The sequence below is a fragment of the Procambarus clarkii genome, chromosome 6, assembly GCF_040958095.1.
Source record: "Procambarus clarkii isolate CNS0578487 chromosome 6, FALCON_Pclarkii_2.0, whole genome shotgun sequence".
NCBI classification, from domain to species: domain Eukaryota; kingdom Metazoa; phylum Arthropoda; class Malacostraca; order Decapoda; family Cambaridae; genus Procambarus; species Procambarus clarkii.
This window is the reverse complement of record NC_091155.1, coordinates 40,278,956-40,351,044: the sequence shown is the minus strand read 5'-3', so window position 1 is coordinate 40,351,044 and position 72,089 is coordinate 40,278,956. Positions and strand designations below refer to the sequence as shown.

Here is a 72,089-nt window from a genome sequence, read left to right as displayed (position 1 = left end):
GCATCGTGAGCACCGTGAATGTCTAGAGTCTTCAGAAGAAGACAACGTTGTGTATTATAGTGTCAACCCCCCCCCCCCCTGTGTAACCTTCTTTATATTATTTATGGTGATGGTGATAATTATATTATTAAGTTTTTGACTTTATTTCCCTTCCCCTTTTATTTTACTTGCATTACGGATCGCACCCCTTGAAAGCCACTACTGGCTTGTGGCCGGATACCCTTCCTCTAGCAACATCAGAGTAAGAACCCGGTTGCGACCCAAGAGGGCCGTAACAACCAGCTTTTGCAGGAACATGAAGATGTTCAACTGCTGGGCGAGCCCTCTCCTAATCATTTGAGGGGAGGGAGATTAGATTATGCTTGTTTAATAAATGCTGAGGGCATAGAGGGGAATTGTCTTACTGTGGATAAAATGCTAAGTGATCATTTTGCATTACAAATACAGCTTAAACTAGATAAAAAGCATGCCTGCCTTCAGAGGAAAAGGTTAAAGTTTAATGAGGGAGAATTAAGGGGTCTTGTTGGCCATATTAAGTCTTGGTATGATACTTATAAGCCAGTTTCGGCAGAAGCATTTTATGAAGATTTAATTAAGGAGGTAGATGTATATAATGCAACATTGAACTGGAAACCATCTAGTACAAAAAGGCATCCCCCCAGAAAAGAAAATTATACACATGACAATATGCTTAAGGGGTGGACATTAACAATGAGAAGAGCTCACAGGGATTGGAATAGGAATGGTAGGACTGAGGAAGGGAAGAATGCTTTACTGGCAGTTGCTAGGCTGTGTGGGGAGAAGAGAAAGGAAATTAGGAGCAAGTATTGGCAGGAATTTGCAGAGAAAGTTGGGAGTAACAGAAACTTGAAGGAAATCTGGCAAGACGTAAATAAAATAAGGGGTAAAAAGCATAATTTTGTTGCACATCCAGACCCGCAAGGAATTGCAAATGGGCTCGTAAATAAATGGGCGGAAGCTGCCAAACTTAGTTCATTACCCGCTGTAACGAGAGAGTCATTAGATTCTTGGAAAGATCTAAGAAGGATTTTATACTTATAGCAGGTAACAGTGGTGATGTCACTTGCACAGGTATTACCAGAGAAGAACTATTAACGGCGATTAAAGTTGGGACATCTACCGCACCTGGGGAGGATGGAGTAACTTATGAAATACTTAATGAACTTGCCATTATGACGAAAAGCTCACTTTTAGACCTCTTTAATATTAGTTATAAAGAGGGCAGTATTCTCAGTAAATGGAAAAAAGCTATGATCATCCCTATCCCTAAAGTCAATGGAGAGTATAGGCCTGTGTCTTTAACCTCGTGTTTTTGTAAAATGATGGAGAGGATCATTTTAAATAGACTTTTATATATAATAGGTGATCAGCTGTCTAGTAATTTGTTCGGGTTCCTCAAAGGAAAAAGTACCTCTGATTGTATTATTAAATGTCTAGCTAATGAAAATGATTATTATAGAATTTTCATTGATTTACAAGGAGCTTTTGATAAAGCCCCCCTCCCCGCTCAGCTCGTTGTCGCCGTGTGGGGGCTTAGTGGGCGGCTGCGGGAGTGTGATGCTCCTTGGGACAGTCCTCTGTCCTTTTCTAGCCTTGTGCTCCTGCTGCCGTCCTCTCCAATTCTGCTGGGCATCTTTTCCTTTTCCTTCTGTTTCGTTTTTCTCCCCCCTCTTCTCCTATCTGCTTGCCGTTTCCTGCCGACCTTTTGCTCGTTCTGGTTCTTCCCTTGGACTTCTTCTATTTTGACGCCCGGGTGCTTGAGGAGGCATACTCTTGCACCCGTAGAACTGTAGTACCCGACGTCGAGAGCGAGGGGAACCTTTTATTGTCAATCCCCCTTTCATCACTGAACCCGATCTCGACGGACTGTCGGTTTCTTAAGGTGGCGTTTGTGGGGCGTATACTCACGACGCACCCCTAGGAGGCCCCGGCAAGATCGGCGATAGCTTCTTGTTGGGTGTCCTGCCTCTAATTGTGGCTCCATGGTGGGTGTGGGGGCACATTCGTGAATGAATTCTTCTTTTCGTAATGATGATAACCCCTGTTTCGGCTGCTTCTGGTTTACCTTCTCAGGCTCGTGGGGTGGGCGACCAAGTCCCCGAGTCGGTCCGTATTGGAAGACCGGGCTCTGTAGCCTCCGCTGCATTGGGCCCCAACCTTGCTCCTCCTTTGGCCTCTCTGACTCCTTCCCCTGGCTCCCCTCCCTCCTCTGTGGTTGGGTCGAGCCCCAAGCCCCCAGTGGTGACTACCTCGTCCCCTGGCGCGGCTCCTTCTCTAGTTGTAACTACTGCGCCTTTTAACCCCTCTCTCTCTGGGGGTTCTCACCGCCGTCCTCGTCACGGCCGCCCTCGCTCGATTCCTTACAGTTCTGCTGCCTATCAAGCCTTGTTTGGTCCCGCTTCGTGGGCCAAATATTTTTATCTCCTCCCTCTTGATTCTGCGCCTCCTGACGATTTCTCCCTCCATCGACATCTCGTTGATTCCGTGGATGCCTCCATTACTTTCAACCCCACTCGTCTCGGTACACGTGTCGTTGCTGCTCCTTCTCAGGATGCTGCTTCCCGCTTGGCTGCCTTATCCTGCCTTGGCGAGACCCCCCGTTCGGGTCTCGAAGAACGCTCAGTTGAATGCCAGTGTTGGCACTATTTTACTCCCGCTCCATGTTGCGACCGGTGTTCGGGACCAGCGCGACTGCCACGACGATATTCGACATATCCTCGCTGCCCAGGGCCATTCTATTCTCCAGGTGGACACGTTTACTCGTCCCCCTCGTGGTAGTCGCCGTCAACCCCTCCGGGTTGTGAAGATTACCTTTGATGGTGGGACCCTTCCACCCTCTGTCATTCTTGCTGGTGCCAGGTGCTCTGTCCAGGAGTACATTCCTTTTCCTCGGCTCTGCAACAAGTGCTGGAGGTTTGGGCATGGTGCCCTCCGCTGCTCCGGGACTGTCTCTCTCTGTCCTTTGTGTGGTGGCGAAGGTCACTCTAAGTCGGAGTGCACTTCTCCCCAGGCTCGTTGCCTCAACTGCGGTGAGGCCCATCCTACCTTCTCCCGTGCGTGTGTCCATTACAAGCTTGAGGCAGCCGTCCTCAACTTGAAGCACCGGGAGCGTTTATCTTTTCCTGAGGCGAGACGCCAGGTTCGCCGGTTCCCGCCTTATGCTAATATCTCTTATGCTCGCGTGTTGCGCTCTTCCTCTCCTCGTCCTTCCCGCCTTCCTCAGACTCACAACCGTTTCCGGGCCTTGGACCCTGATGCGCCCACTGCCCCCTCCTCTGTTCCTTTAGGTTCTCTCCCGAAGGATCCTCCTCCTGGTCCTCTGTCTGGGGTTCCCCTTCCTTCTACCCGGTCTGTCGTGTCTTCTGTGTCTTCTTCCTCGTCCCCCTCCGATCCTCCTTCCCATCCTCTTCCTCCATCTATCGGCTCTCCCCACCGCCTGTCGGTGCGGGCGGATGTCCATCGCTCTCCTAACGGCCGTCGTGTGTGCTCTCGTTCGGCTTCTCCTGTTGAGACACTGGAATCCGTTGCCCGGTACGTAGTTGCTGGGACACCGGTCTCTTTAAGTCAGAAGCAAAAGCCTGGCTCCTCTCCTTCCTCTTCCCCGGCGGGTAAGAAGGCTTCGCTTTCTTCCTCAGCTCCTACTTCTGGCTCTGTTGCTCCTTCCCCTCCCGTTTCAGTGATTGCGCCCCCTGTTCCTGCTATGGAGGTTTCTTTGGCCCCTGCTTCCCTTTCGGTTGCTGCTCTTGCTGGGGTGCGCTCCCCTCTTTTTACTCCCCCTCTTCCTGCTGCTGTCCTTGACTGCTCCTCTCCGTTGTCTCCTCCTCTTCCTCCTCCTCCTCCTCCTCCGGACCCCGCCCGCCCACCTCTGATCTGTTCTCCCGTTTCCTTCCCTCCGTCTTTGCTCAGTTTACCCATGCCCCCTAACCCTGACTTTGCTGACCCTGATCCCGACCCTGATATTCTTTAACGTGCTCTGTTGCTCTTTCGCCTTTGTTTCTTCCTTGTTCTCTGTTTTTGTCCTTTCTCTTCTCGTCGTTGTCCATTCTTCAATGGAACGTTCGAGGTTATTACGCCAATTTCCTCGAACTCCAACTTCTGATTTCGCGGTTTTCGCCCCTTTGTGTCTGTCTCCAGGAGCCAATGCTTGGTGCTCGTCCTGGTCGTTTTCGTGGCTATTCCTTTCTCTCCCCCCCCCCCCCCAGCCATTGCTGGGGCTTCTAATTCTTCTGCTCTCTTGATTCGTGCTGATGTTCCCTTTGTTCCTTTACTTTTTCCTTCGCCTCTCCATTGTTCTGCTGCTCGTATCTTTGTGGGGAAATGGTACACAGTTTGTTCCATTTATCTTCCCCCGAGTGTCCCGCTCTCTCTTCCTGATTTGAAACACCTCCTAGACTCCTTGCCGGAGCCTGTGCTCCTGCTGGGTGACTTCAATTGTCGTCATTCTCTTTGGGGTGACGTTCTGACGAATACCCGGGGTCGCCTCCTTGAGCCGTTTCTCCTCTCTTCTTCCCTGTCTCTTCTGAATTCTGGTGAGCCCACTCATTTGGACTCTCGGACTCGCACCCTTTCTTGTCTTGATCTTTCTCTCTGCTCTTCTTCTCTTTACTTAGATTTCACATGGCAGGTTCTTGATGACCTCCATGGAAGTGATCATTTCCCCATCCTTGTTTCCTTTTTCTCTTTTCGCCCTTCCCTCTCTTTCCCTAGGTGGTAGTTTGCTAAGGCAGACTGGACCCTATTTACCCTCAGTGCTGCTCTCTCTGACCTCTCCCTTCTGCCTCTCTCTCGCGCTCTCCTCCTTTTTCATGACACTGTTTTCAACGCTGCCCTCCGCTCTATTCCTCGCTCTTCCTCTCGGGGTCCACGGAAGTGCGTTCCCTGGTAGAATGCGGACTGTGCTCGGGCTGTCCGCTGTAAGCGTTCAACTTGGAAGAGGCACCGCCGTAGGCAGACGACCGATTCTTTTCTTTTCTTTCGGAAAGCGAGTGCGGTGGCCCGTAGGGCCATCCGTACGGCTAAACGTGAATGTTGGGCATCTTATGTCTCAACAATTACGTCCGAAACCCCTCTGGCCCAGATCTGGAAGCGTATCCGCAAGATAGCGGGTAAGTTCGTTCCCGATGTTTCACCGGTCCTTCACCTCCATGATACTCTTGTGGCGGACCCGTTGCAGGTCGCTTCCGAACTGGGTTCCCACTTTTCTTCTGTTAGCTCTGGTCTTCATCTTCCCCAATCTTTTGTTCTTCGTAAACCTGTCCTTGAGTCTCGTCCTTTAGATTTCTGCACTCATCTTCAGCTTCCCTATAATGATCCCTTCTCTCTCTCTCTGAACTTCGTTCTGCCCTGGCCCTCTGCGGTTCTACGGCGGCGGGCTCCGATGGTATTCATTATGAGATGCTTCGCCATCTCCCTCCGAGCACGTCTCAGTATTTACTGAGTCTGTATAATCGGATCTGGGAGTCGTCGTCAGTCCCTGAGGACTGGCGCGATGCCGTTGTCCTCCCTGTTTGCAAACCGGGGTCTCTGGGTACTTCCCCTAAGGACTTTCGCCCTATTGCTCTCACAAGTTGTGTCTGCAAACTCTTTGAACGTATGGTTAACGTTCGTCTGATGTGGTTCCTGGAACACCATCACCTCCTCTCCCCTTCTCAATTTGGTTTCCGCAAGTGCCGCAGCACGACAGATGTCCTGGTGAACTTGGAGGTCTATATTCGTACTGCTTTTGCTGCGAAGACCTCCGTTGTTGCCGTCCTTTTTGACCTGGAAAAGGCTTACGACACCACTTGGCGTTATCATATCCTGTCTCAACTTCATTCTTTTGGCCTTCGTGGTCATCTCCCTCTCTTTCTCCGCAGCTTCCTCTCTCGTCGTTCCTTTCGGGTGCACCTTGGTACTGCTCTCTCTCCCTCTTTTCAGCAATACGAAGGTGTGCCCCAGGGTAGTGTTCTGAGCACTACTCTTTTTCTGGTTGCCCTCAATGGTCTTCTTTCCTCTCTTCCTTCTGGTGTCTTCTCTGCTCTCTATGTCGATGATCTTACCCTTTGTTGTCAGGGTGATAATTCGCCTCTCCTTCAACGCCGGCTTTAACTTGCAATTGATGCCGTGTCGTCTTGAGCCACAGATCATGGCTTCAAGTTCTCTACTTCTAAGACTTGTGCCATGACTTTTACGCGGAAACGGGTTGTTCTTCGTCCCTCTTTGTCACTTTATGGTCATCCCCTTGAATACAAACATTCCGCGAAGCTTTTGGGGTTATTCCTTGACACTCGTTTGTCTTGGTCTCCCCATATCTCCTACCTCCGTGTTGAGTGCTCTAAGGCCCTTACCCTCCTTCGGGTCTTGTCCCATACTTCTTGGGGGCAGATAGGCGCACTCTCCTTGCTTTACATTCCTCTCTCGTCCTGTCTAAGCTCGATTATGGTTGCCCTGCTTACTCTTCTGCTTCTCCTTCTACTCTTCGCCGTCTTGATGCTTTGCACCGTACTGGGTTGCGCCTCAGTTCTGGTGCCTTTCGTTCGACTCCCATCCTTAGTTTGTATGTTGACACTGGCTTCCTGTCTCTCCAGGACCGCCGTGATCGCTACTGTCTTCGCTATCTTGCGCTGTCCTTGCAACATCCTTCCTCTCGCCTCTGTCGTGCTTTAACTTTTACCCCTCCTGCGGTTCGTGTTCCTCTTCACCACCTCCCTCTTTCTGTCCGGTTATCTCGCCTACAGGATTCTCTTTCCGTTCGTATTTCTGATGTTTCTCCTCGTGTTGTTCCTTCTTTGCCCCCGTGGAGGGTCCCTCTTCCGCGGTTTTGTACATCCTTGACCCGTATCACTAAAGCTTTTACCCCTCCTACGGTTCTAAAACGCCTTTTCCTCGAGCACTTTTCTTCTCACTCCCGCTCCGTTTCTGTCTTCACCGATGTGTCTAAGTCAGCGGACGGTGTTGGCTACTCTGTTGTTTTTCCTGATCGCACTTATATGTGTCGCTTGCCTCCGGAGACTAGCATCTTTACGGCGGAACTTTATGCTATTCTCTATGCTCTTCGTCTCCTGCTTTCTCGTTGTCAGTCTTTCTTTGTAGTTGTTGTTGACTCTCGTAGTGCCCTCATGGCTCTCGGGTCCTTTAATCCGGTTCATCCAGTAGTTGTCGAGATCCAGCATTGGCTGTTTCTCGTTCACAGTAAATTTAAGTCGGTTGAGTTTTGTTGGGTTCCCAGCCATATTGGTGTGTCTTTAAATGAGCTCGCGGATGCTGCCGCCAAGGAAGCTGTCCGCTCTTGTCCCATCTCTCGTAAAGGCATTCCGTATTCCGACTTTTACCCGGTTATCCATTCCTCAGTCCTTACCCGTTGGCAGGCTTCTTGGTCGTCTGTTACTGGTAACAGGCTACGTACTCTTAAATGTTGTGTTTCCTCGTGGCCGTCCTCCTTCCACCGTAACCGGCGGTGGGAAACAGCTCAGGCGAGGTTGCGTATTGGCCATACTCGCTTAACCCATGGTCACTTGATGGAGCGCCGCCCTGCTCCTTATTGTCCTAGTTGCATTGTCCCTCTTACGGTCGTGCATGTCCTTCTTGAATGTCCTGACTTCCGGGACGAGCGTGTGTCTTGCTTTCCGACCGCCCCTCGCGGTCACCTGTCCCTCGATAGAATTCTTGGTGACTCGGATACTTTTGATATCGTTCGCCTGATGCGTTTTTGTTCTCGTATTGGCATCCTTGGTGATATTTAGCGCCCTCTGATTATTTTGCGTATTTGATGGTGCTACATAGCCTTCCCGGTTTGGTGCCTTCTTTTGATAATTACTTACTTACTTTTGATAAAGCCAACAAAGAGGTTATTTTATATGAATTAGCTAGTCTTGGTGTTAAAGGGAAATTATTGCGCTGGATAGGGGATTATCTTTACGAAAGGAAGGCTCAGGTGTGGTATCAAGGTTGTATGTCAGGTGTGAGGTCTTTTGAACTCGGCACACCTCAGGGAGGAGTGTTGAGTCCCACCCTGTTTAATGTACTAATGAATAAGATAGCATCTGAGAGATACTCAAATGGGGTAACTCCGATCATATATGCCGATGATATTTTGTTTCAGGGCAAAGATATTTCAAAGGTTCAAACAGTGTTGGACAATTTCGGAAACCTGTGTCATCATATGGGACTGGTGGTTAATGAAAACAAAACTATGTTTGAATGTAGAAGTCGGAGCCCCATTGTACTGAAAATAAACGGTAAAAATATAGAGAGTTAATATATATAAATATTTAGGCATATATGTTGGATATACCCATGAGAGTTTGGAAGCTGAGATGAACAGACTGTTGGGTCAATGTCGGAAGAGATTACAACCTCTGAAGGCCTTGGCATGCTGTGGAAAGGGAGTGGGAGTCTCTGTGCTACGAATGATATACTTGAGTACTGTAAGATCTCTTATTGATTATGCTGCACCTGTCTTTTCTTGTTTTGGTAAAGGTAGGATGGGCAAGTTGGAGAAGGTACAAAATGAAGCCATGAGAATTATCTTAGGATGCCCAAGAAATGCTATGATTGAGATAATGAGGATGGAGTTGAATCTGCAGAGTATTGGGGATAGAATTGAAGAGATAAATGTAGCCTCTGCCATTAGATTAATGAGAGGTGGGGGAGCTAATGAATTAATCCTCTCGGTTCAAAAGGTGGGAAGTAGTGAACAGTGTATGATGAAGAAGAGAGTATATATGAATAAATTATGTTATAATGTTATAAAGTATGATGTTAATACAGAGTGTATTGTTGTGCCCAAGAGAAAAGTTACACCGCCATGGGAGGATTGTAATGTAGATGTAGTAATTATACTCCCTTGCATAAGAAAGTATGAAATAGGAGAGCTGAGGGCAACATATGATTGTATAATTAGAAAACTGCCTACAGAAAACACTCTACATGTATATTGTGATGGGTCAGTAGCTAGGGATGGGAAAGCAGGATGTGGAGTCTTGATCAGGGAGTACACTGACATCGGCACTGTAGATACTGTTATTGGACGCCGCTTAACTGACAATGTCTCTTCAACGCAGGCTGAACTCCAAGGAGTATTAGCAGGATTACAGGAAGTAGTCAAATGTGGTAAAAATGCTTGCTTCTTTATTGACAGCAGAGGAGCGTTAGAGTCTTTAAATAGCAGACGGCCAATATATCAGAATATTGTGATAGAGTGCAGAGAGAATGTTAAGAAATTAGAAAAAACTGGGTATAAAGTAAGATTCATGTGGATCCCTTCACATGTGGGAATACTGTTGAATGAGGTAGTTGATGACATAGCGAAGAGAGCCACTGAAAAAACTCTTGTTGATGTTGTATGTCAGTTAACCTTGAAACAAATAAAAACAAGAATCAAGATGATTCAGGAGGGTGAAGAAATGATCAAGAGAATATTGAATATCAGAATGATATTCTGATATATTACAAAGATACCTTCATTTGCAATAGTGTCATTAGTGATAGAGACGACTATTGTGAATATACCTTTGCCAAGTTCTCCAGTAAATCCCTTAAATCCTCCCTGATAATCGGTGCCATCTATAGATTTCCTAATACCAACATAGCTTTATTCTCTGACAATGTAAGGAATCTTATCATAAATAACAATCTCAACAAAAATCACATCATTCTGGGAGGTGATTTCAATATTGACCTGGGTCTTCAAAACAACCCTCAAGTTGACTATTTCCGTAACAGCATGCACTCCTGTATGCTAATCCCCACAATCACCAAGCCCACCCGAGTCACTCAAGCATCTGCCACTACCCTGGATCACCTATGGACTAATATAACAGCTCCCCTTACATCTGGGGTAATTTATGACAGAACAACTGACCACTATCCTACTTTCCTCATAGCAAACATTGACACATCACCACCAGAAACCAAAAAACTTTCATTCATGCTACATAGTGAATCAGCTTTAGGCAATCTCACTAATGCACTCCACAATATTAACTGTGAATCTGAATTTAATAATTCACAGGATATAAACTCATCAACTAACCTCTTTCTCTCCAAAACTCTAAGCCTCTACAACACTCACTGTCCCCTCCTTACCAAACAAGTAACTGATAAAAGAAAAAATAACCCGTGGCTCACAAGTGGCATAATTAAATCGATCAACAAAAAACATGAATGCGAAAAAAAATTTAGGAGTGGCCTAGTTTCAATGGAAGTAGTTAAAAGGTACTCATCAGTGCTTACCAGTATCATAGGAAAAGCAAAACTTTCATATTATGAGACTAGATTCAAAGAAGCAAAAGGCAACATGAAAAGCACATGGAATACCATCTCTAACATCTTGGGAACTAAACAACACTCCCACAACCAGATAACACTCTCTAAGGATGGCCTTACACTGTCATCTGACTTAGAAATGGCGAATGAATTTAATAGCTTCTTTTCATCGATTGGTGCTAACCTTGCAAGTAAAATCCCACAGACTCAGACACATATCAACACATCTCTCTCAGGCAGCTATCCAAACTCTCTTCTCCTCTCACCAGTCAGCCCGTCAGATGTTGTGTCCATCATACACTCACTAAAAACCAAAGCTGGGAACATCAGTGAAATCCCATCCATTGTATACAAGAGCGCCTCCCATGCCCTTGCGCCACCTATAGCTCTGCTGTTCAACAAATCCCTTGAGTGTCATACCTTCCCTGATATCCTTAAAAAAGCAAGAGTAACGCCAGTTCATAAAGGAGGTAATCCGTCAGACATAAACAACTATAGACCAATATCGAACCTACCCATACTATCAAAAATATTTGAAAAAATTATCTACAAACAGCTCTACTCCTATCTCGTAAAATTCGACATTCTTAGCCCCTGTCAGTTTGGATTCCGCTCTCAAAAGAGTACCAACGATGCAATTATTAGTCTCCTTGATATAATTTACTCAGCCCTTGACAAAAATGAGTTTCCAATTGGACTCTTCATTGACCTGAGAAAGGCCTTTGATACTGTTAATCACGATTACCTCTTATGTAAACTCCATCATTATGGAATCCGAGGCCATGCACTGGACTATATCCAATCCTATCTTAGTGATAGACACCAATGTGTAGCCATCAATAATATAATCTCTCCCATTCTACCAATAACCGTTGGAGTGCCTCAGGGCAGCATCTTGGGACCCCTACTATTTCTTATATACATTAATGATCTGCCTAATGTCTCTAACATTCTTAGTTTTTTTTTAGTTTAGTTCATTTATTATGCACCCCATACCCATCTTGTGGGCGGTAGTGGAAAGGGTTACAGAGGCACATAATGGGCTCAGGGACTGAACCCCACAATTCATTTAGCTAAGCAAGTTACAATCTTGATGAGCTAGTTACAAAATTCAATATAAGTCATCACATCAACAATGGGTTCGAGATCGACCTCAAGTACAGGTTCTAAATTAAGCAACTGACATATGTGGAGAGCTAGTGTCAAAATTTATATGTTTGTCCTGCACACCGCCCCCCATCCAGTGGGCAGCGGTGGATAGGTTACAATCACTTAGTTACTACCTACAGTTAGCAAACTGGGGATATTTGGCTAAAATTTCTGGTAGCAGATCATTTTGAATGAAATATTGACACATCGCTGGAACATTGGTTATAGAATTGTCTCTAAATTCACGTATCTTTTCGCACTCCATCACATAGTGACGGAGGGTGTGCGAATAATTTTGTTGACACAGTTTACATTTGGTCAGGTCTACATCAGCAGATAATGAGAATTCCCAGAGATACTTGTAACCGAGTCTAAGCCGAGCAGTAGTAACATCTAGAAGTCTGCTGATTTTATTGGATGATCCATCTAACATTCTGAAACCTATTTTGTTTGCTGATGATACTACCCTCATTTACTCCAACCCCAACCCACATACACTAAATGATGTTGTTAATAATGAACTAAAAAAAGTCCACTTATGGATGTCAACCAACAAACTAACACTTAATATAGAAAAGACCTACTACATCCTATTTGGAAGCAAATCTACAAATGCAATTCAGCTTCAGATTGACAATGTAAACATTAGCAATTTATTTATTTATTTATTTATTTATTTATTTATACAATAAAAATGATGGAAAGTTTCTTGGCATATTCCTAGACAAGAGACTCAACTTCAGTACCCACATACAACACATAACTAAGAAAGTCTCTAAAACAGTTGGTATTGTGACGGAGTTCCCCCCCTTATAATTCTCCCACGCCTGCAGTAAGAGTCATGTCTACTTTTCCCAAGCGTTCTCTACGTTGCAGGCTACAATTTGATATATGGGAGAGAGTGAAGTGTTCTCGGAGAGCCGAGAAATTTGTGAAATAGTAATATTTTGGCCTGTGGTATAGGCCCTTTAGGGAGCCAAGATGGCGCTTACCTCTCTGATCTCCCGCCAAAACCGTGTGACGTCAGTGGCACCGGATTGGTCACCGACAGCAGTGTGGCACCGGGAGCCAATTAAAACCTCCCATAGTAAAAGTGACGTCACGAAGGAAGGGGGTCCGGCCAGCGCGCCGGGCTGGCGCCAGCAGTCAGACACGACACGTCATAGAGGTCGGACGTGCGACGAGTGGTCCTATCTGTCGGACAGCTGTTTCCCACTACCGTGGATTTACGCGTCACCTGAAGTCCGCCAGTACTCTGAGAAGTTCATGTGTTCCCTAGTTCATGTGTTGAACCAGAAGAGGGAATTGACGGTTATTTGAGCAACAAGTGCTCCAGTCAGGTACTGTGCCAGTAGCAGTGAAGCCGTGCAGTGACGTATGTTGACGTCTGTGGCAATTCACCAGTTCGTGACAGCGTAGTGGCTGACAGAGCCACTGGGTAGCTGAGGAAGAGAGGACTATTTGGGGAAACCGAACGACTGTAGCTGAGACGTAGGCGACAGCCGTTGCTGGGAGAAGACGACGGCCAGGAGACCGACTCCAACCTTCAAGAAGTCAAGGAGGAGGACGGACCTGCAGTGAGGAGGCACGGAGACGACGCGCTAAACGGTGGGACGACGAGAGGCTCTGGTAGGACACGACGACGTGTAGTGTGGGGGCGTTCCCGACACGAGGACCAGGAGCTACATCTCGACTCTCATCGGAGGATAGGGTGAAGTAGGTGGTTCTAGTTCCCTCCCCATTCCCCTTTAGTTAGCTATATTATTTGGCTATATTATCTAGCCTGAAGATTTTATATGTCGTGAGCAAGTCTCACCTATGTCACGGTGAAGCACCAGTGTGCTAGACAGTACTATCAAGAGTACTTGTAATATTCATGTTGATTATTGGTGTGTACAGGCACCAGGAACCAGTGATAAATTTAATGTGTTGTGTATATCTTTCTATAGATTTTTGATATGAACATATAGTGGTAAATTATATATAATATTATGCCAGTATTTGGAGGTTAGGCTATGTGCCCAGAAACTATTTATTTTCCATGTATTGATGATTGATTTATATACCATATATATGTCTATGTTCATTCAGTGAATAATCATTTGCGAGTACAGTGAATTATTGCGTTATCGCCCACGAGAGAAAGTACTGAAAACTCCAGTGTTAATAGTTTATAATATATTGTTGGATAAATAACAGTGTAAGACCATTACAGTGAATCATTGTAGAATTGATTGTAGAAAAGACTGTTTGAGCCTGAGTACAGTGTAACTAAGTAATTCGGTTTATTTGTGCCAGTATCGAGTGTGCGAGTTTCTAGTAATATTGGAGAATTTAAAGAAACCGAGCGCGTGAATCTAGCAAACAAGCAAATTTCGCGCGGAGAGTCCATTGCGATCAGCTGTTCTTGACACTTGATGAGGAGGGGAGAGTGTTGCCCTCTAGCGGTCGCATAATATCCGTGGGAATTACCGGCCGAGTCAGGATCAGTTGATTTATGATTATTGTGTGGCCTTGTGACATCTTTCATACATTTTAAGTAAAATACAAAACTCTCTTTGTGTTTTTATCATCCCCTCCATTGATCTTGTGGCTATACTATACCTGTAAGCATAGAGTGATAACAATAAGTACCTGCCTGATTCCTGATCTTTGAGTGTGACCTTGCCAAGGCTACCACTGAATACACCAGTCCACTGAGGGTGTTACTGGCCACCTTAAACACCAGTTGGCGATCTTGTGTTTAACCGTAGAGCCCTATTGTTGGGGAGGGCACACGACAGTCGAGGTGAACGAGTCGTGTTCTCACTCTTTCTTAATAAGAGGCCGTTAAGATTGACTGGGAGACTCTCCTGGCGTGCAGTGGCGCCGTGAGGATCGAGGGAAGACCCGCAGGGCTACGGTGAGTTACCTTGAGCATAACTATTGCTCACCCCAGACTAGAGAGTAAGGGTAAGAGAGGTGAAACCCCAACAGTATACTCTCCAAAATCAGATATTATGTTCCTAACTCTGCTCTCATCTCTCTATATTATGCACTAATCTATCCCTATCTCAACTATGGTATCTGTGCATGGGGTTCAACCACTGCAAACCACCTCAAGTCCATCATCACCCAGCAAAAATCTGCTATCAGAATAATATCAAATTCTGCTTTCAGACAACACACAGCCCCCTTGTTTAACTCCATAAACATGCTAAACATAATCTCACTCCACAAATTCTCTTGTGTCAACTACATTTACAAAACCCTATTCTTAAATGCAAATCCTTGTCTGAAACTCTTCCTGGACAGATGTAATAGGACCCATTATCACCACACCAGAAATAAATATCTCTTCGATATCCCCAGAGTTAAACTTAATCTGTGTAAACACTCTATGCAAATAAAGGGACCCAGTTTATGGAATTCACTCCCTACTGAATTGAAAAGCTGTCCAACTTTTACATCATTCAAAATCAGTACTAAAAAGTACCTAATTTCATCTTCATAGTTTTTCTCTTTTTGCCTTAAAATTGCACTGTATCATTTGCTACCCAATCTCCCAACCTTTATGTTCCCAATTTGAACATCTTTACCATTGAGATCATTGCTGTTTTCTTTTATTATATGTGCTGCCATTCTATTGTATGGTGTTTATAAATCTTGTTTATCTGTATCTTTTGCTACCCAGTCTCCCAATCTTTATGTACCCATTCTGAACATCTTTACCATTGTGATCATTGCTGTCTTATATGTGCTGTCAATCTGCTGTATGGTGTCTATTAATCTTGTTTAAATTACTAATCAAGCTGTCAATGTAATCAATCAGAGCTTTAATATAACAATGTGCTTTAATATACTTACTTATCTCTCTCATCTCATTTTTCTCTTGTAATGTATCTTTCATTTATCAATTCTGATTGAACTTACCTACTTAAAATTATCTGCTAGATTAAGGACCTGCCCGAAACGCTGCGCGTACTAGTGGCTTTACAAGAATGTAATTACTGTACTATCCAATGTATTCTCACAAACCCAATGTACCTTCTTGTATATATATAAATAAAATAAATAATAATAAATAAATAAAATAAGGTAAGCGACACATATAAATGCGATCAGGAAAAACAACAGAGTAGCCAACACCGTCCGCCGACTTAGACCCATCGGTGAAGACAGAAACGGAGCGGGAGTGAGAAGAAAAGTGCTCAAGGAAAAGGCGTTTTAGAACCGTAGGAGGGGTCAAAGCTTTAGTGATACGGGTCAAGGAAGTACAAAACCGCGGAAGAGGGACTCTCCACGGGGGCAAAGAAGGAACAACACGAGGAGAAACATTAGAAATACGAACGGAAAGAGAATCCTGGAGGCGAGATAACCGGACAGAAAGAGGGAGGTGGTGAAGAGGAACAGGAACCGCAGGAGGGGTAAAAGTTAAAGCACGACAGAGGCGAGAGGAAGGATGTTGTAAGGACCGCGCAAGATAGCGATCACGGCGGTCCTGGAGAGACAGGAAGCCAGTGTCAACATACAAGCTAAGGACCGGAGTCAAACGAAAGACACCAGAACTGAGGCGCAACCCAGTATGGTGCAAAGCATCAAGACGGCGAAGAGTAGAAGGAGAAGCAGACGAGTAAGCAGGGCAACCATAATCGAGCTTAGACAGGACAAGAGAGGAATGTAAAGCAAGGAGAGTGCGCCTATCTGCTCCCCAAGAAGTATGGGACAAGACCCGAAGGAGGGTAAGGGCCTTAGAGCACTCAACACGGAGGTAAGAGATATGGGGAGACCAAGACAAACGAGTGTCAAGGAATAACCCCAAAAGCTTTGCGGAATCTTTGTATTCAAGGGGATGACCATAAAGTGACAAAGAGGGACGAAGAACGACCCGTTTCCGCGTAAAAGTCATGGCACAAGTCTTAGAAGTAGAGAACTTGAAGCCATGATCGGTGGCCCAAGACGATACGGCATCAATTGCAAGTTGAAGCCGGCGCTGAAGGAGAGGCGAATCATCACCCTGACAACAAAGGGTAAGATCATCGACATAGAGAGCGGAGAAGACACCAGAAGGAAGAGAAGAAAGAAGACCATTGAGGGCAACCAGAAAAGGAGTAGTGCTCAGAACACTACCCTGGGGCACACCTTCGTATTGCTGAAAAGAGGCAGAGAGCGCGGTACCAAGGCGCACCCGAAAGGAACGACGGGAGAGGAAGCTGCGGAGAAAGAGAGGGAGATGACCACGAAGGCCAAAAGAATGAAGTTGAGATAGAATATGATATCTCCAAGTGGTGTCGTAAGCCTTTTCCAGGTCAAAAAGGACGGCAACAACGGAGGTCTTCGCAGCAAAAGCAGTACGAATATGGACCTCCAAGTTCACCAGGACATCTGTCGTGCTGCGGCACTTGCGGAAACCAAATTGAGAAGGGGAGAGGAGGTGATGGTGTTCCAGGAACCACATAAGACGAACGTTAACCATACGTTCAAAGAGTTTGCAGACACAACTTGTGAGGGCAAAAGTCCTTAGGGGAAGTACCCAGAGACCCTGGTTTGCGAACAGGGAGGACAACGGCATCGAGCCAGTCCTCAGGGACTGACGACGACTCTCAGATCCGATTATACAGACTCAGTAAATACTGAGACGTGCACGGAGGGAGATGGCGAAGCATCTCATAATGAATACCATCGGAGCCCGCCGCCGTAGAACCGCAGAGGGCCAGGGCAGAACGAAGTTCAGAGAGAGAGAAGGGATCATTATAGGGAAGTTGAAGACGAGTGCAGAAATCTAAAGGACGAGACTCAAGGACAGGTTTACGAAGAAGAAAAGATTGGGGAAGATGAAGACCAGAGCTAACAGAAGAAAAGTGGGAACCCAGTACGGAAGCGACCTGCAACGGGTCCGCCACAAGAGTATCATGGAGGTGAAGGACCGGTGAAACATCGGGAACGAATTTACCCGCTATCTTGCTGATACGCTTCCAGATCTGGGCCAGAGGAGTTTCGGACGTAATTGTTGAGACATAAGATGCCCAACATTCACGTTTAGCCGTACGGATGGCCCTACGGGCCACCGCACTCGCTTTCCGAAAGAAAAGAAAGGAATCGGTCGTCTGCCTACGGCGGTGCCTCTTCCAGGCTGCACGCTTACAGCGGACAGCCCGAGCACAGTCCGCATTCCACCAGGGAACGCACTTCCGTGGACCCCGAGAGGAAGAGCGAGGGATAGAGCGGAGGGCAGCGTTGAAGACAGTGTCATGAAAAAGGAGGAGAGCGCGAGAGAGAGGCAGAAGGGAGAGGTCAGAGAGAGTAGCACTGAGGGAAAATAGGGTCCAGTCCGCCTTAGCAAACTGCCACCTAGGGAAAGAGAGGGAAGGGCGAAAAGAGAAAAAGGAAACAAGGATGGGGAAATGATCACTTCTATGGAGGTCATCAAGAACCTGCCACTTGAAATCTAAGTAAAGAGAAGAAGAGCAGAGAGAAAGATCAAGACAAGAAAGGGTGCGAGTCCGAGAGTCCAAATGAGTGGGCTCACCAGAATTCAGAAGAGACAGGGAAGAAGAGAGGAGAAACGGCTCGAGAAGGCGACCCGGGTATTCGTCAGAACGTCACCCCAAAGAGAATGACGACAATTGAAGTCACTCAGCAGGAGCACAGGCTCCGGCAAGGAGTCTAGGAGGTGTTTCAAATCAGGAAGAGAAAGCGGGACACTCGGGGGGAGATAAATGGAACAAACAGTGTACCATTTCCCCACAAAGATACGGAGAGGCGAAGGAAAAAGTAAAGGAACAAAGGGAACATCAGCACGAATCAAAAGAGCAGAAGAATTAGAAGCCCCAGCAATGGCTGGGGGGGGAGAGAAAGGATTAGCCACGAAAACGACCAGGACGAGCACCAAGCATCGGCTCCTGGAGACAGACACAAAGGGGCGAAAACCGTGAAATCAGAAGTTGGAGTTCGAGGAAATTGGCGTAATAACCTCGAACGTTCCATTGAAGAACGGACAACGACGAGAAGAGAAAGGACAAAAACAGAGAACAAGGAAGAAACAAAGGCGAAAGAGCAACAGAGCACGTTAAAGAATATCAGGGTCGGGATCAGGGTCAGCAAAGTCAGGGTTAGGGGGCATGGGTAAACTGAGCAAAGACGGAGGGAAGGAAACGGGAGAACAGATCAGAGGAGGGCGGGCGGGGTCCAGAGGAGGATGTAGAGGAGACAACGGAGAGGAGCAGGCAAGGATAGCAGCAGGAAGAGGAGGGGTAGAAAGAGGGGAGCGCACCTCAGCAAGGGCAGCAACTGAGAGGGAAGCGGGGGCTAAAGAAACCTCCATAGCAGGAACAGGGGGCACAACCACCGAAATGGGAGGGGAAGGAGCGAGAGAGACAGAAGTAGGGGCCGAGGAAGAAAGCGAAACCTTCTTACCCGCCGGGGAAGAGGAAGGAGAGGAGCCAGGCTTACGCTTCTGACTTAAAGAGACAGGTGTCCCAGCAACCACGTACTGGGCAACGGATTCTAGCGTCTCAACAGGAGAAGCTGAACGTGAGCACACATGACGGTCGTTTGGAGAGCGATGGACATCAGCCCGCACCGACAGGCGGCGGGGAGAGTCAAGAGACGGAGGGGAAGGATGAGAAGGAGAAACGGAGGGAGACGAGGAAGAAGACACAGAAGACACGACAGACCGGGTAGAAGGAAGGGGAACCCCAGACAGAGGACCAGGAGGAGGATCCTTCGGGAGAGAACCCAAAGGAACAGAGGAGGGGGCAGTGGGCGCATCAGGGTCCAAGGCCCGGAAACGGTTGTGAGTCTGAGGAAGGCGGGAAGGACGAGGAGAGGAAGAGCGCAACACGCGAGCATAAGAGATATTAGCATAAGGCGGGAGCCGGCGAACCTGGCGTCTCGCCTCAGGAAAAGATAAACGCTCCCGGTGCTTCAAGTTGAGGACGGCTGCCTCAAGCTTGTAATGGACACACGCACGGGAGAAGGTAGGATGGGCCTCACCACAGTTGAGACAACGAGCCTGGGGAGAAGTGCACTCCGACTTAGAGTGACCTTCACCCCCACACAAAGGACAGAGAGAGACAGTCCCGGAGCAGCGGAGGGCACCATGCCCAAACCTCCAGCACTTGTTGCAGAGCCGAGGAGAAGGAATGTACTCCTGGACAGAGCACCTGGCACCAGCAAGAATGACAGAGGGTGGAAGGGTCCTACCATCAAAGGTAATCTTCACAACCCGGAGGGGTTGACGGCGACTACCACGAGGGGGACGAGTAAACGTGTCCACCTGGAGAATAGAATGGCCCTGGGCAGCGAGGATATGTCGAATATCGTCGTGGCAGTCGCGCAGGTCCCGAACACCGGTCGCAACATGGGGCGGGAGCAAAATAGTGCCAACACTGGCATTCAACTGAGCGTTCTTCGAGACCCGAACAGGGGTCTCGCCAAGGCAGGATAAGGCAGCCAAGCGGGAAGCAGCATCCTGAGAAGGAGCAGCAACGACACGTGTACCGAGACGAGTGGGGTTGAAAGTAATGGAGGCATCCACGGAATCAACGAGATGTCGATGGAGGGAGAAATCGTCAGGAGGCACAGAATCAAGAGGGAGGAGATCAAAATATTTGGCCCACGAAGCGGGACCAAACAAAGCTTGATAGGTAGCAGAACTGTAAGGAATCGAGCGAGGGCGGCCGTGACGAGGACGGCGGTGAAAACCCCCAGAGAGAGAGGGGTTAAAAGGCGCAGTAGTTACAACTAGAGAAGGAGCCGCGCCAGGGGACGAGGTAGTCACCACTGGGGGCTTGGGGCTCGACCCAACCACAGAGGAGGGAGGGGAGCCAGGGGAAGGAGTCAGAGAGGCCAAAGGAGGAGCAAGGTCGGGGCCCAATGCAGCGGAGGCTACAGAGCCCGGTCTTCCAACACGGACTGACTCGGGGGCTTGGTCGCCCACCCCACGAGCCTGAGAAGGTAAACCAGAAACAGCCGAAACAGGGGTCATCATCATTACGAAAAGAAGAATTCATTCACGAATGTGCCCCCACACCCACCATGGAGCCACAATTAGAGGCAGGACACCCAACAAGAAGCTATCGCCGATCTTGCCGGGGCCTCCTAGGGGTGCGTCGTGAGTATACGCCCCACAAACGCCACCTTAAGAAACCGACAGTCCGTCGAGATCGGGTTCAGTGACGAAAGGGGGATTGACAATAAAAGGTTCCCCTCGCTCTCGATGTCGGGTACTACAGTTCTACGGGTGCAAGAGTATGCCTCCTCAAGCACCCGGGCGTCAAAATAGAGAAGTCCAAGGGAAGAACCAGAACAAGCAAAAGGTCGGCAGGAAACGGCAAGCAGATAGGAGAAGAGGGGGGAGAAAAACGAAACAGAAGGAAAAGGAAAAGGTGCCCAGCAGAATTGGAAAGGACGGCAGCAGGAGCACAAGGCTAGAAAAGGACAGAGGACTGTCCCAAGGAGCATCACACTCCGGCAGCCGCCCACTAAGCCCCACACGGCGACAACGAGCTGAGCGGGGAGGGGGCCTGTCAGCTAGGAAGACGCCGTTACCTCGTACTTTTCCCAATAGGGAAAAGTAGAAGTTCGCCATGGGTCCGAACTCAAAAGAATATGGATCCATGATCCATCATGCTCCATCACAGAGGCGGAATCCAGGTCTCGCAGGAGGTAAGCCACGAGAGCCTCCTTAACATCCCTGGGGTGCCAAACCCTGGTTGATGGCAGACATGGAATGCTTCCAGAATACATGGGGGGTTTCAATAGGCCATTGCTCATCATACCTCTGTGAGGGGGGGCCAGGTTCTGGGTCGTGGTCTCTGGTAGGTAAGAACTTTAGGTCTCCATGGGGTAGTGTTAAGACACTCGCCTGGCATTCCGCGAACGCTTTGTCATGAGTTCGTATCCTGGCCGGGGAGGATTTACTGGGCGCAAATCCTTAACTGTAGCCTCTGTTTAACTCAGCAGTAAAATGAGTACTTTTATGGGTTGTAAAAACGATTCTTCGCGGCGGGGATCGTATTCCAGGGACCTGCCCGAAACGCTATGCATACTAGTGGCTGTACAAGAATGTAACAACTCTTGTATATATTACAAGAAAAAAAATCCAATTGGCTGATGCCACAGTCTCGGACTCTAATACATACACATCCCGGATAGCTCCGGGGAGCCATAGGGGCTGTGGTTGATACCTGGTTGATGGGGTTCTGGGAGTTCTTCTACTCCCCAAGAGTAGAACTCCCTGCTCCCCACAGAAAAGAATTGATATCTTAATTGTCTGCTGTAAGTGCATTTTGTATTTGCAATACAAGGGGAGAGGTTCACGTTTCATATGACTTTACTGTTAATTTTCTGCACTTTCTTTCTATAATGAAACCATTGCAGTAATTTAAAGAATTATTAGCATCTATGTCCTTCAGTTGTCTTTTAACTGCTCTGATTATTCTTACATTTTCTTGATTAAAATGAGGATACAATGTGTTAGCTAATATGCACTTTTTCTGTGCATCTCTCTAACATTTATTCCACGCAACCATTATACTGACTTTGTTCCTGGTTTTCCTATACTTCTGAAAATAGTGTGCATTGCCATACTAAGTTTTATTTCTAAAAGTGAAACATTTCATCAATGTCAACATTATTTACAGAAAATTTTGTTGTAAAGTATTTAATAATTTGTATTCTGATCTAAAAATACACCGTTTTTGGTGGACACAGCATGAGAGAGAGGGAGGTGTGTGCATGTGAAGTACACACAAAATGTTGTAAGGAACAAGTCTGTACTGTATATGACAATTCACAAGCATTGTACACCTGATGCAGTGGCCTGCTACTGTAGACGACTGCTTAAGTGTGATGCACATGTTTATCTGTAATATTATATTATGCAAATGATGTATGAATTATGTTCATTTAAAACCTTTCTCTGTATTAGTAATCTCTCTGCTCTGGCCTGATGCCTCTCCAACCACAGAAATTACAGTCCCAGTGGTGAAGTGGTAAGACACTCGCCTGGCATTTCGCGAGCACTTTGTCCTGGGTTCGTATCCTGGCCAGGGAGCATTTACTGGGCGTAAATCCTTAATTTTTACTGTCGAGTTAAACAGAGGCTCTGTTAACAGTAACAGAGCCTCGACAGTAACTCACTTGCAGAGTTAAACTCTGTTTAACTTTGTTGGGTACCTGGTTGTTGGGTACCTGGTTGTTGGGTACCTGGTTGTTGGGTACCTGGTTGTTGGGTACCTGGTTGTTGGATACCTGGTTGTTAAACGATTTTTCACAGGGCCGTATTCCAGGGAACATAGGATTAAGGTCTTGAACGAAACGCTACTTGTACTATTGGCTGTACAAGAATGTTAGAACTCTTGTATATATAAATAAAATAAATAAAATTGGAAAATGTGGTACAATAATAAGGAATGTTTGTTTCTTGGCTTGTTGGCTTGCATCCCAGGGGGTTGATACAAGGGAAGAGATTGCTGTTATGGTTAACCATTGCTGGGGACAGAAAGCCTGTTAGTCTTATCAAATTCCCTTTAGGTTATCTTGAGATGATTTCGGGGCTTTAGTGTCCCCGCGGCCCTGTCCTCGACCAGGCCTCCACCCCCAGGAAGCAGCCCGTGACAGCTGACTAACCCCCAGGTACCTATTTTACTGCTAGGTAACAGGGGGCATAGGGTAAAAGAAACTCTGCCCATTGTTTCTCGCCAGCGCCTGGGATCGAACCCAGGACCACAGGATCACAAGTCCAGCGTGCTGTCCGCTCGGTCGACCGGCTCCCTAAGCTAAGGACTCCCTAGGCTAAGGACAGACTTTCCCCAGGAGCCTATCCACAACAGTCGTCAAACTCCCAGGAAACTATTTACTGCTAGGTGAACAATGTCATCAGGTGTCAGGAAATGTGCCCAAATGTCTTGCACTAGTAAACACAAAGTCATTGTTGATGAATACACAAAGGGGCATTAATCAAAAGAGGGCTTTATGCATAAGTCTGTACTGCAACACTCAAAGTTAATTACTGTATGGTAATCAATTGATAATATCTCAACGCTTAATTGTGCTCATGAATTTCAGGCAAAAAATATTGCCATAATTTTGCAGATTACTTTCACTCATGCTCATTGATATAAATAACGCTCATTATAACTCATAAGATTTGGTAATGTAATAAGGAATGTAATAATACAATGGTACAAAAAAAATTATGTATATTTATGGAAAATGAATACAGCATTAAAAATATTAGAATAGGCCATCCTAAAGACATTAAACAAGCTTTGAAAAGAGATGACCGAATCCATGGAAGGAAAATAATTTAAGTAAATATGCTTGTAAAGGGCATGACCATAATTCACAATTTTGTCCAACTATTATTTGCCATTGTGAGAAAATGATTGTCCAAATAACAAGAGATGGTGACCAATATGATATTCTCATGATTAACTTTAAATGGAACAATGTTTGATCTCTTAACTAACTGGGTCATAAATCAGTGAATGAATAATACTTTACACACAGAAATCACAATAGCGTGATGCATCAAATGAACAAAGCCACAAGGGCCGTGATGAGCCGTGTTGTGGCACAGTCGGCTAAGGCGTGTCTGGGATTCTCTCGGACGTTGGTTCTAACCTTCATCACGGCTCCTTGTGGATTTGTTCAAATGAAGAATACTCTTTAAATAGAAATGCATTAAAAAAAGAAATGTTTTTAAGTGGCATATTAAAACAACTAAATTCTAGCAGTTCATTTTGTGACCATCCACATAAATTTTCCAGCTTATCAAACTAGTACATTGCCAAGTACATTCAAATACAACACAGGCAAAAATGCTGCTCTAACTTGTGAATTACTGTAATGAATTTCCACTGTATGACTGCCTACCTTCTCAATACTGTACATGATAAACTTTACATCACATACTCAACATTAGGTGAATATAGAAGAACACAAACTTTTCACAAATATGATATTAGATTTTATGGATAATATATTTTAAATTAGATACAGTTGCCACTTTATTGGCAATATATTAAAGAAATAATATGCACACTGATAATACAAAATATCATATCCTGTATTGTTCACAAACAAAATGTGTATACCACAACATTTAAGAAATCAAAATGAAATCATTCTAAAATGAATACAACTATTGGCAAAGAACATTAAAATATACTCATTCACTATCACTCCCATCTCCACCAACCTCAGATCCCGAGTGAGATTTAGCTGGGGATCGTGAGCCCGATCTGGATTGTGGCGATCCAGATCCAGATCGCGGCGAGACTGATCGATGAGATCCAGATCGAGGGGATCCCGAGTGAGATTGAGGCGAGCCCGAGCGTGATCTTGATCTCGCAGGAGATCCTGACCGAGAACGTGATTTTGATCTTGACCCTGACTTGGACCTTGATCTGGACCTTGATCTTGACCCTGACTTCGATCTTGATCTTGATTTGGATCTTGACCCTGACTTGGATCTTGATCTTGACTTGGATCTTGACCCTGACTTGGATCTTGACCTAGACTTAGATCTTGATCTAGACTTGGATCTTGACCCTGACTTGGATCTTGACCTAGACTTGGATCTTGACCCTGACTTGGATCTTGACCTAGACTTGGATCTTGACCTAGACTTGGATCTTGACCCTGACCTTGATCTAGACCGTGACCTGGCAGGTGAACGGCTAGCAGAGCGGGAGCCACTGCGTGACCTGGATCGGGATACTGAACGCCTCTTCTTAGAGCGACTGCGACTTCGAGACCTTGAACCTGAGCCAGAACGTGACCTTGAACCTGACCTAGAACGTGACCTTGAACCTGATGCGGAACGAGAACGTGATCTTGATTTTGACCGTGAACGATCAGAACCGGATTCAGACATGACTCGACGACGTTTACTTTTGCCTCTGTCACTATCAGATCCACTGGCAATTTTGAGCCGCTCATTATCAGAGTCATCTGATGAATCCGAAATAGTTGCTTTGGAAACAATACGGCCTTTTTGCTTTGCCGAGAGACCATCAGAGGAATCCTTTTTGAGTCTCTGTCTGCCTCCTTTGCCGCGTTTACGGCCACGAGGTTGATCATCATCCTCGTCGTCGCTGCCTTTTCCCTTCCTGCCTCTCTTCTTTCTGAAAATTAAAATATAAATATAAAAACGAGAACCAATAATTTTCTTCTATTTTATATCAATAAAATGTTGATTAAGGATTGATTAAGCAGCATACTTAATACTGATACAGCATACTGATACTGCAGCATTTATTTGGGATACACCTTCCATGTCCAGCTTTTATAAGAAAATTCTAAGAATAACTTGAATTCTAAAATTAAAGAGAATGGCAGCAAGGTTGGGGAAAAATAATCACCAAATTCTAGATGCTATAGTTTGGTCATGATATTGCCATGAAATATGGATTTCCCTTCAAAGTTCCCAAACAAAAAATGTAAAAACCAACATTGAATGTAATGAAACGCCACTTTCTGGAGGCTCCCCAGAGCTATAAAGGCTGATATGGATATACAGTGACACCTCGACTTACGATTGCCGCGACGTATGATTTTTTCGAGTTACGATGTAAATTTGGTCAGAAAATGCGACTAGACTTACGATCTTGTTGTCGACTAACAATATTCGTTGATACGCGTTCGGGTCGACCGAGCGCAAGGTTCCTAAGTGGCACGGACCGACCTGCCTCAGTTTACCAGAGCCGCCCGCTTAGTGACGATCACACTTGTAAGAAATTCCATTATTTTGGTGATTTTTTGTTTTTTGAACATAAAAGTAATTATTATATTTCACGCCATGGGTCCCAAGAAAGTCAGTGGTAAAGTTCAGCATATGAAACACACGTGAGGATAATCATAGAAGAAAAACAAGAGATCATTCGTAAACATGAAGATGGTGTGCGGGTTATTGAATATGGGCGCCGGTTAGCAGTACCCTGCCTGGGTTTACCTGAGCGCGAGTCCTCTTATAATAAATGCTCAGGACCCTGGGAAACCCTTAGGGGAAGCGTGGGCCCGATGGATATGGCCCCAGAGTCCCCCCCCCCCCCTCGCTTTGTGCGAGTTTGAGGGTTGCTCTGTCCCCTTGTCTTAGGGTGACACTCACTGTTTTGCCTCCGTCAGCTGCCTGTGGGGTCGGTGAGACTTTCGGCCCAGGGTCCTGCGAGTTTTGTTGCTTGTTGTGCCTCGGTTACACAGTCTTCTGCTGACTAAGTGGGTGCAAGCAGCACTGGCGTTGCACGATAAGTTTCGGTGGAAACGCGCTAGGCTGTTTGCTCCATGGAAGCCCCGAGGCTGCCCTGTTTTGGTTGGTGGTCTTGTCGGGTTCCGACCCCCCCTCCTCCCTGCATCTGGGTCTTTACCGTCTGTAGGTTCGGGGTCAGGGCGGGGCTTCCATGGTTTTGAGACTGGGTTGGTCTCGGGGAATTCCCCTTTCGGGGTAGCGACGGGGGCATTCGAGCCTGTTCCTCCAGCCATGTTGTATGAGTCTGCCAGCGGGCTCCCTTCCTTTGTGTTTTCACGGCTGCGAGTATGTCGCAGCCGTGCCGTTTTCACTGCAGCGACCTACGACATACTCAATGCATTGTGTGAAGTTTCTGGGAATCCACTACTCCACCTGTTTAACAAATCATTCCTAGTGGAGTATTGCCCACACAATGGAAACATGCAATAATTTTCCCCATACCGAAACCCAATGAGCCTGGCAATTACAGACCTATCAGTCTTATGTCATGTACTTGCAAGATGCTTGAAAGGATCATTCTAAACCGACTGTTGCACAAAATAGGCAGGTTAGGGGAGGGGGTCAATGGATTTGTTAAAGGACGGAGCACAGCAAATTGTATAGTTAATTACCTGGCTAATGACATAGCTAAGTACTCTGTATTTGTTGACATCAAAGGAGCTTTCGACAAAGCACAGAGGATTGCGATCCTGGACGAGCTTGCATGCATGGGTGTCAAGAGAAAATTCATGAAATGGATTGAAGACTATCTCACAGGGAGGAAAGCCAAGGTCTGCTTCAATGGAGCAGTCTCAAGAACAATGAATATGGAACTCGGGACCCCCCCAAGGAGGAGTCTTAAGCCCCACACTATTCAATGTACTTATGAATGCCTTTGCAAATATTGATTTTCCAGAAGGAACACAACAAGTGGGATATGCAGATGATGTCCTAATACAAGCTCCCGCCTTGGGAAAAATTAAACAGTCCATTGAATTCCACAGAAGGAAATGCATTGGGTTCGGTTTCACTCTCTCCACAAACAAGACGAAGGCATACTCCCATCACAAGCGGGGAGAAAATGAAGAACTACAAATTAATGGTGTAACACTTGAATGGATTGACCACTATCGGTACCTTGGCATCACTGTCGGCTCTAACAAGGGGAAGAAAGAGGAACTCAACCAACTGATAGGAACATGCAAAAGTCGACTCAGGGCACTGAAATCTATGACCTGGAATGGACATGGAGCCTCTATTGCCATGCTTAAAATGATGTACACAGCCTATGTGCGCTCCGTCATGGACTATGCCGCACCAATTTTATGCACCTACTCCCAAAGCGATATGAAAAGGCTCGAAAGCATTCAGAATGAAGCCATGACAATCATTCTTGGAGTTCCAAGAACTGCCAAAACGTCCAATCTACGAGAGTCCCCAGTGTTAAAAGCAGAATTAAGGAGCTTAATGCTAAGCTTGCAATTAGGATAGCCAGAGATCCCCATTACAATGATATTGCTAAGAAACAACTGAGTTCTGTGCTACTTTCAGGGGGAAACAGGAGAAGCAAAAAATGGCATCACAGATCAGTCTGCTACCTCAAAGAACTTCACCTGCTTGAGCAAGCCCGTGAGCTCCTCCCTGTAGAGAGGTTACCTCCCTGGGAGGATGACTCATGCAGGATTATCATCAATGAAATGGCAATGAAAAAATCCAACATACAGATTCCACAAAAAATTCCACAACATGATACCACAAAAAATGAGACACAAGTATCTCGAGGAAATTTATAAAGAAGCCGGAGATGAACTAGATCAAATCTACACTGACGGCTCATCTAATCCTGTCAATGGAAGGGCTGGTGCAGCTTACACTATAATTAAGGATAATGCTTTCCAACGCAGAAATGAAGAAAAAGCGCGTATTGAGAACTATGCCTCTTCAACGCAAGCAGAGCTAACTGCTATTGTTATGGCGTTAAGGTTTCTTGAACGGAACACTAATGGTGCAGTGATTTGCACCGATTCAAAAGCAGCACTTCAAAGCCTAAGTAAAAATCGGGCAGAAAATCTTGCAATAGTTGCTGAAATTAAGAGAGCTGTGAGAGTACTTACCAATCAGGGAAGAGTCATCAAGTTTCTGTGGATCCCCTCCCATGTTGGAATATGTGAGAATGAACGAGCAGATGTGCTGGCTGCTGAAGGAGACCATATTGAATACTTCATACCCTAGACTTTACTACAAATTAGAGGTATTGTCAGGCAACATCACCGTGACAACGTAACTGAGGAAAGGAGGATAGAAGCACAAACCAGTGAATCTGTATGATGGTACAACATGGTTGCAGCTGGCAATCCCAATCATTATGGGCAAAGAGGAGGACGCAGGAGAGAATCAGTAATAGCGAGAATCCATCTTGGATACAAATATCCATGGAGATACGGAATGGAAACAACTGTTGATCAGCAAAGTTGCAGAATCTGTGATGAGAGTGATGGACACCGCCTAGACCACTATCTATGTGAATGTGAACACCTGAGAGACATTAGAAGTATGTGTAGAATAATAAACCCCACATTGTTTGAATTAGGAAAACACTGTTTGTCAAATATTGATACTGTTCTTAAAAGATTCCCCCATTTTGCGCCCGCAAGATAACGTTAGCTTTTAAGGGTTGACAGATGTTCTTCTTGTTTGAGGAGCTGTTCACTTAAGACCGTTAAGCCAGTTAAGCAAGTCCCAGCTGTGTCTGGGTACAAGTGACAGGATGAACAACCCAGCGGGTTTTCTTCCTTTTGGGGAGTGTTGTATATGCTGCTATGGCGGTATGTCCACTCACAAGATGAGTGACGCTGCCCAATAAACTTGCCCCTCGGGGCAAAATTAAAAAAAAAATTGACTGATGCCAGAAAGCTAATATATACATATCAGCCTGGATAGCTCCGGGGAACCGACGAGCCTCCCCTCAGGATAAAAAATATCCCTTATCTGAATTATTCCCAAATTCAGAACAAGTGTGGAACAATATAAAGTACTGTTGTCTGGAACTGGACTTGGGAGATGACAGTAATAAGAAATATCCAGTAGAGTATTCAACTTTAAGTTGTAGAGTTTAACTTGCCCTGTTTCCTTCCTTTTACGTCCTCTAGCCTTCTTATTCCTAGGTTCACCTTCACCTCCGCTTCCTGCACCAGACCCATCTGACAATATTTCTATATCTCGCTTGCGTCCGCGCCCTCCTTTACGTTGGGTTTCAGCCGGTTCGTTGATAATGACAGCATTCTTCATCTTCTCCTTATACTGCTCACGTGCTTTCATCTGCAAGAAATCAGTGTGGGATCAGAAAGACAACTAACATTTTACACTTAGGTAAGTGTGATGCATATGCTGTTAGGATAATTACACTGCTCTTATAGTTTAAAGAGTTTTTGTTCAACAATACAGTACACATACAGAGTAACCAATACATAACAGGATATAATGAAGATGAAGACAAGACCAAATATACTTATAAATGTATTAAAGACAAGTTTTTGGATGTAACCTGCATCCTTTTTCAAGGTATGTACTGTATACAGTGTTCTTACCATTGTTCTGTTCTGAACAGAACATTGTACTCACCTAGTTCTCATACATTACAGTACAGAACTGTGTACAGTACCTTGAGAAAGTTTGAATGTTAAATCCAGAAAACCAGGCCATTTACTGGGTGAGTCCCGGATGCACCCTGGAGCTATCCAGGCTAATAGTCCTAAAGTCCTGTACAAGATGGAGATCTTGGCCTACCAGGGACCACAGCCAGACCCTTGCCCCCCTCAGGAAGGGGCGAGGAGCAATGGCCCATAGAAATGCACATGTGATTGTGGACCATTCTATATCTGTCATTGACCGGGACAGGCACCCAGAAAGGTAAGCACTCCAAAACAAACTCACTATTTTGGTGAAAACAATAAAAATAAACAAACGAGTGGACAGAACTCCCAAAATTAAAACGAGCAAACAAGCATGACATCACACGAGCCGCGCCGCACGTCTGCACAGCTCCCTCCTTGGAGAGAGAGAGCCACAGACCCTTGCGCCGACGATCTACAACGCAGTTCTGAGGCTGGATATCAAAATACACGAAAAACCGCCGACTAGAGGGAGGGAGAGTTGCTGGGGAGACTCTGGGACTCACCCAGAAAATTAATTTTCATTACTATACATTCAACGCTGGTTTTCTGGGAGGAGGCCCTACAGCTCCCCGGAGCTACTTCACCAAAGACAAAATAAGAAAGGGGACTTACCCGGGAGGTGGTCGGTGCTCCACACCTCCACAGCCTGTCAAGTCGAGACAGGCTGCAGCCGCCAACCCTAAGTGACACAGGCCTGACTAGGAACATTTACGAGGTAGAGTGCAGGCAGGACCCTGTTTGACCGCCAAATAAACCTGTGCCCAAATGTCAGCCCAGGACATTTGGGCTCCTGCTGCCCAAAGATGGCAGCAGGAGCAGCGAACTTACAAACGTCATGGGCTCGGGACCCCAGGCTGGCTAGACTTGATAACCCTGCGGACGACCTGAGATACCCGTCCAAGCGAACAGGAAAGAAGGGAAACCCGGATCAACCTAAAGCGCGTCCCAGGACACAGAAGCCGTGGCGCGCAAATAAAGGAGGAGGGCCGCAACCGGACACAACACATGATGCACCCTCAGCCTGACCATCCAAGCATCAACAATCCAAGGACCCCTCCGGAAAGCAGCAGTCTCATTCTTCACTCTATCCAAAGACCAGGACGGCTCAGGCGGTGCATGAGCAGGCTGGAGGTGAAACAACGTACGAGACAGCTTGAGAAACGGCGCAAAGGTAATACCTATACTGAAAGCAAGCTGAAGCAGCTCTACCAGCAAGACACGATACGAGGCGACGGTATTCGGCATAAGATGATGATCCTGGAACAATCACGAGGAGAGGGATAATGTATGAGAGAAGTCTAACCATGCAACACTACATGTGAGTCAAAACACCCTTTTCACTTATGGTAAAAGGAGAAATGTTTGGAGTGACTCTGTGTACATGCGGCTCAGGCTTGGGTACAAATATTACTGGGAATATGGGATAGGCGTTCATGATAATGACACGAAGTGTAAACTATGTGGTATGTTAAGGTCTCACACCATTGCCCATTATGTTCTTGATTGTCCGTTGATTAATGTATATAGAAACACTGAGATAAGGACTGTTCCTGAGCAAATAGCCTGGATGTGTCACAAAGGAAAGGTTGATGATATTCTTGAGAGATATAAGAATTTTGCACCAAGATTGTAATATTTTGTTGAATTATCCGTATAACTAGGTCATAAAAGTATTTGTGTACGTCTGATACCATACCACTTGTGAAGGAGGAAATGTACATGTTTATCTCTCAGAATGTTTGGTAACAGGTTTATTGTTTGTGATGTGTGTCTATGTATGTACTAACACGTTGTACTGAACGGGGTGAGAATAGCTTGAGCTACCTCATCCCTTTGTGTGTATTTTACCTCAATAAACTTATTTCAATTTCAATTTCAATTTCAATCACGAGAGAAAGGACAGCACCACCCGAACCGAAAGCGAAGTATAACAACGAAGAGTAAAAAAGAAACAGAAGGACCGCCAGGAAACTTCATACCGCCGCCGAGACAAAGCTCGCAGGTGAGGAGCTCACACCATCAATGAGGCCACCTGATCACCATACAGATGGTGATAAACTCGAGTCAAAAATACCAAACGCAACGACTCGAGGAGAAGAGCGAACCAGTCTTGTAACGTACCGGGCCGATCTTCTGAAAGAGGCTGAGTCGTGGAAAACCTCTGGGTTCGGACACCAGGCAAGCAGCGTCTGAAACCACACCTTGGCCCACCACGGGGCCAAAAGGACTACCCGCCCTTGGGATGTCTCCAAGCGAGCCAGGACCTGGAGCAACAGCTGAACTAGGAGAAAGAGGTACAGGAACCTCCCACCTCGACCAGTCCTGCCGGAAGGCGTCGATCCTGATGGCCTCGCAGTTGGGGAAGGGCGCAACATATACCGGAAGACGCCTCGACCAAGCCTACAAGAAGAGATCCACCTCCGGGTTCTCGAACGTCAGGCAGAGTCAACTAAATGAGTCAGCATCGACCGTCCATTCTGTGGACAGAGGAATGAACCGGGACAGGCCGTCCGCCAGGACATTGTACACCCTCGGATGTGAACCGCCAGGACAGCCAAACCCCAAGAATTCAGCAGACGAGTCACCCGAAGCGACCAGCTCCAAAGATCCAAGGACTGCATCGAACCCCCTCGGGCAATGAACTACCAGGAAACAGTTCGAATGGAGTCGGATCGTCGATCCGCAGGCAACCTGCAGATCGTATTACCTACAAAGCGCAAACCACACCGCCGCGAACTCCTGCACCGTGCTGTGTGGACCCCACCGCTCCTAGCCGTCCACTTGTGAGCACTGGTGCTCACAAAGCCACAGCCAAGAGACGACGCGTCCATGAACACATCGAGTGAGGGATCGGGTAGGAGCCAAGGCACTGAGCCCCAAAAAACCCGAAGAGGAAGTCGGCAACGCAGCAGGGGGTCCGTGTCTGACCCCCTGCTCCTCCTTATGGGTCTGAGGCTCCCACTTCCCCCTCCCGAAGAGGGGGGGGGGGGTGTGCAGACAGCGGCGCGGAAACATGATGACGTCATGCTCGTTTCCTAATTTTCATTTGGGGAGTTCTGTGCACTTGGCTTTCAGTAGCAATAGTTTCACCAAAATAGGGGTTTGTTTGGGGCACCTATCTTTCTGGGTGCCTGTCCTGGTCGATGGCAGACATAGAATTCTCCCAACCACATGGGGGTTTCTATAGGCCATTGGTCCTTCTGTCTCTCTGAGGTGGGCCAGGTTCTGGTTCGTGGTCCCCGGTAGGCAAGAACTCCAAACACATTGACTGATGCCAGAAAGTTATACATATCCATTCTGCCTGGATAGCTCCGGGGAGCCGACCAAGCTCCCCCCAGAAAAGATAACTTTGTAGTAATATTTGTTTAAAATGTTTACAGTAAAACTTGATTCAAACCCACTTAACCCTTGTGTTGCTAAGGGCTATTAGGTAATACCGAAATATTACACTGTAATATTATTTGAATATTAATATCAATAATATTTGAGATTGTCACCCACGGACACATAACAAGACAAAAAAATTCTTCTTAACCTGATAATTTTTGTTCCCTGATCACGGGAAAAATAATAAAAAATTGTAAGTGGCATATTTTGGCCGCAAAAGGTCGGGGAAGTCTGGCCACTGACTCGGAAGTTCTGCTTCACCAAAACTGTCAGGCAGGGGGTTGCCACAAAGATATATTTACCTAATTATTTCAATGTCTCTGATTTTTTCTTCGTTTTTTTGCTCTAATAATATTCAGTAGTGTATAGTGTGATATATTTATATAATAAAATGTGTAAATCATCGCTGTACTCAAAATTATGGTGTGCATATTATTGATTCAATTATTATGTTCATCAAACAGTGAACAAATACTTTGTCGGTTATTACACTATATATATATACACGTTATATGTAAGTATCTACATTTGTGTTCCCCCATAGCGAACCACTAATCTTGTATGGTGACGGCAGACAGTAACAGGTGGCCACACACACAACTCATGCTCCCTCCGTCCCTCCCATCGTCACCTTCCTTCAAGGCCAGACGCACTAACATTCCTCCTTCAAGTATACTGTTGTGGTGTTATTACCCTATATACACACATTATATATAAGTACCTACATGTTTTGTTCATCATAACTGTTCAATTAAGGCGGTATAGTGCCCAAAGAGGATAGTAGCCACCTTTACCCAGCATGACAAGTCATGCAGATGTTGCCACCTCCCTCACCAAAATGGCTTCTCTCAACACACCTATTGTTGTCATTACATTATATATATACACGTTATATATAAGTATCTACATTTGTGTTCACCATAAGGAATCACTAAGTTGGTGTGTTGAGTCAAACAGCAGCAAGGAGTGACCAGCACACACCAGCTAGCCCGTCACTGGCTGCCACTCCCTCCCTACCTCACCTCACATGACTCACCATTCTTCTCTTCCCACCATACTGTTTTTTGCTTTTATTCACTATATACAGATGTTATATATATAAGTATCTGCATGTTTTGTTCACCATAGCAAACAACTAAGCTGGTATAGTGAGTCCAGACAGTAAAAGGTGGTCACACACAGTCAGCAGACAATGCTATCTCCCTCCCCACCAAGATTACTCCTCCCACTACAGCACTAATTATCACCACAATCCTGCTATTATCAGAATCCTGGACATTTTTATCACAGTCAGGGGTCTTCGTTAATACTATCATCACTAAATAATAACATGTACTTATATATTTTGACATTTTTAGGCGATGCTGTGGTCACAAGCTGAACAGCAGTGCTGTGAGCTCATGCTGCGTGCACCAACCTTGGTGGCTCACTCGATACTGAGGTCCTAACACCCGGAAATGTTGCCCACAATTTAAAAAAAAATGGAGTCTGTTTACAAGAGTCCAGATGAAGGTGAGGTGAACCCCGTGTATCTGCGGGCCGTTTAAATCTTGTACATATCAAGCTAATCATGTACATATTAACCCTTAAACAACTTCAATGGCTTTCTGTGATTAACTCCTGTGCTTGAATCATCAGGAACTTTCAATTGCCAAGCTGTTTAAGGCTCAAGACAATTATCACACAAATAATTGCATTTAGTGCCCTTAATGGGCATGGTCCATTGTAAATGACCATACAGCATGCCACAATAATGCTGTGTCTCACATGCTGTGCATAACCCCCCACCCTCCTCCCGACCCCAAGGCTGAAGCTTACCCTGTCCTCTATCAACTGTCGCCTCTCCTCCTCTATCTTCTGTCTCTCTTCCACAACCTTCTGTTTCAGCGCTTGTCTCTCTTCATCTTGCTTGCGTCGAAGAGCCCTCTCTTCATCATCTTGTCTGCGAGCACGAGACACATGGTACTGAGCCTGAGACAGCAGATCACGGCACTGACTTGCCTCTGCAGCTGCCGCTCCCAAGTCATATTTCAAACGATCTCCATTAACACTTAAGTGTTGGAAATATCTGAAATAAATACCATTCCTTAATATGACAGTTTTTTTTTTAATATATAAAAGGTAACTAACTCTCTTTGTTTTGCACATAAAAGTACTAAATCTTTTTTAAGCATTAATTTTAGAAGTTGCCAAGAAAGATTGCCTTATAGCCTTTACAGATATTCCTATTTACAATACATGTGTGTATATACTTGTATCTATGCAAATACTTTCTAAAGATACATTTGTGGTGACTCACTTTTGTGCCAAGGTCAGCTCATGCACAGCAGCCAACACAGTCTTCAAAACAGATTTTTCATCTCTGAGTATTTGCATAGCCAACCGCTGCAGCACTAATGCCAAGTTGTACAGGATCACAGTATCATGAGGGGCAACATGGCGAGCCTGCAAATACAGTCAACAAAATTACTTTTCATTATTTGCAGCCATTAATATAGTTTCTGCCTTAAATGGAAAAGCATATAAATGCATAGCCAACCCCTATGTAACATGTTAGGTTACAAGCATCATTCATCTGCTTATTATAGTAATTAATATAATTAAATTTTCCAATCTTACATGGTACAAAATTTTGTTTGAACATCTTAGTCAAGATAATGTATATAGTTAATTTCTCTAACAAGTCAAAGCCCACATTTTGGAATTTTTGCAGCTTTTACTTGCTATGAGGTTATCAATGTCAGAAGAGTGATAAATAAAAATAATCATTTTGCATATTCCTGCAAGAGATCATTTTAAAATTGCTGTAGTTTGTTTATCTAAAAGAAAAAAATATCAGGGATAGCTGGCCCAGTCACAGTGTATGGAAAATGAGTGTCTTGTTGACCAGACCACACTAGAAGGTATTTGAGGATTGTGTATTTTGTATTTGACCAGACCACACATTTGTGTATTTGAGGATTGAGGACTTGAGAATGGTCGAGGACGGACCGAAACGTCGTCGTCCCTTCACCTTCTAGTGTGTGGTCTGGTCAACTGACTTTAGCCACGTTATTGTGACTCATCGCCTGCATGAGTGTCTTCATTTTGAGTCTGAAATAATATACTGTGATAATCCTGCCAATTCATTATACACTAGTGACTACTCTTCACTAAAAATTTGACCTCAGACTTACCTTTAGTAGAGTGTATTTGGCTTCCTTCAGCTTAGAAGCTTTGAAGTATGCTCGTGCAAGATACCCAAGAACTTCCACATTTGGGTATTTGAAGAATTTCTTTTGACAGTTCTCATACTGAAATGATGTTCATTAAATACATTAAATACAAATTAAATGTATTTTCATAATTTGTGTATGAGCACGGGCCTCAAAAGCATGAGATCATCATCTTACCAGCCACACCACAATTTAAAAGTACACATTAAAGTATATACATCAAAACAATATACTGAACATTATTTATATTAAAACAAAAAGCATTATTTGTATTAACACTAAAATATAGTATACCTATCACTTATACCGTATACTTATACCATATACCTATCACACATCTTCCTAAGTCACATTTCCTCAATACAGTAAAATCATCTCATCAGTCCCCCCCCCCCATGCTTTCTGCCTTCTATATCATTTTTTAATTGTAAATATTAATATGTAACTCCCTGTATCTTACATTCTAATTTCCTGTCATAAAAAATGTGCGATGTCTACGTTGAATGTAATGAAATGCCATTTTCTGGGCGAGTCCTGGAGGCTCCCCGGAGCTATACTGGCTGATGTGCATATACGTTGCAACAGTCAATCGATGGAGTTCTAAGCCTACCGGGGGCCACGAGCCAAAACCTGGCCCCCTCAAGAAGAGGCACGAGGAGCAATGGCCTATAGACACTCCCCCATGTAATTGGAAGCAGTCATGTCTGCCATCTACCAGGTGAGGCACCCTGAAAGGTAATAATTCCAAAACAAACTACAGTTGATTAAAAATTGCCCAAAACTCTTCTTGAGGGGGGGGGGGGGAGGTTCTGGCTCTGGTCCCCGGCAGGCCTAGAACTCCATCTATTGACTGTTGCCACAGTTTAATATATGTACATCAGCCCAGTATAGCTCCGGGACGCCGAAGGGGCTCTCCTCAGAAAAAGTAGCAACATTAATGAAGAAAATACTGTATTACATGAAACCGTTTTCAAAATTTTTTTTGGCCTGCTGGCTTCAGTCTTGCGGGTCTTTTCCCTCCTGGAGCTGTCTTAGGATTGGCTTCAGGAGGATGTGGAGGCGCTTGGTCCTGCTCCTGGTTCTGGTGTCTTGGTCTCGGTGGCATGTGCGATGTCTACACTGCTGGAGCTGTTTGCGCTGGTCCTGCGGGATGCGGTGTCACAGTTTTTTGCTTCGCGTCTCGAGTGTTGGCTAGTGGTGCTCGCTTCCTCGCTGGAGCCCTCGCTAGGTTTTTTTTGTTGCCATTTTGTCCTTTGCTGTTTGCGAAGTCTGTGGTTGGGCAGTTTCTGCCCAACTTCTTTTCTGAGGAAGTTTCTGCAAGCAGCTTCTTCTAGTTGTTGTCTGTTATCGGACTTGCTGGTCATTCGGGGGTCCTTATGGTTCCTCCTGGATGGGTCGGGCCTGGGTTGCGTCCCGATTCTTCCGGGGTTCAGCAATTTGCTCGGGTTTGTTGTGGGGCGTCTCGGATACCGCTTTCGTTGTCTCCCATTCATGTTGCATCTGGCACCTCATGTATTCACACGCCTTACCCAGGAGATGCGGTATTCTGCATCTCTTAGGGGTCCCTGGGGTTGTTGATGCTTGGTTGGTTAGGCCGGGGGTGCATCTTGAGTCTGGTTGTGGCTCTCTGCCATTGCCTGCGTGCCGCAGCCTTTGTGGCCATGGACGTGCTTTGGGTTGCCCGAGTTCTCTTTGTCCCTATGCAAGTGATGAGTCACAATAATGAGCCTAAAGTATGTTGACCAGACTACACACTAGAAGATGAAGGGACGACGACATTTTGGTCCGTCCTGGACAATTCTCAAGTCGATTGTGAGAATGTTCTCTTTGTCCCTGTTCCATGGTTCGGCTCTCCCGGGTCATCCGCGGGGTCGTTCAGTGTTTCCAGTTGTCTTGCTTTCGGTTTACGGGTGCATGGTTTCTGCCTACCTGGTTTATTCCTCTTTTGTCCTTATCTTTGGGTAGATAGCTCCAGGGAGCCAAAGGGGCTCCCTCCAGAAACACCAGCGTTGAATGTAATGAAACGCCATTTTCTGGATGAGACCCAGAGGTTCCCTGGCATCCATCCCTCCCTCCCGGTCGGCGGCTTTTTTGCATGTTTTGACATCCAGCCTCAGAACTAAAGGTGTGGGTTGCCAGCGCGAGGGAGCTACGCAGACAGCGGTGATGTCATGCTCATTTGCTTGTTTTTCTTGGGAGGAGTTCTGTCCACTTGTTTGACTTTTAGTAGTAGTTTCAACCAGAATAGGAGTTTGATTTAGGATGTTTACCTTTCTGGGTGCCTGACCTGGTCGATGGCAGACATAGAATGCTCCAAACTACATGTGCTATTCTATATGCCATTGCTCCTCGTGCCCCTCTGAAGGGGCCAGGTTCTGGCTCGTGGTCCCCAGTAGGCCTATGAACGCCATTCACACTGACTGATGTCAAAGTCTAATATATTACATATCAACCTGGATAGCTCCAGGGAGCCGAAGGGGCTCCCTCCCCCCTCCAGAAAAAACAATACTGTATTACCTTTAGTTCCTCTTCAGTAGTAGTAGTACATATTTGAATGACAGACATTATTCCCTTACCCAGTTACATTTGAGCATTGTATTATAAATTAAAATCCAAATACATATTTTTTTTTAGACACTAATAAAAACTAACAAAAGATTACTATCTACTAAATTTTGTCACTTACCATTTGAATAGCATTAATAAACTGCTTCTGTTCAACATATATGTGTGCAATGTTCATCCACACATCGCTGAAATCTGCTGTTGCCTCTCTCACCTGGGCAAAGATGTCTCTTGCCTCATTAATATACCCCTTGTGAGCCAACACAGCACCTAAAATATCAAGTTTTCATAAATCAAACACATTGTTGCACACACCAATCAAGCTCAAACACACTCATATCGACACAAAGATTTTGTGCTGGATATTCTATTTTTCTAAAAAGTTAAGCGAGCTCAAAAAGCCCAACGTTGAATGTTATGAAACACCAGTTTCTGGGTGTGCCTCAGAGGCTCCCTGAAGCTATTTAAACTGATATAGTGCTGTATTAGTTGGGGTCATCAGTCACAGAGGAGCTTTGTGAGTTGAGGCAAGAGAGCCTCTGAGTTTAGTCTCAGTCTCAGCCAGTCTACCGGGGATCACGAGCCGGAACCTGGATCCCCTTGAAGAGGTGCAGGGAGCAATGGCCAATGAGCACTTTACATTTAAAGCATGTCAAAAAAGCCATCAACTAGGGAAGGACCCAGAAAGGTAGGCAAATCAAAACAGACCAATGTCTGGTTACACTATACAAGCTACTTCGTCAAAAGAGCAAAATATCTCCCCCCAAAAAGAAAACAAACAAGCAACACATCATCCAACTAGCCCCCTCATTCCTCCTTATGGGGAGGGGGAGCTTCCAAGGTGAGCTGGCAGCTAACCACCCTAGTTCTTGAATGATGAAAGCTGCCGACTGAAGGGGAGGGAGGGTGTCAGGGAGCCTCCGGGGGCTCACCCAGAAGCTGGTGTTTCATTACATTCAATGCTGGTTTTCTGGGGGAAGCCCCGTCTACTCCCTACAGCTAACTACCCACAGAGAAGACAAACAGGGTCTTACCAGGAAGGCAGCAACACTGCAGGTCTCAAACTGAGGAGGAGACAGACTGCCATGACAAGTGCCCCAAGGCCACGAAAGAACCGGGATGTACACGAGATACCTCAAGGTCAGGACCCTATTCGACTTCCAAAACCCCCTTCACCCAAATATCAGTTCAAGATATATTAAAAAAAAAAAAACAGGCGAAAGAGCGGCATACTTTCGTACAACATGGGCGTGATTTTTTTTTTTTTTATTATTTTCTACCACAAACATGGCCACACATTTACAATGCTAACCAGAATATATACATTTTCTTCTGTCCTCCATGGACAAGGTTAGAGATGTGTTAAACATATAGTTCAAGGGTTTATTGAACAACATGGGTGTGATGGTAGATCACAAGCTGGCTAGACTTAATAACATTGCGGACAACCTGAGAAAGACAAGCCTTGGAGCAGGGAACAAGGGAAACTGGATTAACCCAAAGAGCATCCACCGACACACAACCTGTGGCCAGCAGATGGCGTCATAAAGCAGCTGCCGGTCACAGAATGTGACTGGCACCCAAAAAGGTAGGCACCCCAAAACAAGCCACTACTCTGGTGAAAAATTGCTACCGAAAGCCGACCAAGTGCCAGAACTCCCCAAACAAAAACTAGCAAATGAGCCTGACATCATTACACCGCCGTGCCGTTGTCTGTGCAAGCCCCCCCTCCCAAGTAGGGGGGGGGCTTGCCCCCTACCCCCCCCTCCCGAGGTAGGGGAAGGTGGGAGTCCCAGACCCTTGAGCCGCTGATCCATCCACCAGTTCTTAGGCTGGATGTCAAAACTCACAAGAAACATCGCCGACCAGAGGGCCGGATGTCAGGGAAACTCCAGGACTCATCCAGAAAATGGTGTTTCATTACATTCAACACTGGTTTTCTGCTGGGAGCCCCGTTGGCTTCATGGAGCTACCTCACCAAATATAAGGAAAAGAGGGAAGGACCCAAGAGGCGGATGCCACTCGCCGAAGACAAAAACAAAACAACCGGCAAAACCAAAGGACCCTGCGGATGACCCATGAGACCCGAACCCTGTAACAGGAAGGAGGGAAGGGAACCCGACTAACCCAAAGTACGACCACAGCTTTGGGGCCTGACAGCTGAGTGAACAGCGCTTCGGATTCGTAGTCCTTAGGATTCGATCCCCGGTGGAGGCGAAAACAAATGGGCGGAGTTTCTTTCACTCTGATGCTCCTGTTATCTAGCAGTAAATAAGTACCTGAGAGTTAGACAGTTGCTACGGGCTGCTTTCTGGGGGTGTGTAACAAAATAGGAGACCTGGTCGAGGTCCGGGCCATGGGGACGCTTAGCCCCGAAATCATCTCAAAATAACCTCAAAATAGATGATTATTGCTTTTAAGTATGAATTACTACAAGTAAACAAGAATGTAATAACATGATATACAGTATATTGATATTATTAAATAATATTACTAGCTTCTCAATTGTTATGATCATAAGTGCTGTATAATAACAAACTATATAAATATTTGCATTTTCCTTTTTCTATCAGTCCTGATAAGGTTAATAACATATTGTTGTAATTTTGTTTGAAGTTTTCACCATTATTTCTAGATGAAATAATCCTTATTAAATAGCCACTTACCAATGCCATTGGCAGCCCATATACTCCTTGGATCAGCTCTAAGGACCGTCTTGTACATGGCAAGAGCACGATCTTGATGCTTGCGTTCCTTCTCTTTGTCCCGGTTGGGCTGGTGTAGCGTTGTTAACCACACATTGCCCAGGGCGATCAGAGAATACGAATCATTTGTGGTGCTGGGATTCTGCAGAAAAACAATCAACATTAATGAGAGAAATACATAAATTGTACATAATGCTAACACTGAGAGCCTTAATACTGCTTAGCCCCAACTGCTGCTTCTGCCTCCTCCTTCCTTTACCCCTTTCCCTCCCTCCTTTCTCCTCTTCCTTTTTCTTATGCCTCATCAATCCTCTTTATCTTCCTTCTGTCTCCTTAATTCCTTTCATCTTCCTTCCTTCTGTCTCCTTAACCCTTTAACTGAGCGGCCTATAAATATGGCCGCCCAGTACGCAAGAAATGAAACCTCGGGAAAAAATAATTTTTTTCTTCTGAAAGTGTCAAAAACCCCTCCCTGTATATGGGTATAGCAACAAAAGTTCGAAATTTGAACTGACAAAGATTCAAACCTACGTCCCAGAGCATCCCAGAAGCTGTCTTAATCGATTGAGCTATGACATGGTAAAAGAGTTGAAACCAGAAGTGCTACTAAACTTACTTGGATCCTGCAGCCTCTCCGAGACACACACCAGGGTTTTACACAACTCCCCCCTGCACTTGAGCTATGTCAATAGGCCGTTCTACCTCTTCGCCCTTACTTCATTACACACAGAAATCACAACAGTGTGATGCATCTAACGAACAAATCCACAAGGGCCGTGACGAGGATTCGAACCTACGTCCCAGAGCATCCCAGACGCTGCCTTAATCGATTGAGCTGCGACATGGTAAAAAGAGTTGAAACCAGAAGTTCTACTGAACTTACTTGGATCCTGCAACCTCTCCGAGACATAGGGATGCTCTTGGACGTAGGTTCGAATCCTCGTCACGGCCCTTGTGGATTTGTTCATTAGATGCATCACACTATTATGATTTCTGTGTGTACTGGAGAATGTAGTTCCAGCATGGAGTTCCTACTTTGTCAAACATAAGATGAAGCTGGAGAAAGTTGAATGGTATGTCACTAGACTAGTACCAGAACTAAGAGGTATGAGTTATGAGGAAAGGCTGCGTCAATTGCACCTAAAGTTGCTCGAAGTCAGAAGAGTTAGGGGGAGACATGATTATTCTCAATGTACCCAAGGAATAACACTAAATATAAAATTTAACAATACAAAACACAATGAAATAAACCTTCAAAATTCTTTCAAATTTCTTCTGTCCAGGTCCCCATTCATTCTTGGCCAGATGAAGGTTACCCATCAGAGACCATGCATCAGGATGCTCATTGTTCATACGCAGCGCTTCCTTGTACCAATCGGAGGCATCATAAATTTGGCCCCGATCTCTTGCCATACAGCCAAGACGGAGGTAACCTATAACAGAGAGTACATCAAAATTTACATTAAACACACAATTTTGTTTCCAAGAATAAAAACGCAATATAAAGTACAGAACAAAAAGCTAAGCATAACAAAATACTATCATGAATAACCTAATATTACACTTATATATTAAATGCAATTTCCTTCAAAAACTTTCTTTCCACTGCAGAATACTTATATTTACAATATTTACAATATAGCAATATTTATAGAAATCAATATTTACAAATTTTGTTTCAATAGCATGAGGGTGACTGAGACAAGAATCCATGGGTCAGCATACCTCGTGATACAGAGAAGTGTAATATGCAGAGATAAAGGACTTAAATAATCACAGGTTGTTGTATTGCATATAGGGATAAGTTCAGGGAGTGTCATAAGTACAAGCTGGTGTAATATATGTGTGCTAGTATAATGTCCACCGGCTGGTGTAATATATGTGTGCTAGTATAATGTCCACCGGCTGGTGTAATATATGTGTGCTAGTATAATGTCCACCGGCTGGTGTAATATACACAGGCTAGTATAATGTCCACCGGCTGGTGTAATATACACAGGCTAGTATAATGTCCACCGGCTGGTGTAATATATGTGTGCTAGTATAATGTCCACCGGCTGGTGTAATATACACAGGCTAGTATAATGTCCACCGGCTGGTGTAATATACACAGGCTAGTATAATGTCCACCGGCTGGTGTAATATACACAGGCTAGTATAATGTCCACCGGCTGGTGTAATATACATGTGCTAGTATAATGTCCACCGGCTGGTGTAATATACACAGGCTAGTATAATGTCCACCGGCTGGTGTAATATACATGTGCTTGTATAATGTCCACCGGCTGGTGTAATATACACAGGCTAGTATAATGTCCACCGGCTGGTGTAATATACACAGGCTAGTATAATGTCCACCGGCTGGTGTAATATACACAGGCTAGTATAATGTCCACCGGCTGGTGTAATATACACAGGCTAGTATAATGTCCACCGGCTGGTGTAATATACACAGGCTAGTATAATGTCCACCGGCTGGTGTAATATACACAGGCTAGTATAATGTCCACCGGCTGGTGTAATATACACAGGCTAGTATAATGTCCACCGGCTGGTGTAATATACACAGGCTAGTATAATGTCCACCGGCTGGTGTAATATACACAGGCTAGTATAATGTCCACCGGCTGGTGTAATATACACAGGCTAGTATAATGTCCACCGGCTGGTGTAATATACACAGGCTAGTATAATGTCCACCGGCTGGTGTAATATACACAGGCTAGTATAATGTCCACCGGCTGGTGTAATATACACAGGCTAGTATAATGTCCACCGGCTGGTGTAATATACACAGGCTAATGTAATGTCCACCGGCTGGTGTAATATACACAGGCTAGTATAATGTCCACCGGCTGGTGTAATATACACAGGCTAGTATAATGTCCACTGGCTGGTGGACATTATACTTTACACATTATACATTACACATTATTTCTGAGTTATTACAATTGGTTACCCCAAGAGAAGGGTAATGTCATATGAAAGGTTCAAGAATAGTCAGGCATGAAAAAGGTGAAAAACAAGGAATATCATGTAGGGCAAACATACGGCCCAGTGCCTTGCAAGCACTTCTGTGGCCCGCACAAAGGATACTGTATATAAAATATAAAGTGATTGCAGCATATACAAATATTCTGTAATAATTTGTATTAAATGACTTCAATTAGTTGTGGTGTGTGACCCTCATGACAATAAAGGGTGGCCCCCATTTAGGGGGTCACCCTGGGGGGACCCTCAGTTTAACATGCCTTATGTAGGAAGAATCCATACCATTCAATGAATTATATATAGCACACAGTCTGTTAATGATATTTATAGCAACTGCCAATTATTGAATTGAATAAACTTTGTGAATAACTAATTCCTCAAAAGCAAAAAATTCCAGAAATTTAGAGAAAACGTTACTTACAATCAACATAATTGGGATGGTCCTGAAGAATTTCTTTATAGAGTTTTTCTGCCTTATCATAATGACAGAACATCTCGTGCAGACGAGCAGAGTTATACTTGATAGTAACAGAAATGGAGGAGTAATACTGGGGGTCTTGGTCCTTCTCAGCTTCACAACGATCCCAGGCCTCCTTGAAGTGCTTGTGAGCTTCTTCAAAATTGTTCAGTCTGACAAATGAAATCATGATGTCAATAGTTTCTACATCCCTACTCGACCACTTTCACACACACACATTACTCAGCAGTGTGTGTTTTGTTTACACTATGAATCAAGTCCTCCCCCCATGTACAATTAGGATTACAACTCTTTCTCTCTCTTCCCAAACACCCCCCCCCTCTCTCTCTCTCTCTTCCCAAACCCCCCTCTCTCTCTCTCTCTCTCTCTCTCTCTCCCACCCTCTCTCTCTCTCTCTCTCCCACCCTCTCTCTCTCTCCCACCCTCTCTCTCTCTCTCCCACCCTCTCTCTCTCTACAGTATAGTACAGTATATATTTCATTTTATAAGCAAGGTCCCTTCAGCCGCTCCCCAGCCAGGGACAGAAATATAGGCTGAACATTCACAGGAGATGAAAAGTATGCATTAACAATAATGCAGAATATGCATTTTATTTATAAGCTGATGAGCATAACACCTTGAGATATATGTTACTTGCCTAAAATGTAATGCTGCTATGTTGTTAAGGATCTCAGGAGGGATGTCCATTTGTACAAGATCCTGCAGAAGTTTAGTAGCTTTGTGATATGCAGATAAGGAACCCTGAAGGTCACTGCCCTCCAAGATTTGTGCCAGTTCAATCCAGGCTTCCACATCTTCACTGTACTGTTCTGTCACCTGAAAAATACACCATTGAAACTCAAGATGTGAATATTCTATGAACATTAGTTCAAACTTAGTTGATCTGAAACCTGCATAATCTGTACAAGAGTAGTTGGGTTGATTATATTTATTTCCTAATTCAGCTTCACCTCGGTCAAGGCACATATGACAGTTTTTATGATAGAGCCACAGAGATTCTACAGGAGAAGTGGTCGAGTTGAGTGTCTTTATCTGGACTTAAAAATGGCTTTTGATAGTCCCACACAAGAGGATGTTCTGGAAACTGGAACATGCTGATGGGGTGACAGGGAGACTTCTGATATGGATGAAAAATTTTCTGGGCAGTAATCAGAAACAATGTATCTGACTTGAGGAGTGTTACTAGCAGAGTTCAGTTCTTGCACCAGTAATGTCCATTGTCTACATAAACGTTCTACAAGAAGGAATAGAGAATTATATGAACATATTTGCGGATGATGCTAAGATAACAGACAGAGTGGGAAGATAGGAGACATGCCATTCAAATTGATCTAGATAAAATAAGTGCTTGGAGCTACAAGCACTTATACATCTACGTTCAATCCAGGTATAATTATATGTGCACTTTCACTTCAACCCCAGTAAACCAAAAAAGTGTTTTCTCCAATGTTTGCTGCCATTCTAAAATTGCAATCTGAAAATTGAAGATAGAAAAATGAACAAGATCTATGAGTCTGTTTCCAAGTTTCAAAATACCAAAATCTTCATAGATAAGGCCAATCCAAATCAAAATTTAGATCATTCCAAAAAAAATTTATAACATGATCACAAGAGAAGTTGAGTCATATAACAAAATGTTGATGTTTCCATATTCTGAAAACCTTGCAAAAATATAAACAAATACCTGTAAATTAGCTCAATTAACATAACGCATTACACCAGGATTAGCCTAATTACTCACACCCCATTTTGCAAGTCTCAAAGCCCAGGATATCTGCAATATATGACAAAAGATTTTACAACCTTAATCTTATACAACTCAAAAGCTGCATACCTTTTTAAGATGCTGTTTGGCTAGGTCTCGTTTACTCTGAGAAGTGGAACTGGCATATAACGAGCCCAGAATCTTCATGGTCTCATAATTACCTGGCTGCGCCTTCAATACTTTTTCAAAGCACTGTGCTGCCTGAAAAATAAGTGAACTATATAAACATTTGTGTATAAACAAGGTTCAAATCTAACATCATATATGGTATACAATTTAACCATAGTGCGTGAGAACATAAATCTATGGAATTTTCTGGAATGTTTCTCAGAGCCTGGAGAGTTTGCAGACCAGAATTTTTGAATGAAGAAATAACAAAAATATTTGAAATTGGGAAGACGTTAAAAATACCCAAATTGGTCTTGGATTTCACGTTTGGTCAAACAAAAACGACGTTCTACAAACAATCTCCCAAGTCTAAGCCAGAAATAAATAGCTCGTTGGTATTACCATATGTCGATGGACTATTAAATCTTGCCCCAGCTCTGAAAAACCTTAATATTAACCCAGTGTTCAAAAATAATAATACAATTAAGTCCATGTTAATTAAGAACTCGCCCTCGTCGGTAGCAGTGTGTGTGTGTGTACTCCATCCCTTGTAATGAGTTGTTTACATTGGCCAGACAGGTAAATCTCTTTCTTCACATTTAGAACAACATTCATATGCTATTTGTACAGCACTCCAGTGCATTATATTTACATTCCAGTTTATGTGATCATTCTATCAACTTCAGAGGGGGAAGGGGGCAAAATGTATTGTTAATAGTTATACAGTATATATATATTATATTATATATATATATAATACAAAGTGTAAAAAGTACATTTCCTTACTGTCGTACATAGTACATAATTACACTTATGGGGCTGTTACATTTACCTCTACTACAACTACAAAACTACACTACATCCAGTTAGATATCACCAAGAACTCTATGACCCAACGAAGATTCAAAACTGCCTTACCAGGGTTCACCCCACTGGCATGTACAGCCAGTGGGGAAGAATCGTCATAATACAGGTTCCATAATTCATGTAAAACCCAAGGCTAATAGTTTAAATCAATGTATCACTATAATTGCACTTCAGGGGTTAAGCTGTTGGCATGTATTTATATACATTACTACAAATCTATAGGGAACTTTTTTAAATATATACAATAATTACTGTAAAATAAATAGACATCTTACATTCTCTGTGTCACCTCTGTTGATATACATCTGACCAAGACCATAGTGAGGAAGGACAAAGTTTGGAGCAGCATACTGGGTAGCCTGATAATAATACTGGAATGCCTGGGAGTAATCTTCTTGCACATGGAATGCTCGAGCCATTTGATAGCAGGACTCGGCACGCATCGATTCATTTTCAGTATTATGAAAAGCATGGAGCCCAAGATGCTGCACTTTTTGGAAATCCTGAAAACGATGAAAGAATCTTGGTCACCTTCTTTTTCATTTTGTCATTCAAATAAAAACTAATTGCCATGAAACAAAACAAACATTGTATTCATTCATAACATATATGTTTCCTTTAGTATGTATACTGCACTATATACAGTGAATATAATGTATAATCAATCACTCATACCTGTTTGAAGAAGAAGTGATTACCCAAATGATTTAACACCATAGGATTGGTGGAATCAATATTGTATGCCTTAGACAGCATCTGAACTCCCCGACGAATATTCTCTGGTTTCTTCTCATTGAGTTCCAACACTGCTAATCCTACAAGGGCTCCAACACACATTCCATCCAACTCTAAGGCCCGTTCAAATGCTAAACGAGCCTTATCCTGGTTCCCAAGCTTCATAAAACAGTGGCCCATTCCCAAACGAACTGCAGCTGGACAGTTAGGGTTTGTTCTCAGGGCTTTTTTGTAAAAGGCTAATGCACCTCGATAATCCTGTTGGTAAAATTAAATACATATAAGTATTACCAAAATTATATTTTAAATAGGTACAATAAAGTAATAGTTTTTACCGGTATTTGAATCTTGTACTTGGTACTGAACAGTAATGAACTTATGGCCTATCAAGTGAAAACAATACCTTGAATCCTCTCTCAACACTGGCATTCACTGAAACATTAACAAACATTGCAATGTAAAAACATTTATTCACAGCACAATACCTCTAAAAAACATAAATCAAGAATTGAATGTAAAGAAAAGTCCCTTTCTGGTGGGATTTTTGTGCTCTGTTGATCTCTCTTACTCTCTCTTGATTACACTCTCCAGATATCTCAATCTCTCTTATCTTGTTCTCTTGATCTCTCTCTTGACCAGTGCTTATCCGATCTCTCTCTCTATCAAGCTCTCTCGATCTCTCTTGACCCCTCACTCTCAATCCTCTCTTGATATGCACTTTCCCAATCTCTCATGCACTATCACTATCTCTCTCTCTCAGGATTGATCTCCCTTGATAGTGCTCTCTCGATCTCCCTCAATCACTCTCTCTCTCAATCTCCCTCTTGGTTACTTTCTCACATTTGTGCTTTCTTCATCACCCACTTTGATCTGTACATTTCTCTTCTACTCCTAATCTGTCTGTATCTTTCTCCCTCTTTCTCTAGCTTGATCTAACTATACATCTCCCTCTTGATTAATCAATACCTCCATCTTGATCAATCTATATTCCCCTCTTGATCTATCTATAGTATATCTTCCTAGTGATCTATATATCTCAAGTGAGGTGAGAGGAAGAGATGTTAGTGAGGTGAGAGGAGGAGACATTTCTTTCATATATATTTCTTTCCATTAAAACAATCTAGATTTATTCACTGCATTCTGAAAACTTACTTTTATGAAGCAAAAGGAAGATACATACTGGTACTGTTATTAGACATTACACATAGATGATTGCTCAATATAATACAACTTACCTTTTTGTTAAATGCAATGCAGGCTTTTCCAAGTAAAGATGGAATGTTATTAGCCGACTGATTGAGCACAAAGTTAAATTGTGCATCAGCTTGCTCCATCTTATCTCCCTCCAACAAACAGAAATAAGCTCGGCCCAGTAGATGGTTCTGTGCGAGTGGTAAATTTCATTAGTAATAGTACCTCTTTTATGTATGCTATTAAAGGAAAAAATTAAAGAATTAAAAAAAAAAAACAGTTGTATGTAATGAAATACCATTTTCTGGGTGTGTCCCAGAGGTTCTCCGGAGCAACACCGGGTTGATATGTATGTATTAGGCCATGGCATCAGTCAATTTTTATTGGAGTTCTAGCCTAGCGGGGACAACAAGCCAGAACCTGACACTCTGGTCTTCATATTTCTAGGTGCAGATTTGGGACCAGCCCCTCTAATATTTTCCATGTGAAAATTATTAAGCATCTCTCCCGCTAGCACTCAAGAGAATACAGTGGAACCTTGGTTCTCATAGTTTTCGGTACTCGTAGTCAATTTCTCCAAAAAATTTGATTTGGTACTCATTGTTTGCCTCGGTGTTTGGAATTCGTTACTACACGTCCAGGTCCACCAAGCACGTGGCATAGCGGCGCACCTCCGTTTACCAGCGCCTTGCCGAGTTGACGACTGCACTTGAATTCTTTGTGAAGAATTTCACTGTTTTGGGGCCTATTATTAGTTTCTGAACATAAAATTATTATATATTACAGGTCCCAAGAAGATCAGTGGTAAAGCTCAACCTAAGAGAACAACTGTGAGGATGACCATAGAGCAGTAACAAGAGGCAGCAGAGGATTTCACTTCTTCAATAATTAAGAAATGGTGTACAATACAATATAAGAAGAAATGCAAAGTTTTGTTGAAAAGGCTCACCCAAATAAAGCTGTAGCAGGCTGTTAACCTTTTTAATGATAATGTGATGTCTCACTTCAGACAAGTGTTACAATGTCGGAAAAACAAGTGTCGCTAGACAGGTTTTTAGTGAGAAAAACAAGCAGTGAGTCACAACCAGGTCCTAGTGGTAGTAAGGCAAAACATGAGAGAGTACCCCCAGAGAAGTCATCATTGCCTGATGTTATAATGGAAGGGGTCTCCCCCTTCTAACACTAACACCCTCCTCCTCCCTCCCTCCTCATCGCCTTCCATACAAGAGCCCTCCATAAAGGTAAGGTACCTATGAGTAGTTTTCTGTATAAAATATATATTTCTAGTTAATATTTTTGAAGGTGTGGAATGGATTAATTCAATTTAAATTATTTCTTATGGGAAAATTTGTTTCGGTTCTTGTCCTGAATCCTTCGGTTCAGGATTATTGTTTTGAAGGCTTTCTTGTTGGTATTGGCCTCTGGGGGTCGGGTTGGAGCGCATCATGCTCTCCTCTGGCGCAGGGGTTTCTGCTCTTTTGATCTTGGTAATTTGTTTGCAGGTGTCTCCTCCTTTTCTGGCAATGAGACTGTTGCTTTCCGGAGGGGTCCTTGGGTTGTTGATGCTTGGCTGGTCAGCCCGGGGGTGCATCATGTATTGTGTCCGGTTGCGGCTCTCTGCCGTTATTTGCACGCCACAGCCTCAGTGACCGGGGACGCGCTTTGGGTTGATTTGATTTCTCTTCTTGCCTGTTCTAGAGTTCAGGTTTCTCAGGTCATCCGCAGAGTTATTCGGTCTAGCTAGCCTGCAGAAAGGACTGCCAGGCTAGACTGCCTAGCCTGGCAGTCTAGCCAGAAACTCGGCGCATCACAGTGGCTAGAGTTCGTGCAAAGTTCTGGGTGGAATAAAATTCACAGCTTTTGATTCATTTACTTGTACTAAGGAGGTTTCTGCACTTTCTAGGGTGATTGTATTTACATATTCCATTTGCTCTTCCCAATATCCCATGTTTACAGATACCCCATTTATAATATTGACAGATTTTGGGTCCTTGTTTTGATTGTTTCTCTTTGGCCGAGACCGCACCCAACCCTGGCACCAAGACTGCGCTCGGCTTTGGCGCCGAGTCTGATTCTACCTGAGTTTCATGGACAATTTCTTTGAAAACATTGGAAATTTCTATGCAGGCATTTAAAAGTGTTTCTCTGTTCTTCGCAAGAATTTTATCCAGAATTGTAATCATCTTCAAGAAAGTAATATTATCCAGAATTGTAATCATCTTCAAGAAAGTAATATTATCCAGAATTGTAATCATCTTCAAGAAAATAATATTATTCAAGAAAGTAAACGGCACATTTACTGTGCATGACTGCTGACCAGAGTTGGCACTGAGAGCTTTGCTGGTAATCTAACTCCCCAGGGAAGATAACCTAAACCACAAGGATAATTCTTAAGGCGCACCTAGGGAAGGAGACCCTAGGCGCATGCAGCTCCTGTACACTAAAACACCTGGCCACCACACCATACACACACAGGATGAAAATACAGAACAGGAATTGGAGCCGTGAGGTGTCGATCCATTCAAGAACTGGAGTGGTGGGCTGCCGGCTCAGCGCTAGGATATTAACGCTACTGGAAGGGGTAGAGCTATTGAGCAGGAGGGCTAATTGCATTAAGTGTTGCTTGTCTTCTTTCTAGGGAAGATATTTTTATCTTTTAGGTTGTAGATTGCATAGTGTAACCAGATAGTGATCTGTTTTGATTCGCCCACTTTTCCGGGTCCCTCCCCAGTCAATGGCAATTATGACATACTTTAAATGTAAAGTGCTCATAGGCCCTTGCTCCCTGCACCTCTTTGAGGGGGGGGGCCAGGTTTTGGCTCACGGTCCCAGGAAGGCATAAGGACTCCTGTGACTAATGACCCCAAACAAATATCCAAAAGCCTGGCATGACTCCCAACAGCAAAGCCTAAAGTCGGCAAAAGTTACCGGTGAGCGCACAAAATCAGTAAAATGTGTATACTCGTTTCAGTTTTCTCACCATAATTCTTGTGCTACGTCGTTCGTTTTTGGATCATTGTGTTTGCAATTAAATTCTGTACAGGTGTATATGCATACAATATACAAAAGCCCGGCGTGCCTCCCCGCAGGAAAGCCTAAAGTTACCCATAAACGAGTACCAATTGCCACACCGCAACCTGATGTGTATACTCATTCAGTTTGATAACATCAATTTTCGTGTTACGTCTTTCATTTTGGTATCAAATTGTTCGCAATATAAAGGCGCATATTTTAAAACTAGTCCCATAATAATAGAGCAATAACTGGAATTTTAACAAATATTTTAATATTGGAAGCTCATCATCACAAAATTATTTATATCTTTCCAATGTTCTGACATAAATGTTTGTGTTACATCTTTCATTTTGGTATCAAATTGTTCGCAATATAAAGGCACACATTTTAAAACTAGTCTCAAAATAATAGCACAATAAATAGAATTTTAACAAATATTTTAAAATTTTGACCAAAAACGTATTTATAATCTTTCAAGTGTTTGGACATCAAGTTTCGTGTTACATCTTTCATTTTGGTATCAAATTGTGCGCACTCTAAAGGTGCTTATTTTTTTAAACTATCCCGAAGTCGAGCGGATAAAAAATGAATTTTATACAAATATTTTTGTAATGGACGCGAGCACTGTCCACAGCTAGGACTCAAGAGAAAAAAGTGGACGTGATCGGTGCCCAAAGTGAGCGATAGTGTTAAGAAAGATTATTGAAGTTCAGAGAAATAGAATGGTTAGTCTGTATGTTGGAACCCAAATAAAATGTTGTCAATTTATAACCATATGCCATATCTACCATATAAAAGCCAGCCAACATCTGCACCGTAAACACCTGAGCTACTGATATAAATACAAGATATAAAAAATTGTCCCTTAGCAATCAGCTACTTCTTTCATCACAGCTTAATGTATTATATTTTACAAATTAAATGAATTATTAAATCTACATTAGAACCTTGCTCAATGTATTACTACATACTGTACTGATACAGTGGAACCTCGAATAACGAATTTAATCCATTCCGCCTCCATGATTGTCATGTGAAATGAACGTCATACCAAACAAATGTCCCCATTGACAATAATGGAAATCAAATTAATCCTTTCTACCACCAAAAAACACCAATATGATATTCGATGTTTTAAATAATGGAGCAGCCTACCTTACATACACTGATCAAAACTTTATGACATTTTTCTTTCTTCAAATTTGTTACTTTTTTTTTATTTTTTGTATAGCAAAAGGATTGTTTAGTATTTGTCAGGTAGGCTGCTCCATGTTTCTTATAAAAAAAAAAAAGAAAAAATGAAGAATTTTGAAAAACAGAACAAATGTCAAAAAGGTTCATTCGTTGTTCGGCAGGTAAGCTGCACCATGTTTCTTAAATAAAAAAAACGGAAAATAAAAAAACAGTTGAAACAATTTGAAAAACGGACAAATGCCAGAAAGGTTCGTTCAGTGTTTGTCGGTTAGGCTGCTCCATTATTTCAACTGTTTTTTTTTTTTTTAAGAAACATGGAGCAACCTACCTGCTGAACACCGAACGAACCCTTTTGACATTTGTTCTTTCTTTAAGAAAGTTCATTTCGTTTTTCTACAAAAAGGCTTTGCAACAGTATTAATAATATCTGTAAACAAAGAAAAATAATTTATTTGCCTTGTCGGAGGCGTCAGAGAATGTGGGAGAAGAAACTCCAGACCCCACCATGTGGTGTTGACGTTATTCTAAGGAGCGGTCGCCTAACAAGATGAATTGTCGGCGACCAGGGCGTTCGTTACCCAAAATGGTCGCCATTTGAGGCAGTCGTCACTCGAGGTTCTACTGTATTTTGCAACAGAGGTATTTTTTGTAATAATTGCATGAATGAAGTTATGACTTAGAAAAAGTACAAAATAAACAATGTCATTTATTATTACTGTAGTTGTGTAATATTAGTATGTAAATTTTCATCTTTGATTCTTTGCAATATAGAATAGAGCTAATGGATACCTTACCTGGTCATACATGATGATTTTATCAGCAGTTGTATAAAGATAGGTAGCTTTTTGGAACAGATCTTTCTTGGCAGTCTTGTCCTTTTCTTTGTTAGCTTTCTGAACATAGTAAGCTGCCAGAGTATCAAAGGAACGCATCTGCAATATCAGAAGAATGTTGAGTACATTAAATATATTTTGGGCTCAATACAATGTCCAATATACTTGGTGTTAGCATCAGGTATGTACTGATGCTAACACAAGGTACATCAATATGATGTCCAATATACAGTACCTGGTGTTAGCATCAGTACATACCTGGCTCTTCTCTGAACCATAATACTTTTATGGGGTACTGTGTCAAAGGCAAAGGATAGTCTAAGAAAATGCAGTCTGCCCACCCTTTTATTTCTTGCCAAATTTTTGTTGCTTAGTCATAGAATTCTATTAACCCTGTGAGGCATGATTTACCATCTCTGAACCCATGTTGGTGGTGTTACAAAGCCATTTCCCTCCAGATACTCTATGAGCCTTTACCTCACGCTCTTCTCCATCACCTTGCATGGTATACAAGTTATGGAAACTGGCCTGTAGTTCAGTACCTCTTGCCTGTCACCCTTTTTGTACATTGGGACTACATTAGCTGTATTCCAGCTTTCTGGTAGGTCTCCTGTTTCCAGTGACCTGTTATACACCATAGAGAGTGGCACACTTAGTGCTTCCGCACCTTCTTTTAGTATCCACGGTGAGATTCCTTCAGGACCAACAGCCTTGTCACAATCGGCTCCATCTGATTCCTTTTGACCTCCTCACTGGTGAGGTCAAAATCCTCCAAGATGGCTTGGTTTGCCTTCCCCTCATTTAGCACAGGGGTGCTAAAATGATGAGGAGGCACACTCCTTAAAGCTAATATCTTAGCCTATTAGTTCAGGCACTTAAACCTAATATCTTAGCTTTAAAGCTTACCTGAAATATTGGTGTTAGTGACTTCGAGAACCATTTATACACCAAAATTTTTATAAAAACCAATCTATTTTCATATGCTTAGTCTTATGCATACAAGTATTTTACAAAAAAAAAAAAAAAGTGTTAGCCTTAGTACATACATACCTGGTCTTTTTCTGAATCCCGATATATGCTGTTGGCATCAGTTCGGCTCGCTTCCAAAATGCGTACAAAGGCATCTTCATTTTTTTGCTTATAATATTCAATCTGTTGATACAGAAATGAAACCAAGTAAAAATCAATCTTAATGAGTACTGTACTTAATAAATTTTTCATATACAGCTGAACAGGGAATTTGCACAAAATTGTGCAAATGGGCGGTATTATATGTGCAAAATACAGTACTGTATGTCAAGTGTATATCACTGTAAATTATAATAAGCTTAAACTGAGAAGTCAAACTCATACTACAAAATAAACTCACAGCAAGCTCCACCCAATAATTGAGTGGCACTTTCTCATTGGTGAGAATTCCTAGCACTTCATCGCCCTCAGGGAGTTGAGTCAAGTCCAACTCGATGACCTGCAGAAAAACAAAATATTGGTTAAACAAAACCAACCATCATACAAATTGTGAAAATAAAAATAGAGGTTAGTGTGACATGTTGACCAGACCACAGAGTGTGAAGGGACGACGGCGTTTCGCTCCGTCCTGGACCATTCTCAAGTCGATTGTGGTCTGGTCAACATTTTTCAGCCACATTGTTGTGACTCATCATCTGCTTAGTGTGACTATAATGGTACAAACACAACTTTTTAACTCTGACGCTTCTCATAGCTAATAAAAAAAGAACATTACAGATAAATTTAAATATTGTTTTATAATTTGATGTTCTGAAAATTGTATAATGTTTAACCAATTCACAAATTATTTTCTTTAGCTCAACTGTTCCCCCTTGGAGTTTATTTTCTGTACAAAATTAGTGAACTGCCTAGTCCATTCTAGTCCATCCAAAGCGTATCCACTGTGAACTAATTATAGAGAATACAGAAAATGGGCTACTTAAGTCAAACTCCACAGGAAAACAGACCGATTTGAGCTGCCACAACTGAGACAATGAACTACACGATAGCAGGAGTGGCACTGGATCACTGTGCCCCTTGAAAGGCAAATGCCCAGCAGCACAAACCAAACCACTGCCCGTTTATAAAACAATAATATGCAACCACTGCAAACAAAGTAACCAACAGCCCTGATTAGCAAGGCAACCACTAGATACAACTCGCAAACTGAGAGCCAAAGTGGCCATGAATACCTCGAACACAGGACTGGGATATATATATATATGCCACAGAACCAAAAAGTCAGAAAAAAAAGCCGTGGCATAGTCCACACTCAAGAAATATTGCCGGAACAACCGTCGACATCTTCAAGAGAAAACTGGACTGTTTTCTAAGAGAAGTTCCGGATCAGCCGGGCAGTGGTGGGTATGTGGGCCTGCGGGCCGATCCAAGCAACAGCCTGGAGGACCAAACTCTCACAAGTCAAGCCTGGGCCGGGCTTGGGGAGTAGAAGAACTCTCAGAACCCCATCAAGCAGGTATCATCAGTCCTGGCAATTCTAATTGGCAAAAAGGGTCTCTCAGGAGAAACTGGAAGAGCACCTTCATACAAACTTAGGCCAGTGGATAAACCTCACAAACAAAGTTCAGGTATGACATACAGCCACTCTAAAGACTGCCAGGAAAATACAAGTATGCACCACTAGGTCTAAATCTTCCAAATCTGAGACAGAACCAAACGGGACCACTGTACTTCAAGTTGTACTTGAAGTACAGTGGTATTTCAACTGTACTTCAAGTTGACGAGATACATACCTAAAACTCACCAGATGGGAAAGAACTCACTCTCTAGCGAGTAGGTCTGGTCAAGCAACTGACATATGTGGAGAGCTAGTGTCACAATTGATATGTTTGTCCTGCACACCGCCCCCCCATGCAGTGGGCAGCGGTGGATAGGTTAAAATCATTCTTAGAAACTTATCCACCGCTGCCCACTGGATGGGGGGCAGTCCAATCACATAGTCCAATCACATACAAGGGACTATACGTACCCCGTAATAATCAAGTCTCTTCGATTCTATAAGGAGATAATTTGACTGCTACCCAGTATGTAAACAAAGACTTCAGGAGAAAGGAAACATCATCATCATATCTGTCCTGTTGCAGGAATGTAAGTATGGGTTGAAAAACAAAACCACAATGACTATATAGCACAAGGGACATACTCAATTTGGAGACAGGACAGAAAAATTAGGAAAGGCGGTGGCGTTGCTGTGCTGGTGAAAGAACACCTAAAGGTGACCGAAATAGTGACAATCCACAAGAAGTTGACATAATAGCACTAGAGATCTGCCATGAGGCTGATAAACTAATGATTATAAATGCATATAGTCCACCGCCAAGCGGCACATGGTCATAGGAGGAGCTAGATTGTAAACGAGAAGGTTATTGTTATAACAATAATGAGAGACCATAACGAGAGCGGATAACGATAGTTCACGACTGTTGAAAGTCGGCGACTTCAACTTGAAATCCATAGACTGGGAAGCATGTGAAGCTAAAACAGAAGATTTCTGGACCTGTAAATTTGTAGACCTCATCCTGGAAACATTCTTGTATCAACATGTTAAACAAGCTACGAGGATAAGGGAAGGGGACGTTCCGTCCATGCTAGATTTGATATTTACCAGGAAGGAGGAAGAAATATTTGACATTCAGTACCTTCCTCCCTTGGGTAAAAGTGACCATGTCTTTTAAAGTATGCAATGCATTATAATCTGTAAAAAAATAAGAAGGTTGATGCAATTGAAAAACCTGACTTTAGGAGAGGACATTATGGCAACCTTAGACAATTTTCTAGTGAGTATAATTGGACAGACTTGTTGCTAGGCAAGAAAGTGAATGAAATGTATGTCATGTTTTGTGAAATATATGATAAAGGCACAAAAAAATTTATACCAAAACAGAGATGCAGAACTAGGAAACAGGAATGGTTCAACAGAAATTGCGAGAGGGCCAGAGACCAGAAGACACAAAAATGGAATCAATACAGGAAGAGGACAAACCCCCAAACATACCAGCGATACAAAGATGCGAGAAACAACTACACGGCAGTGAGGAGAGAGGCAGAAAGAAATTTTGAAAAAGGGATTGCAGACAAATGTAAAACAGAACCAGGTCCATTCTATAAATTCATAAACAACAAATTGCAGGTAAAGGATAATATTCAGAGGTTGAAAATGGGAAATAGATTCACGGAAGATGAAAAGGAAATGTGTGAAACATTAAATGAAAAGTTCCAAAGTGTGTTTGTACAAAATGAAATCTTCAGGGAACCAGATACAATAAGAATTCCAGAGAACAACATAGAGCACATAGAGGTGTCTAGAGACGAAGTGGAAAAAATGCTCAAGGAGCTAAATAAGAACAAAGCAGTTGGTCCAGATGGAGTTTCACCATGGGTTCTGAGAGAATGTGCACCTGAGCTCAACATTCCACTTCAACTGATTTTTCAGGCATCCCTGTGTACAGGAGCTGTAGCTGATGTGTGGAAAAAGGCTAACATAGTTCAAATCTACAAAAGTGGAAGCAAGGAAGACCCCCTTAATTATAGACCGGTATCATTGACAAGTGTAATAGTCAAAATATTGGAAAAAATAATTAAAACTAAATGGGTAGAACACCTGGAGAGAAATGATATAATATCAAACATGCCCTTCGGCGATCTGGAAGATCCTGTGTATCGAATTTACTGTTTCCATGACCAAGCCAGAGATTTTACAAGAAAGAGATGGTTGGGTTGATTGCATCTATCTGGACCTAAAAAAGGTTTTTGACAGATTTCCACATAAGAGGTTGTTCTGGAAACTGGAACATATTGGAGGGGTGACAGGTAAGCTTCCAACATGGATGAAAAATTTCTTAACTGATAAGAAAATGAGGGCCATCAGAGGCAAGGTATCGGACTGCAGAAATGTCACAAGTGGAATACAAAATTATATGAACATGTTTGCTGATGATGCTAAGAAGATAATAGGAAGAATAAGATACTTTTAATTAGCATGCCCTTCAAGAAAACCTGGACAGAATAAGTATATGGAGCAACACTTGGCAAGTGGAATTTAATGTGAATAAATGCCATGTTATGGAATGTGGAATAGGAAAACATAGACCCCACACAACCTACGTGAACATACGATGTCCAAACCATGCCATCATAACCTAAACTAACATAACCAAGCCAAACGTTACCTAAATGAGTCAAAACGCTTGCCCAGCCATAAGGGACGACTCGTCCAAATATCCGAGGTCATCTGGAGTCTGTCAAGACACACACACCACGACCAGCTTGACCCACAACTTGCGTCAAGACCCTCATCAGTGTTGCATATCTTGCAGGCGTATGACCGCCCAGGATACACTGACGCCCTCACACTTGAGTAACACCCTCACACTCATACTGCTCACCTCATCGCTGTCCCGTAGAGGAATTTCGATGGCCCCGGACATGGTTGCGGGAGAGGCCGCCGTCCCAGCCACCAACACATAAACACTGAGGCAACATCTGCTATTTATCGTCCTACACCCCACCTCCTCCTCACCCCTACATCCCTATTATTTATCTATAATATATACGTGTGTGTATAAAAATATAGTAGTTTTCTATAGGATATAATTTTTTAGTTTTTTTCTGTTTTCTACCAACTGTAGTTTTCAGTTGCATATAGTCCTGGGGACCATTCAGTCTTGTTCGCATATATGTGTATATATATTATATTTATGTATATTATATATATCTCCTATTACATTATATTATTCTTTTCTTATATTATTCTTATATTATTATATTATTTTCTTATATTTTTCTTCTTATTATATTATTGTTATTACATTATATTACTCATATTATATATATCTCCTATAACAGTAATTACAAGAATGTAATAAGAACATAAGAACAAAGGTAACTGCAGAAGGCCTATTGGCCCATACGAGGCAGCTCCTATTTATAACCACCCAATCCCAGTCATATACATGTCCAACCCGCGCTTGAAACACTCGAGGGACCCCACATCCACCACGTTAAGTGGCAATTGGTTCCACAAATCAACAACCCTGTTACTGAACCAGTATTTACCCAAGTCTTTCCTAAATCTAAACTTATCCAATTTATAACCATTGTTTCGTGTTCTGTCTTGTGTTGATATTTTTAATACCCTATTAATATCCCCCCTGTTATGTCCATTCATCCACTTGTAAACCTCTATCATGTCACCCCTAACTCTTCGCCTTTCCAGTGAATGCAACTTAAGCTTTGTTAATCTTTCTTCATGTGAAAGATTTCTAATTTGGGGAATTAACTTAGTCATCCTACATTGGACACGTTCAAGTGAATTTATATCCATTCTATAATACGGCGACCAAAACTGAACTGCATAATCTAAATGGGGCCTAACCAGAGCAAGATATAGCTTGATATAGCAAGAACCACACCAGGTGTCTTGTTACTAACGCTTCGATTAATAAATCCCAGTGTCCTATTCGCCTTATTACGAACATTCATGCATTGATCCTTTTCTTTTAAATTCTTACTAATCATAACTCCCAGATCAATTTCGCAATCTCATAAGAACAAAGGCAACTGCAGAAGGCCTGTTGGCCCATACGAGGCAGCTCCTATTTATAACCACCCAATCCCACTCATATACATGTCCAACCCATGCTTGAAACAATCGAGGGACCCCACCTCCACAATGTTACGCGGCAATTGGTTCCACAAATCAACAACCCTGTTACTGAACCAGTATTTACCCAAGTCTTTCCTAAATCTAAACTTATCCAATTTATACCCATTGTTTAGTGTTCTGTCTTGTGTTGATACTTTTAATACCCTATTAATATCCCCTTTGTTATGTCCATTCACCCACTTGTAAACCTCTATCATGTCACCCCTAACACTTCGCCTTTCCAGTGAATGCAACTTAAGCTTTGTTAATCTTTCTTCATATGAAAGATTTCTAATTTGGGGAATTAACTTAGTCATCCTACGCTGGATACGTTCAAGTGAATTTATATCCATTCTATAATATGGCGACCAAAACTGAACTGCATAATCTAAATGGGGCCTAACTAGAGCAAGATATAGCTTGAGAACCACACCAGGTGTCTTGTTACTAACGCTGCGATTAATAAATCCATGTGTCCGATTTGCCTTATTACGAACATTTATGCATTGATCCTTTTGTTTTAAATTCTTACTAATCATAACTCCCAGATCCCTTTCGCAATTCGACTTGGCAATCTCAACACCATCTAGCTCGTATCTTGTAACCCTATCATCATTACCTAACCTCAGAACTTTACATTTATCAGCATTAAACTGCATCTGCCAATCCTTCGACCATTTCAAAACCCTATCTAGATCAACTTGAAGTGATAGTGAGTCCTCCTCCGAATTAATTTCCCTACCGATTTTCGTATCATCGGCATATTTGCAAATGTTGCTACTCAAACCTGAATCTAAATCATTTATATATATTATAAACAACAGAAGTCCCAGGACAGAGCCCTGAGGCACCCCACTTACAACATTTTCCCACTCTGACTTGACTCCATTTATACTAACTCTCTGTTTCCTTTGGTATAGCCATGCCCTAATCCAGCTTAATATAGCACCCCCAATACCATGAGCCTCTATCTTTTTAATCAGTCTTTCATGTGGCACTGTATCAAAAGCTTTGCTAAAGTCAAGGTACACAACATCGCAATCCTTACCACTATCAACTGCCTCAACAATGCTAGAATAAAAAGATAACAAATTTGTTAAACATGAACGGCCATTTATAAAACCATGTTGCGACTCAAATATTAATTTATGTTTTTCAAGATGAAGACGAATTTTATTTGCTATTATAGATTCGAGTAACTTTCCCACAATAGACGTTAGGCTAATTGGTCGATAGTGAGACGCAAGTGATCTATCTCCTTTCTTAAAAACTGGTATCACATTAGCAACTTTCCAAAATTCTGGCACTCTGCCTGACTCTATAGATTTATTAAATATGGTTGACAGTGGGTCACAAAGCTCCTCTTTGCATTCTTTAAGCACCCTGGCAAACACTTCATCCGGCCCTGGGGATTTGTTTGGTTTGAGTTTTACTATTTGTTTAAGAACATCCTCCCTGGTAACTGCTAAACTCGTCAACCTGTCCTCGTCCCCACCCACATAGAATTGTTCGGCTGAAGGCATATTGTTAAGTTCCTCTTTAGCAAATACAGATACAAAATATTTATTAAAAATACTACTCATCTCTTCATCACTATCTGTTATTTGACCTGTCTCAGTTTTTAATGGACCTATCCTTTCCCTAGTCTTAGTACGATATAACTGAAAAAAAACTTTAGGATTTGTCTTTGCTTGCCCTGCTATGCGAACTTCATAGTTTCTTTTTGCTTTCCTTATCTCTTTTTTAACATTTCTAACCAGTTGTACGAATTCCTGTTCTAAAGGTCTATACCAAAGTTCTAATGGCTATACCAAAGGAAACAAAAGAGTTAGTATAAATGGAATCAAGTTGGAGTGGGAAAATGTTGTAAGTGGAGTGCCTCAAGGCTCTGTCCTGGGGCCTTTGTTGTTTATAATATATATAAATGATTTAGATTCAGGTTTGAGTAGCAACATTTGCAAATTTGCCGATGATACGAAAATCGGTAGGGAAATTAATTCGGAGGAGGACTCACTATCACTTCAAGTTGATCTAGATAGGGTTTTCAAATGGTCAAAGGTTTGGCAGATGCAGTTTAATGCTGATAAATGTAAAGTTCTGAGGTTAGGTAATGATAATAGAGTTACAAGATACGAGCTAGATGGTGTTGAGATTGCGAAGTCGGATTGCGAAAGGGATCTGGGAGTTATGATTAGTAAGAACAGGTTAAGGGTTTGATTGAGGGTTTGAACAGGTTATGATTGAGGGGGAACAGGTTAAGGGTTTGCTATCCCGGAGCTGGCATTGGTGATATTATAAACAACATGAATGATATTATGGCTGGTAATGGGAACAATCCCATTATTTGCATTAGCGTGGGAGGAAATGATGTTGGTCGAGTCAGGAGTGAGGAACTGATTCAGAGGTATAAAACAGCCATAGAGTTAGTTAGGAGCAAGGGAGGAATCCCGATCATATGTGGCATTCTTCCAAGAAAGGGAGTGGGAAATGAATGGATATCGAGGGCACTTGGTGTCAATTGCCGGCTGGAAAGATATTGCAAATCAAATGCAATATCTTTCATAGACAACTGGGAACACTTCTATGGAAGAAATGAAATGTATGCTCGTGATGGGGTGCATCTATCGAGAGCTGGGGATGTTGCTGTTGCGAACTCGCTAGAAGAAGTGGTTAGAGGTGTTTGTGTGGGTTTAAACTGTTAGTAGATAGAGGTATGGGAATTGATTTGGAGGAAGGAGGTAATAAAAGTATGTGTTTGTGGGAGAAAGGAATTGGCAAAACGATCAGGGAGAGAGAAGGTCCGCAAAATAACAATTCACTTAGGGTATATTACACTAACAGTAGAAGTCTAAGAAATAAAATTAACGAATTAAATGCTCTTGTCTGCACAGAAAAAATAGATATTATTGCACTTACCGAAACGTGGATGAATGTAGAAAATAGAGAACTATTAGCTGAATATCAAATATATGGATTTAAACTATTTCACACAGATAGATATATTAGACGAGGAGGTGGAGTAGCCATATATGTTAGGGACAATTTGAAATGTAGTCTCAAAGAGGGAATCAAAACAGAGCCACACACAGAAACTATTTGGATTGAATTAAACGAAAAAGCTAATAATATTATAATAGGAGTAATATATAGGCCACCAAATTTAGACAGAATGGAAGCAAAGCATCTATGGGATGAAATATCTAGAGCATCTAGATCTAACAGTATTTATGTCATGGGTGACTTTAATTTTAGCGGAATAAACTGGTTGAACAAAACAGGGAATAGTGAAGCAGAAGATTTTCTAGAATTAATTGACGATTGCTTTCTTACGCAACACATTAAGGAACCAACACGGGAAAATAATATTTTAGATTTAGTGTTAACTAACAGGGAAACGCAAATTAATGACATCGAAATAGGGAGTGAGCTAGGGAGCAGTGATCACAAAGAAATCAGATTTAGCATCGAATGGAATAGACCAGTAGGAGAAAATTCTGTTAAAGTGCCAGATTTTCGAAAAGCTGATTTTAATAGCCTAAGAAATTTTTTGGGTCAAATTGATTGGAAAGGCTTGGGTATGGGGTGTGGGCCGGTCTTGGAGCGAGACATGAACCCAGCGATAGGTGACTTAAATGGGGATTTCGATGTGGATTCAATATATAACTTATTTAAGAATATTCTAAACAAAGCACAGGAACGTAGTATACCATACAAATTGAATAGATCGTATACTAATGACCCAAAGTGGATAACAAAGAATTTGAAGAACCTTATAGGTAAAAAGAGAGCTTGGTACAAAAGGATTAAAAATGGGGAGGTCACTTTAGAACAGGAATTCGTACAACTGGTTAGAAATGTTAAAAAAGAGATAAGGAAAGCAAAAAGAAACTATGAAGTTCGCATAGCAGGGCAAGCAAAGACAAATCCTAAAGGGTTTTTTCAGTTATATCGTACTAAGACTAGGGAAAGGATAGGTCCATTAAAAACTGAGACAGGTCAAATAACAGATAGTGATGAAGAGATGAGTAGTATTTTTAATAAATATTTTGTATCTGTATTTACTAAAGAGGAACTTAACAATATGCCTTCAGCCGAACAAGTCTATGTGGGTGGGGACGAGGACAGGTTGACGAGTTTAGCAGTTACCAGGGAGGATGTTCTTAAACAAATAGTAAAACTCAAACCAAACAAATCCCCAGGGCCGGATGAAGTGTTTGCTAGGGTGCATAAAGAATGCAAAGAGGAGCTTTGTGACCCACTGTCAACCATATTTAATAAATCAATAGAGTCAGGCAGAGTGCCAGAGTTTTGGAAAGTTGCTAATGTGATACCAGTTTTTAAGAAAGGAGATAGATCACTTGCGTCTAACTATCGACCAATTAGCCTAACGTCTATTGTGGGAAAGTTACTCGAATCTATAATAGCAAATAAAATTCGTCTTCATCTTGAAAAACATAAATTAATAATTGAGTCGCAACATGGTTTTATAAATGGCCGTTCATGTTTAACAAATTTGTTATCTTTTTATTCTAGCATTGTTGAGGCAGTTGATAGTGGTAAGGATTGCGATGTTGTATACCTTGACTTTAGCAAAGCTTTTGATACAGTGCCACATGAAAGACTGATTAAAAAAATAGAGTCTCATGGTATTGGGGGTGCTATATTAAGCACTTTATTGGATTAGGGCATGGCTATACCAAAGGAAACAGAGAGTTAGTATAAATGGAATCAAGTCAGAGTGGGAAAATGTTGTAAGTGGAGTGCCTCAAGGCTCTGTCCTGGGACCTCTGTTGTTTATAATATATATAAATGATTTAGATTCAGGTTTGAGTAGCAACATTTGCAAATTTGCCGATGATACGAAAATCGGTAGGGAAATTAATTCGGAGGAGGACTCACTATCACTTCAAGTTGATCTAGATAGGGTTTTGAAATGGTCAAAGGATTGGCAGATGCAGTTTAATGCTGATAAATGTAAAGTTCTGAGGTTAGGTAATGATGATAGAGTTACAAGATACGAGCTAGACGGTGTTGTGATTGCGAAGTCGGATTGCGAAAGGGATCTGGGAGTTATGATTAGTAAGAATTTAAAACAAAAGGATCAATGCATAAATGTTCGTAATAAGGCAAATCGGACACTTGGATTTATTAATCGCAGCGTTAGTAACAAGACACCTGGTGTGGTTCTCAAGCTATATCTTGCTCTAGTTAGGCCCCATTTAGATTATGCAGTTCAGTTTTGGTCGCCATATTATAGAATGGATATAAATTCACTTGAACGTGTCCAGCGTAGGATGACTAAGTTAATTCCCCAAATTAGAAATCTTTCATATGAAGAAAGATTAACAAAGCTTAAGTTGCATTCACTGGAAAGGCGAAGAGTTAGGGGTGACATGATAGAGGTTTACAAGTGGATGAATGGACATAACCGGGGGGATATTAATAGGGTATTAAAAGTATCAACACAGGACAGAACACGAAACAATGGATATAAATTGGATAAGTTTAGATTTAGGAAAGACTTGGGTAAATACTGGTTCAGTAACAGGGTTGTTGATTTGTGGAACCAATTGCCGCGTAACATTGTGGAGGTGGGGTCCCTCGATTGTTTCAAGCACGGGTTGGACAAGTATATGAGTGGGATTGGGTGGTTATAGAATAGGAGCTGCCTCGTATGGGCCAATAGGCCTTCTGCAGTTACCTTTGTTCTTATGTTCTTAGTAAGAATTTAAAACAAAAAGATCAATGCATAAATGTTCGTAATAAGGCAAATCGGACACTTGGATTTATTAATCGCAGCGTTAGTAACAAGACACCTGGTGTGGTTCTCAAGCTATATCTTGCTCTGGTTAGGCCCCATTTAGAGTATGCAGTTCAGTTTTGGTCGCCATATTATAGAATGGATATAAATTCACTTGAACGTGTCCAGCGTAGGATGACTAAGTTAATTCCCCAAATTAGAAATCTTTCATATGAAGAAAGATTAACAAAGCTTAAGTTGCATTCACTGGAAAAGCAAAGCGGTAAGGGTGACATGATAGAGGTTTACAAGTGGGTGAATGGACATAACAAAGGGGATATTAATAGGGTATTAAAAGTATCAACACAAGACAGAACACGAAACAATGGGTATAAACTGGATAAGTTTAGATTTAGGAAAGACTTGGGTAAATACTGGTTCAGTAACAGGGTTGTTGATTTGTGGAACCAATTGCCGCGTAACGTGCTGGAGGAGGGGTCCCTCGATTGTTTCAAGCGCGGGTTGGACAAGTATATGAGTGGGATTAGGTGGTTATAAATAGGAGCTGCCTCGTATGGGCCAACAGGCCTTCTGCAGTTGCCTTTGTTCTTATGTTCTTAAAAAGTTAGCAAATTTGTTAAACATGAACGGCCATTTGTAAAACCATGTTGCGACTCATTTATTAATTTATGTTTTTCAAGATGGAGACGAATTGTATTTGCAATTATTAATTCAAGTAACTTTCCCACAATAGACGTTAGGCTAATTGGCCGATAGTTTGACGCAAGTGATCTATTTCCTTTATTAAAAATTGGTACCACATTAGCTATACCTTCCATGACTCTGGCACTCTGCCTGACTCTATTGAACATAAGAACATAAGAACAAAGGTAACTGCAGAAGGCCTATTGGCCCATACGAGGCAGCTCCTATTCTATAACCACCCAATCCCACTCATATACTTGTCCAACCCGTGCTTGAAACAATCGAGGGACCCCACCTCCACAATGTTACGCGGCAATTGGTTCCACAAATCAACAACCCTGTTACTGAACCAGTATTTACCCAAGTCTTTCCTAAATCTAAACTTATCCAATTTATACCCATTGTTTCGTGTTCTGTCCTGTGTTGATACTTTTAATACCCTATTAATATCTCCCCGGTTATGTCCATTCATCCACTTGTAAACCTCTATCATGTCACCCCTAACTCTTCGCCTTTCCAGTGAATGCAACTTAAGCTTTGTTAATCTTTCTTCATATGAAAGATTTCTAATTTGGGGAATTAACTTAGTCATCCTACGCTGGACACGTTCAAGTGAATTTATATCCATTCTATAATATGGCGACCAAAACTGAACTGCATAATCTAAATGGGGCCTAACTAGAGCAAGATATAGCTTGAGAACCACACCAGGTGTCTTGTTACTAACGCTGCGATTAATAAATCCAAGTGTCCGATTTGCCTTATTACGAACATTTATGCATTGATCCTTTTGTTTTAAATTCTTACTAATCATAACTCCCAGATCCCTTTCGCAATCCGACTTCGCAATCACAACACCATCTAGCTCGTATCTTGTAACTCTATCATCATTACCTAACCTCAGAACTTTACATTTATCAGCATTAAACTGCATCTGCCAATCCTTTGACCATTTCAAAACCCTATCTAGATCAACTTGAAGTGATAGTGAGTCCTCCTCCGAATTAATTTCCCTACCGATTTTCGTATCATCGGCAAATTTGCAAATGTTGCTACTCAAACCTGAATCTAAATCATTTATATATATTATAAACAACAGAGGTCCCAGGACAGAGCCTTGAGGCACTCCACTTACAACATTTTCCCACTCTGACTTGATTCCATTTATACTAACTCTCTGTTTCCTTTGGTATAGCCATGCCCTAATCCAGCTTAATATAGCACCCCCAATACCATGAGACTCTATCTTTTTAATCAGTCTTTCATGTGGCACTGTATCAAAAGCTTTGCTAAAGTCAAGGTATACAACATCGCAATCCTTACCACTATCAACTGCCTCAACAATGCTAGAATAAAAAGATAACAAATTTGTTAAACATGAACGGCCATTTATAAAACCATGTTGCGACTCAATTATTAATTTATGTTTTTCAAGATGAAGACGAATTTTATTTGCTATTATAGATTCGAGTAACTTTCCCACAATAGACGTTAGGCTAATTGGTCGATAGTTAGACGCAAGTGATCTATCTCCTTTCTTAAAAACTGGTATCACATTAGCAACTTTCCAAAACTCTGGCACTCTGCCTGACTCTATTGATTTATTAAATATGGTTGACAGTGGGTCACAAAGCTCCTCTTTGCATTCTTTAAGCACCGTGGCAAACACTTCATCCGGCCCTGGGGATTTGTTTGGTTTGAGTTTTACTATTTGTTTAAGAACATCCTCCCTGGTAACTGCTAAACTCGTCAACCTGTCCTCGTCCCCACCCACATAGACTTGTTCGGCTGAAGGCATATTGTTAAGTTCCTCTTTAGTAAATACAGATACAAAATATTTATTAAAAATACTACTCATCTCTTCATCACTATCTGTTATTTGACCTGTCTCAGTTTTTAATGGACCTATCCTTTCCCTAGTCTTAGTACGATATAACTGAAAAAACCCTTTAGGATTTGTCTTTGTTTGCCCTGCTATGCGAACTTCATAGTTTCTTTTTGCTTTCCTTATCTCTTTTTTAACATTTCTAACCAGTTGTACGAATTCCTGTTCTAAAGTGACCTCCCCATTTTTAATCCTTTTGTACCAAGCTCTCTTTTTACCTATAAGGTTCTTCAAATTCTTTGTTATCCACTTTGGGTCATTAGTATTCGATCTATTCAATTTGTATGGTATACTACGTTCCTGTGCTTTGTTTAGAATATTCTTAAATAAGTTATATATTGAATCCACATCGAAATCCCCATTTAAGTCACCTATCGCTGGGTTCATGTCTCGCTCCAAGACCGGCCCATACCCCATACCCAAGACTTTCCAATCAATTTGACCCAAAAAATTTCTTAGGCTATTAAAATCAGCTTTTCGAAAATCTGGCACTTTAACAGAATTTTCTCCTACTGGTCTATTCCATTCTATGCTAAATCTGATTTCTTTGTGATCACTGCTCCCTAGCTCACTCCCTATTTCGATGTCATTAATTTGCGTTTCCCTGTTAGTTAACACTAAATCTAAAATATTATTTTCCCGTGTTGGTTCCTTAATGTGTTGCGTAAGAAAGCAATCGTCAATTAATTCTAGAAAATCTTCTGCTTCACTATTCCCTGTTTTGTTCAACCAGTTTATTCCGCTAAAATTAAAGTCACCCATGACATAAATACTGTTAGATCTAGATGCTCTAGATATTTCATCCCATAGATGCTTTGCTTCCATTCTGTCTAAATTTGGTGGCCTATATATTACTCCTATTATAATATTATTAGCTTTTTCGTTTAATTCAATCCAAATAGTTTCTGTGTGTGGCTCTGTTTTGATTCCCTCTTTGAGACTACATTTCAAATTGTCCCTAACATATATGGCTACTCCACCTCCTCGTCTAATATATCTATCTGTGTGAAATAGTTTAAATCCATATATTTGATATTCAGCTAATAGTTCTCTATTTTCTACATTCATCCACGTTTCGGTAAGTGCAATAATATCTATTTTTTCTGTGCAGACAAGAGCATTTAATTCGTTAATTTTATTTCTTAGACTTCTACTGTTAGTGTAATATACCCTAAGTGAATTGTTATTTTGCGGACCTTCTCTTTCCCTGATCGTTTTGCCAATTCCTTTCTCCCACAAACACATACTTTTATTACCTCCTTCCTCCAAATCAATTCCCATACCTCTATCTACTAACAGTTTAAACCCAAACAAACACCTCTAACCACTTCTTCTAACGAGTTCGCAACAGCAACAACCCCAGCTCTCGATAGATGCACCCCATCACGAGCATACATTTCATTTCTTCCATAGAAGTGTTCCCAGTTGTCTATGAAAGATATTGCATTTGATTTGCAATATCTTTCCAGCCGGCAATTGACACCAAGTGCCCTCGATATCCATTCATTTCCCACTCCCTTTCTTGGAAGAATGCCACATATGATCGGGATTCCTCCCTTGCTCCTAACTAACTCTATGGCTGTTTTATACCTCTGAATCAGTTCCTCACTCCTAACTCGACCAACATCATTTCCTCCCACGCTAATGCAAATAATGGGATTGTTCCCATTACCAGCCATAATATCATTCATGTTGTTTATAATATCACCAATGCCAGCTCCGGGATAGCAAACC

The 72,089-nt window shown here is 42.8% G+C and overlaps 1 protein-coding gene across 1 annotated transcript; it reads right to left on the bottom strand.

Annotated features, from left to right (window-relative positions):
- Positions 1 to 23,585: 23,585 nt before the first annotated feature.
- Ctr9 (RNA polymerase-associated protein Ctr9) lies at positions 23,586 to 60,890 on the bottom strand. Its single transcript, XM_045736324.2, has 18 exons — positions 60,767 to 60,890; positions 56,722 to 56,820; positions 56,403 to 56,504; positions 55,314 to 55,451; positions 50,355 to 50,501; positions 49,060 to 49,377; positions 48,660 to 48,887; positions 47,479 to 47,610; positions 46,282 to 46,460; positions 45,588 to 45,796; positions 43,427 to 43,608; positions 42,137 to 42,317; positions 39,592 to 39,740; positions 36,867 to 36,983; positions 35,990 to 36,135; positions 35,509 to 35,758; positions 29,751 to 29,947; positions 23,586 to 25,529 (listed from the first exon to the last, which is right to left on the bottom strand). The coding sequence occupies exons 1-18, from the start codon at positions 60,806 to 60,808 to the stop codon at positions 24,572 to 24,574; spliced, it is 3,774 nt and encodes a 1,257-aa protein (XP_045592280.1). The 5' UTR covers positions 60,809 to 60,890; the 3' UTR covers positions 23,586 to 24,571.
- Between the last annotated feature and the right edge of the window lie 11,199 nt (positions 60,891 to 72,089).

Coding starts and splice junctions, on each gene's coding strand:
- Ctr9 (XM_045736324.2), bottom strand. CDS start 60,808: ATGTCCGGGGCCATCGAAATTCCTCTACGGGACAGCGATGAG. Junction 56,505..56,721: donor ATTATTGGGTGGAGCTTGCT/GTGAGTTTATTT, acceptor CTGTATCAACAG/ATTGAATATTATAAGCAAAA. Junction 36,984..39,591: donor TTATTAATGCTATTCAAATG/GTAAGTGACAAA, acceptor ACATCATTTCAG/TATGAGAACTGTCAAAAGAA.